The sequence below is a fragment of the Emydura macquarii genome, unplaced genomic scaffold, assembly GCF_026122565.2.
Source record: "Emydura macquarii macquarii isolate MOO-44397 ecotype Brisbane River unplaced genomic scaffold, CSIRO-AGI_Emac_v2 contig_378, whole genome shotgun sequence".
In the NCBI taxonomy this organism is placed as follows: Eukaryota; Metazoa; Chordata; order Testudines; family Chelidae; genus Emydura; species Emydura macquarii.
In genome coordinates, this window is record NW_027130515.1 from 1,060,500 (window position 1) to 1,113,943 (window position 53,444).

General features: G+C 63.6%; 3 protein-coding genes across 4 annotated transcripts; 1 reads left to right on the forward strand and 2 right to left on the reverse strand.

Annotated features, from left to right (window-relative positions):
- Positions 1-9,854: 9,854 nt before the first annotated feature.
- On the reverse strand, positions 9,855-15,174 carry EIF4E1B (eukaryotic translation initiation factor 4E family member 1B). Its single transcript, XM_067535385.1, has 7 exons — positions 15,142-15,174; positions 14,231-14,328; positions 13,327-13,422; positions 12,812-12,875; positions 12,401-12,514; positions 11,843-11,982; positions 9,855-11,433 (listed from the first exon to the last, which is right to left on the reverse strand). Exons 1-7 carry the CDS (start codon positions 15,157-15,159, stop codon positions 11,319-11,321), a joined length of 645 nt encoding a protein of 214 aa, XP_067391486.1. The 5' UTR covers positions 15,160-15,174; the 3' UTR covers positions 9,855-11,318.
- Positions 15,175-16,092: 918 nt separating this feature from the next.
- On the forward strand, positions 16,093-26,734 carry SNCB (synuclein beta). The gene is made up of 6 exons (XM_067534674.1): positions 16,093-16,321; positions 16,791-16,924; positions 20,999-21,037; positions 21,492-21,610; positions 25,337-25,426; positions 26,204-26,734. The coding sequence occupies exons 2-6, from the start codon at positions 16,804-16,806 to the stop codon at positions 26,234-26,236; spliced, it is 402 nt and encodes a 133-aa protein (XP_067390775.1). The 5' UTR covers positions 16,093-16,321; positions 16,791-16,803; the 3' UTR covers positions 26,237-26,734.
- Positions 26,735-28,481: 1,747 nt separating this feature from the next.
- Positions 28,482-41,346, reverse strand: LOC137144399 (glutamate dehydrogenase 1, mitochondrial-like). Of its 2 annotated transcripts, XM_067534692.1 has the most exons (12): positions 40,793-41,346; positions 40,303-40,383; positions 39,548-39,603; positions 38,935-38,998; positions 38,116-38,210; positions 37,647-37,826; positions 34,026-34,163; positions 33,688-33,825; positions 32,566-32,646; positions 31,057-31,272; positions 30,025-30,087; positions 28,482-29,615 (listed from the first exon to the last, which is right to left on the reverse strand). In XM_067534692.1, the coding sequence occupies exons 1-12, from the start codon at positions 41,313-41,315 to the stop codon at positions 29,499-29,501; spliced, it is 1,752 nt and encodes a 583-aa protein (XP_067390793.1). In that variant the 5' UTR covers positions 41,316-41,346; the 3' UTR covers positions 28,482-29,498. The 2 variants fall into 2 exon arrangements, with proteins under 2 accessions (XP_067390793.1, XP_067390788.1); XM_067534687.1 differs by lacking the exon at positions 38,935-38,998 and having other exon boundaries at positions 40,887-40,914.
- Positions 41,347-53,444: the final 12,098 nt, after the last annotated feature.

A 53,444-nucleotide genomic window follows, 5' to 3' on the forward strand; every position in this document is an offset into this window, starting at 1 on the left:
AGCCGCCCGTGGGCCCAGCAGGCGCACGCACAGCTTGGCGACCGCCTCCTTCCCTTGGGGTCAGTGGGAAGGTTCCTCCCCCCCCACGCTGGCACCTGCATGGGGCAAGCAGCACACCATGGCCTGGAGCCTGAGCGCTTGGGAGAGTGACGGGCACCGCCAGCCCCACACGCAGCTCTGCCCAGCTGCCCCTCATTCCTGACCCACTGCCCTGCTATTCCAGCCCTGGGCTCCCCAGGGAGCTCCTCACGCCCGACTGGCAGCCCCCAGCTATCTCAGCCCTGGGGTGTCCCCCCCCCACACACACAGCGCGTCGCCGGAGCCCTCCATCTCCTCTCACAGCCCCTGCGCTCCCAGATCCTGGCCAGAGCAGCTCAGCGTGCGGCAGTGCAGCCAGCGGAGACCAGCCAACGCCTCTGCGACCCGCCAGTGCCTCCAGCCGGGGTCCCCGGGAGCGGCACGCAGGGGGGCTGTGAGGACAGCGCCGCTCACCGCACGCCGCGCCCGGCGCCTCCAGCAAACGGCCTCTCCCGGGCGGCTGGATCCGGGCACAGGAGGAACGTGGCTGCGCTGGGGCAGTCCGACGGGCGAGCTGCCCTGGACGGACGGACAGACGGCGCTGGGAGAGGGGAGCTGGGCTGATGGGGGCTGTGCTCTCTGAGCCGGGGGTGGAGGCAGGCCCTGCAGCAGCTGTTAGCGCCTCGCGCCTGGTCGTGCTTTGCCCCTGCCCCCTGGGGGTGCCAAGGAGCCTGCGGGGGCTCTCCCTGGGGCGGGGCTCACACTCAGGCCTCTGTGCACGCGGCACCATCTGGCCCTGTCAGGGCCTGGGGTGGATGTGGCGCCCGGCGGCTGCCCTCTGTGGCCAGTGCTGCGTGGCCCTGCCCGGGGACAGGCCGGGGCAGCGCTGTGCTGGCTGGGGCTAGGACCGGCATGGCACCACAGCACAGCAGCATCGCCCCGTCAGTGCCCCCTCCCCACTGCACCGCGCCACACGGAGCTGAGAGTGGGACGAGGAAAGGCAGGGACGCAGCCCACTGCCCGTCCACCCACCCCAGACCAGCCAGGGCCAGCCCCATGCCCAGGGCTTCGTGCGCCTGGCCCCACAGAGGGAGGTGGGGGAGGGTTGAGCAGGGTAACACGTTAGCTGGTGCCAGGGGTTTCGGCCTCCCGCGAGCGGGGCTGGGGTGAGGGAGCCGCACTCTGCCCAGGCCAGCAGCTCCTGCTTGGAGGCTCCGCGCCAGGGGCTGTGGCCATGGTCCAAGCAGGGCAGGCGCTGGCGCTCAGTGGCCGAGATGCCCCGGAGCCGGGGGCAAGGGGCTGCGACAGGGGCAGAGGCAGGGAGCCGGAGAACACACCGGAGCCAGGCCCTGCCCCGCACGGCCCAGCATCCTGCCCTCACCGGGGCCGCAGGCGGCGCTGGCTGAGCAGCAAAGCTGAAGGCTGGAGGCGGGGCAGGGCGGTGCCAGCCGGGGGCGCAGGTGGCCGGGGAGTCGAGGGAGCACACACAGCCGCACACGGGGCTTCCACGTCCCCAGGGAGCTGCAGCTCCGGCTGAGAGCGCACCGCAAGCATAAGGTGCACGGATACTCCCCCCACCCCTAATATTCCTGCCCTGTCTGTCTTCGAACCAGCCACGGATCCAGAGGGACCTTCCCTCTCCTCCCAGGGCAGCGTATGGCTGGTTCCCCGCAGGCTGCGTGTAGCCGTGTCTGAGCGCCCCGTTTCTGCCAGCCTGCCTGGCGCTGGGCAGGCTCCCGGCTGGGCGTTGCCGGCATGGCCTCTGTCTGCAGCCCTTTGGAAAACTCGGCGCCACCTTAGCTGCCCTGCCGCGGCCAGGTCCCACCCCACCGCGCACAGCTCTGCCTGCGCCTGCAGCCAGGATGCCCGTAGGGGTCCGAGCCCTGCCGGGGCCACCGGGCCCTTTAACCAACCAACTGCCTTCGAAAAGGCCCCGCCCGGCCAGCCCCCTGCTCACCCTGCTCGGCCTCTGCACCTACCCACCGAGGTCTGGGTCACGCCAGGCCTGGCACCGTCCCGGCCCTCCCTCCTCGCCGGGTCCAGACAGCCTCTCCGCTGGCCTCCGCCCGGCTCCCACTCAGCTTCACCCAGCCCAGCTGGGCTGCATTTCCCCAGAGCCCTGTCAGCTGAATCCTCTCCCAGCGGGCGGGGCGAGCCACACACCATGGGCAGCGCCAACCCAGGGCTGGGGGGCCGGCAGGGCAGTGTGTGCCCCACAGCTCAGGGTCCCAATTCCCAGCAAGCTGGGGTGTTGGTGGCGCCAGGCTGATTCCCAGACCCCCAGAGGCAGCCCCCCCCCAGCTCCTGAGGCACTTGCTGCCCGCTGGCATCTGCCCCACACCTCGGGCCCTGTGCACATGCAGGCTGGGCGGCACCGCGCCGGGGCTGATTGCTGCGGGGGAGACGTTGGAAGAGCAGGAGCTGGGGGAGATTTATGGAGCTGGCGGGTTAATTTATTCTCTCCTTTCGTCAGCTGGGGCCTGTTGAGCAGGTGCCGCAGTCGTTGTGTTGAGCTCTGGGCTCAGCAGCCAGCCATCGGCCCTCCCTGCCCCCGGTGGCACCAGCGGGGGAACCCCCTCCTCTCTTGATTGCTAGAGCCCGCTCCCCCTGCACTGCAGCTGCCTCTGCGGGGGAGCAGGCCACGTGGGAGCCCACTGCAGGGCAGCATTGGAGCGGCAGGTCACCACCCCGGACAGCGAGCTGACCTGAGCGCCCACACGCTGCAGAGAGGGACAGCACCCCAGCATCTCACTGGGGCCGGCGCTGCGCCCCGCCACTGCCCCTGCCCCCGTGCCGGGTCGGCGGGCACCGTGCTGAGCCCCCGCCCGAGCCGAGCCGAGCCGAGCCGAGCCGAGCTGAGGAGGCGGCAGCGAGGCTGGGCGGGGGAAGTTGTCCTTTATTCTAATCCTCCACCCATCAATCACGGCGGCAGAGGGAGAATAAACAGCATGTGCCGGCTGCGGGCGCGGGGCTGGCAGCCATCCAGCGCAGCGTGTGGGGCAGCGGGGCTGGGGGAGGGGACGGGGAGCGCCGCCAGCGCGGCGGCCAAGGTGACCCTGACGGAGCGGACGGCCAGGCAGCTGAGATAAGGCCCCCAGGGCCCCGGCAGGCAGGCGGGGGCCCAGCGCTGCGCCCGCCGGGGGCCAGGCGTCATGGGGATCGCCGGAACCAGGCCCTCCTTACGCCAGCCTGGCACAGGGCCTTTCCCCGGAGCCAGCCCCGGAGAGCCTCCAGCGTGGGGCTGCCGCAGAGCCGGAGAGGGCAGAGCGACCCTCCGGCCAGCAGCGCACGTCCCTTCCGGAGACGTCGCCAACCCCAGCACGCTCTGCCCGGCCAGCAGCTTCCCCCAGATCCCAGCCTGCCCCGGGGCAGCCCCAGCTGGAAAACGGGGATACTGAGGCGGGGCGGGAGGGACTCAGCAAAGGTCACACAGTGAGTCAGTGGCAGAGCGCAAGTCCCAGGGCCTCCCTCCGCCCACTCGCCCCGTGCCCCTGCTCCAGGAGACGCGCTCCCTTCGCGGCTCCCGCCGGCTGCTCGGCCCCCATCCCTGCCGTGTGGTGCTGCACGTGAGCGCGCGAGGTGCCGGCTCCACAGAGCAGTTGCTGCCATGTGGGCTGGCCGCGTTCGCTGTGCAGCTGGCACCGGGCCGTGCCCGCCATCCAGAGCCGGCTGCACGTGCTGCCTCGGCTCCTGCTCCACGCCTGGCGCCATCTGCCACTCCCTGCCCGTCGCTAGAGACGAGCCAGCCTGGTGAGCAGTCACCGGCGACGGGTGCCAAGCCCCGGGCGGGGGCCAGGGTGCGGCTGGTCAGAGCTGGGGCGGAGTAACCGGCTCAAACACCTGCCCGTGACTGCAGGGGCCGGGAGCGCTGGGCACGGTGCCGGGCACCATATGGTGGGGTGGGGGTGCTCCCGCCCAGCGGAGCCGCAGCGTCTCGGGGATGCTGGTGCCGGGGGTGGAGCTGGCAGGGCAGTGCCATTGCCCGGCGTGGCAAACCCCCGCCACCAGCGAGATCGGGCCCAGCTCTCCGGCAGCAGCAGAGCCTGGGCGCTGGGGACAGCGGCGGCAGGACAAACCGGGTGCACCCCTCATCCCCCTCCCAGCAGCACACGGGCCAGTCCCTGCGACGGGGCCCGTGGCTTATCTGGGGTGGAAGGAAGCACCCCACATGTCCCCCGGCCCCTCAGCCTGCTCCGGGGCACCATCTCCCAGGGCTGCCTGCGGCACAAGGGGCGCCACGTGGGGCAACCTCCGCATGGTTAGAGACAAGTGCCCCCTGCGCCCCCCTTATCCCCCTCCTGGAAGAGCGAGGCTGGGGCTGCCTTGCCCATCGCCATCGCCAGGCTCTGGCCTCCTAAGGCGCAGGCTGTGACAAGGCGGGATGTTCTCTCTGAACAAGACTGTGTGTGTGCCTCGCTTTCCCCCACGTCTCACTCGAGTAGCTAGGTGGTGGGACAAGGGTGAGTGATGGGTGCAGAGACCCTAGCAGGGGAGCGCGCAGAGCACGTGCTGCCTTATCCAAGCCCCCATTCAGCCCGGCACCCGCAGGGCCCAGCGCCTGCAGGGCCTCCCCGCAGCCCCCCACCCCCCAGCAGCGCCAGCCTCAGGGGGCACCAGGAGGCAGCTCCAGAGGGGAGGAGGGATGTGGGGAACCCCCTTGGCCGACCCACAGTGCAGCTGTCTCTGGGGGTGCGGGGTGCAGGGCTGCTGAACGCACAGCGGTGTGGGGCTGACGGAGACACGGGGAGGTGGGGACTGGGGGAGGCAGCGAGCTGAGCCCCCCGCCCCCCATCCCTGAGCGCAGCCGGGCCCCAGCAGAGCCTCTAGACCTCCCTCGCTGTGGGGTGGAGCCGGGTGCGCGGGGATAAATGGCTCTTTACTCGCCCCCCAAGGAGCTGCCTGGCCTGAGAGGGGCACGGGGCGCCTGGGGCTCCCCCACCCCGCTGCCAGGTGTGGGGCAGGTGCCAAGGGCTGACGGGCAGAGGGGTCGCGGCGGCGGGCGGGCTGGTGGGGTCCGTCCCCGGGCTGGGCTGCAGCAGGGGTCCTGGGGCCCTGGGGGCAGCTGCTGGGTGAGGGGGGAGTTTCGGGGGGCCCCCGGGGCCGGCCCAAGGCAGCCGGGCACGGACAAAAGCTGGTCGGGGGCGCCCTCGTGTGGCGAGAAACCGCCACTGCAGCCGTGCGCGTCCGGCTGCGCAGCGCAGCGCAGCGCAGCGTGCGCAATCTGCTCGCTGCGCGGGGAAGCTGCCCTGGTCCCCGCCCGGCCCGGCGAGGAAGGAGGCAGCAGCCGGGTGTGGGGCACAGTTTACTGGGGCAGCAGCTGCCCTGGCTGGGGGCATTCCCGGCGTGGAGCCCCACGGGCAGCAGAGCCCAGGGGAGACGGGCACTGGCCAAGCCCCCCGCCCCGGGCCTGGCCCTTCCCCGCCTTCTGGGGCCGTGCCCGTGTGGTGTCAGTGGCCCTATGACCCCGCCCGGGGTGTCTGTGCTGCCCCCAGCCCGACCCCACGGCCCCTGGCAGGCGCTGGCCAGCACCACTCCAACCCGCCTGCTTCCCAGCGCCCGCCCTGGCCGGTCTGCACGGGGCAACGTGCCCCCACCCCCCACGGCTGCAGCTCCATGGGGGGCTGTGGCCACAGAGGCTCTGAGACCCCCAGCCTCTGCGAAAGGGGACTTGCCATCTGGGCGAGGAGGGTGACTCCGGTAACGAGGGATGGCTGGCTGAGCCTCCAACAGGGCCGAGGCAAACAGCCACAGAACAGAGAAAGGCCCAGCCCCTGCCCCACATGAAACTGACTGTGGGGTGCACCTGCTGCTCCTGGGCGGCCCCCGGTGGCCCCCCCCCCCTGCACTGCCTGCACTCTTCTCCCAGAGCGGTGCCTGCCGTGGGGAGCCCACGGGGCACAAACTCAGCACACGGGGCCCCGGGCAGCCCCTGGCGGGGCTGTGGCTACAGCCCACGCTGCCAGCCAGGCTGCAGGGAGCGCCCATTCTGTGTGCGTGACCTGCCCTGCAAGCCCCGAAGCACGTCCCCTCACCCCCATAAATACTATGTACAGCCCCTGGCGCGGGGCCCTCGCACCCCAACAGTGCTGAGCCCACGAGGCTCCAAACCAGCCCCCTGGAGCAAGGGGAGGCAGTGCTCCCGCCCAGCCCGGCGCTCTGCTCTCCTGGCACCCGGCCTGCGTGTCCTGCCCGTTGCAGCCAGGACCCCCCCTTCCCCCAGCTTGTCCCCGTAGCGCCCTAGGGAGCCAGCCACAAGGTTCGGGGCCTGCCGTGGACCCACAGCGACAGCTGGTGGCCGTGGCTGGAATAGCAGCTGCCTCGGGGCCCCACAGCCACAGCCCGGCGAGGGGCACCCGTGGGTGCGGACGGCACGGGTGGCATCACGGCCCCGACTCCCTCTCGGCGCCCGCGTCACCAATTCACCCTCACGGCCTCATCGCTCGCCAGGTTCTGCGCCAGGCAGACGCCGGGGCCCTGAGAGGGAGAGCGAAGCGGTGAGAGGCGGGGCAGGGGCAGCTCCAAGCCTGCCCTGTGCCAACACCCACCGAGCCTGGCCCCTGGGCCGCCCACACAGCAGGGCAGAACCCAGGCATCCTGGCGCCCCCGCTGCCTCCACCAGGGGAGCTCAGACCCCAGGGGTGTCAGGGCTAAACCTGGCTCAAACCAGCCCCCTGCACAGGGGCCCAGCCCTGCCGGGTCTCTGCTCTCCAGCCAGCCAGAAAGGGGGCAGAGCGCAGCAGCCAGATGTGACCCTGCTCTTCTGGCAGGCTGCCCGCTGGGCACAGGGGCCCCTGGGCAGAGGTCCCGGCAGGCAGTGCCTGGAGCAGCGTGATGCCCACAGAGATCCCAGCTACCACGACCGAATTGTCCTGCAGCCACTTCTCAAACTGCGCCACGCAGTGCCCAGCTTCCCTCCTCTCCCCCCAGCTCGCAGCCCAGCCCAGCCCTGCCCCGCCCAGCCCCTGCCCCCTGAAATCGCCCCCCGAGCGCCCCTCAGCACTCCCCCGTGTCAGCCGGACTAGCCGCGGGTGGGGGGATGTCCTCCGGCAGGGAGCAACCACACGACAGGTCGGAGCAGCCAGCACCTGTCCAGTGCCCCCCCCAGCAGGGAATGTTCAGGGGGTGCAAATCTCCCCCCCCCCCACCCAACCCTGGGGCTGCACACGTGGGGGTGGCTGGGCCCACGCACTGCAGTGGCCACCTGACCAGGACGGTAATCGGGGTCTCTGCAAGTGCCAGCTCTGAGGCCTGGTGTCTTCGGCTAAGCAGCAGCAACCATGAGCTGCGAAGCACCTGGTCACATCATCAGCTCCCTGGCAGGACGGCCCGGCCCGGCCCGGCACCGGCGGTGCAGCTGTCCTGATAGCACCCAATGCGGACGCAGACACAGCGCTGAGGAGAGAACTTTGTTCGCTTGCCTCGTGTCTGGCCGGGAGACACCCAGCAGCAGCTGTGGCTGTAAAATCCACACGTCTTATCGCTTGGTCGTTATGGTCCCTCCCTCCCCCCGTTGTCTGTCTGCCTGGCTCTGGGATCGTGTCTGTCTGCTCAGCGTGTGCAGTTTAACTCAGGTCAGGCGGCTGGGGCTGGCTGGTTAAAGAATCAGGGCTGGGCCGAGAATCTCTCGTCATGTTGGAGCAGAACGATGGGGATCAAGTTTCACTACAAAACGGGGGTTCAAGAGGGAGCAGCTGGGGAAGGAGGAGGAGGAGGAAAGACCTGCAGGAGGAAGAAGAATTCCCAAGAGCTGCTCGAATCCCCTGCATGACCCGGCCGTGCAGCAGCCAGCACCCAGCCGAGGCTGACCTCGCCTGGCCCCAGGACCGTCCGGCTGCCTGCTCAGCGCTGGCGAGGGGATGCTCAGTGCGTGCACCGGGCCTGCTAACGAATCACTCGAGGAAGGAGAAGGCGATTACTGGGCAAGGCTCTCCCGGGTAAAAGGCCCTGCAAACCCGCAGTAGAATACAGCCGGCACCTTCCGCGCTGGGGGAGGCTGTGTGTTAGCCAGGCTAGCTTCACCCCACGCCCTACAATTCGGGCAGGGGTGACCCTGCAGCCTGGAGTGCAAGTCGGGTAATAGGTGCCTGTCCCTGGAGCTGGGAGAGGGTGGGTGCCCTAGCACTACGGTCACTTGGTCGAACTGAGAGCACCTGACCCGGAGAGCAGCAGCAGAACGGTCACGCAGCAGAACGCCGGGTCAGGGGGTCACGGCTCCTTGACACAACGCACGCTCTGGAGCTTCAGGAGGGAATGAAGAAGAGGAGCCAGGCGGGGTGTGGGTTAGCTGAGGACCCCACCCTCCTTGGTAAATGGGCAGCGGGACAGGGTCCGAGCCCATGGGAACAAGGTTCTTTCCATGGGAGGGACGCCCTGGAGTCGGCCTGCAGGGGCTTGATGTATTCTGTGCGTGCCCGAGGCCCAGGGCAGAGACAGGCTGTAAAAGCAGCTGCAGGCTGGGCACGGGGAGAGCTGTCACTAATCGCTCCCGCCTGGTAGCACTCCCGGAAAGGCAACGGGAGGATTATAAATTCAAACTGGATCAAGTGAAGGACAATTCGGCCCAGTGCGGCTTCAGCGATACAGAATGCAACAGCGCTACGGGCAGAGCAGGAGAGAGCCAAGAGCTGACAGGGAAAGTCTCTACATTGCACGTGAAGCTGGGGGATGCTCAGGCCGCGGGCAGGGCAGTGTTACAAGAGGCTAGGGACCGGGCCCAGGCAAACAATGACCGGACTGTACTGTTTGCAGACAGCAGAGAGAGAAACTGGCCAACATGCTGGGAGCCCAGAGGGGCTCAGTGTCAGCAGTGAGAGGAGAAGCAGGTGTGAGCACGGGGGACTCAGCCATGGGGGTAGTACGTGGATCAATCCGGATGGAAAGATCCTGGACAGTCACACCCCCCTGCTGCCTTTCCCGAAGGGCCCTATGCCCCCGCCCCCAGGGAACTGCAGGATTTGGAATGAAAGGCAGAACAATCCAATCCTCTGGCTCCAGTTACCACGAGGTGCTGCTAGCACCAGAACCAAACCTGGATAGCCAGCGGCACCGAGGGAAACCAGGCAAAACAGGACCGCGATTTCAGATTTTACCCAGCCCAGCTGCGGGCGGCTGCTCAGCTCCTGGGACCCCTGCAGAGGGATACGTGTCTGGAGCGGATGGGGAAGGTGTTGACGAGAAGTGGGTGGAGGCCAGCAGATGATGAGGTTGTAGCCCAGGCCCGTACTAGGGCGTCGGACTGGGCTGTGATCCGGCACGCCAAGGCGGGGGTTGGTGTGAACAACGTCACCGCTACCGGCTGGGCCTGGGTGAGGGAAGTAAGGCAGGTGCGGATGTCGGCCCACGACTGGGGAGGTCGGTCCATGTAACGGGACAGGGCCCCCCTGAGTCCCCAGAACTGGGTCATTCAAAAGCAGACACCATAGAATAGTGGCTGCCTTAAGCTCATATGGAAACAAGAAAGGGTCGCTCCTTTTAGGGGCCCTGTATTCACCCCACAACGTGGACTGCTGAAAGGAAGGGGCTGTGCGTGGCAGCGGGGGGGGGGGGGGGGACGGACATGGATCTCCAGAGCTGGGACTCAAGGCCCAGCTCCCTGACCCTCCTTGCTGGGTACCCACGGCACCAACACACCCTGGCAGGGGACAGCCGGGCTGCAGGGGGGATGGGCCCCCAGAAGGGACTAAAGAAACTCCAGGCAGTGACTGTCCCAAGAGACAACCCAGAGTTCAGTCACAACCCCCCTGCCTGACTGATCGTCACAGTATCCCTGCCCAGCTAGGTGTCAGATCTCCAGCAGGGTCTCTAAAGCACATTGAGCTGGATCTCCCTGGGTTAGATGTGTCCGAAGTCGTACCTACAGGCGCCCCGTGTGGGCAAACGCTCCATGAGCGGTGGGCAGCCTGGCTGAAATGATGGTATAGCAAAAAATCAATAAAGAAAGGACTGCAAGGGCTGTCTAGGAAACTGCTTCGGGTGGGACTGGTTTAGATGCTGGAAAACTGGCTGCTGCTCACAGAGAGGTACTGGCAAACAAAGCAAACCATGTCACAGCTAAGATAGAGGAACGGGGAAAGCCCACAGGACAGCCTTGTCAAAATTAGAAATGGGACAACAGTTATTTTCTAAAATACGGCCTGAAGGCAACAGCAAAGGGGACAGGCTGTGTTACTTATGGCAGGGAGTATGAATACAACACAAGAAAACGTAGCCTTGTTTCCTGGGCCTGGGTCCAGGCTAGTGCTAAGTCAGCAATTGGCCATTCAAATCCTCCAGGCAGGCACGCAAAGAAATTTGCCTTTGAAAATAAAATGTTGTGGGAAAATGTCACAGAAGGGGGAAAACCAATTAATGGCATGGTGGAAATTGGTAAACTTCCCACTGAATAACATCCAAGTGGTTCTACAAACATATGTAATAACTGTACGCCCCCATCTCACTATTAATACATATTGAGGGGGTGTACCACCCAACAAAAATGTGGTTATGAATGGTGCTGATCACCATTCCTGGGCATATAACGAATCAACAATGGCAAACTATTGACGTGTGTCAGGGTGCGGCCCATGAGAATTTGGGGGGGGGGGGGGAGGTGTGTGTGTGTGTGTGTGTGTATCCACATGTAACAATTGTAAAAGAGGTGAATGTTTTTCTGCTAAAGACAAAGGCACCCAAAGACGTGTCTTTAATACAGTCACTGAACAAAGACGGCGAGGCTGTAAGGCCTGCCCTGAGGAAAGGGGGGGACCCCCGGTGCCTGGCACCCTGGAGAGGTTCTTCCAGGAGTGTGTGCAGAAGCTGGGGCATAGCCCTGCTCCTGGCGATCCAGCACAGCTGTACCAACCCCAGGAGCAGCTGTGAGGCCAGTCAGACATGGATGCGCAGGGTAAGTCGCTCAGGGCCTCAGTTCCCCCCTCTTCAAACAGGGTTAATAACCCTCCTCTGCCTCTCAGGGAGGGGCGTGGGAGGGCTTGAGACCCGGGGGGAAGGTGGCAGGGCAGGACAGCGGCTGGGACGCAGGAATTGCCAGACTGGTGCAGACCCAAGACCAACTAGCCCCGTCTCCCCCGGCAGCAGAGGGGGATAATCTACACCCTCCCCCCCCAGACAGACACAGAGTCCGCATTTGGATGCAGCATTCGCATTGTTGGAATTTACATCTCGTTTCCCACGGCGGGCAGAGCCCCGTCCCATCCAGCACCAGTCCCACCCCACAGCCAGGCCTGCCCCAGCACAGGCTGCCCAGCCCCCCCGGAAGCACTGCCAGCAGTCCCAGGACGCAGCAGAGGGGCCCAGCCCGGCGCTCACACCACAAACTTGTTCTTGGTGAGGGAGCCGCTCTTGGTGGCCGTGTCCGCGTGGGCCTGGTAGCCAATCACCAACTTGTGGGACAGCCCCAGGCGCTCCTTGTACACCCTCCTGGGGAGAGAGAGCATGCTCTTGGGTTCTGCCTCCCCCACTGCCCGCAAAGTCACCCCTCCGCAGCCATCCCAGCACCGGGGCAGTGGCTCGGCTCCGCCAGGGCCATTAGGAGCGCTATTCCCCACGGGCCCTGCTCCACAGAGGCGCTCATGCAGAACAGCTGCTTCCCCCCATGCTCCCAACACCGGCTGGGAACCCCAGACGTCCTGCGCTGGGCAGAGCCGTCGCTCTCCAGGCTGTCACGGGGCCAGGCCCTCCGCGTCCCATGCCCAGCCCAGGGCTCTGGGGAGGGTTGCTGCCCTCCCAGCCTCACGACGGGGATGCGGCCTGCTCAGCGAGGGCTGTCTGGGGACTGCAGCGCCCAGCCCCACCCACGCCCGGGGCAGAGCCATGGGAGCCGTGTTACCCGATGTGGGTGACCCCCTCCCGGTTCTCCGCCTCTCGGGTCCAGACGGCGATCTTGTCCCCCTTGGCCCGGATGTTGATGACGGCCCCGCAGATGTCCTCGCTGAACTGGTCGAACATCTCGCCGATCAGACACAGCAGCTGTCCACGGGGAGCGAGGGTCCACGCGTCACCCTGGGACTCCAGCACCCACTCCGCACCTGGCCAGGGCAGAACCCCTACCCCCGGGCCAGGCAACCCTGCACCCTTCAGGATCTGCTCCTCTGCCCCATGGCAAGGAGGGAGCAGGGGGCAGCTGGCTCAGCCGGGCAGCAGGCGGCTTGGCGCCCCATGGAGAAGCAGGGTGCCAGGTCTGAGAGGCCCCCCGAAGGGCAGAATGTGAGAGACGCTGCCAGGGAGCCTGGGACTCCTGCCCCACTGTGGGATGCCACAGACCCCCTTCCACAGAGGGATCCCCACCGCCAGGGTCGGGGCAGAGCAAGGGGGGCCCAGCCCAGCTGCTGGAGGGGACCAGGCGGCACCAGGGTGGTCAGGCGGCAGGGGCGTGACTCGCACTCACCGTCTCCAGCCAGAAGCGGTCCAGCTCCGTGTGCCGCTGCTGCTTGGCCAGCGTCAGGAGCCAGCGCCCGCCCCGCTTGTTGTGGTTGTCTTCCCACATGGGCTCGATCCCGGCCTGCGCGCGGAGGCAGCGAGTCACAGGCGCAGGCAGCGGCCAGCCTTTGCCAGTCACCCCAGCCTGGCCGGCAGCCCCTCCCTCACCCGAGCCCCCGCCTCCCCTCGCTACCAGCCCCTCATGGCCCAGGGGCAGCCCGGGAGAGACCCCTCAGCTTCGGTAGGGCCAAGGACCCGCAAGGGCCCGTGCTCCAGGAACCCTGGCGCCCCGACAAGCCCAGCGAGCTCCCACCAGGGACCGGCTGGCTCCACGGCTCCCCGGGGTCCCCCCTTGCTGCCAGCAGGGGCAGGGGCCTACCTTGAAGAGGGAGTAGTCGCAGCCCGATGTCAGCTTGCTGGCCAGCTGGATGTGGCTATACAGCCTGCAGGGCACCGGCACGGATGAGGGGGTTAGCGGCCGGACAGAAGGATCCCTCACCCCCACCCCCCACACACACACACACAGCCCGTGACCTTCCCCAGTGGTGGGGCCAGTGGGGGAAGAGCACCAACAGCACCTGAAACACCTCCCCCACCCCAGCTCCCCTCCAACAGGGACCAGCAGAGCCCCGGGCATGGCACAAAAGGGAGGAATGCTCCTCCCCAGTGAGCGCTGCATCACCCCAGCCCCAGTGTGGGGGAGAGGCCAGGGCTAGGGGGCGCGTACCCCTAAGTGCCCAGTCCCGACTCCCGGCCCGGCCCCCCAGGGGACCTGCGCCTGCTGCCCTCTTCCTGGGCTGCAGCCCCCCCTGCAGACGAGGCAGCGCCAGTGGGACGGGGAGCAGATGTCGGAGCAGCCCCGCGCCAGCAGCACGGCGCCCGAGGGGGACTCACGCCCAGAAATCCTCCACGGTGCTGAACTTGGCGACCAGGCGCAGGTTGGCCTGCCACGGCTTGCTCTTGTCGTTTCGGAAGAACCAGAGCGCCCACCTGGTGGAAGAGGCGGGCGGCGGGTGAGAGCCAGCCCAGAGCAGACGTCGGGCACCCCCTCTGCCCCCCGCCCCACCCCCACTCTAGCCAGACAACCCCCCAAACCCTCTGCCCCCCGCCCCTGCCACACCCCACTACCAGCTCCCCCAGGCAACACGTCCAATCCCCAGTCAGCCCTTCACTCCCGGGTCTCTCCTGCCCCCGCACAAGGGCTCTGGGCTTGGCTGGCCGGTCGGACATGCCCAGGTGGGAAGGGATGTCCCCCGGCTCAGACGGGCAGGGACCTGGGCAGGGTTTTCACCTGCCTTTGGAGCAGGGGGTGTGTGTCATGGGCCAGGATTGTCTAGGTGCATCTTACGGAGCCATCCCCTGCCATGGCCACTGGTGCCCCTCTGTACCCCCGCCCTCTGCCTGTGGCACATAACAGCCCATCTGCTCTGTGGGGCACGGGTGCTGGGGCCTGTCACTGGATGATCTGGTCCCTTCCGGCCCTAGACTCTCTGGCCCTCCCATGACCTTCCCCCCAGCTGGGAGTTTCCGAGGGGGGCACCCACCCGGCCATCAGAGCTGCCTCCACCCGCTCTGCAGCAACACCACAGGCCCACCCTGCCACTGAGGGGCAGGGCACCCCGGGCAGCTCACCGCAGGAGGGGCTGCCCCATGGGGCGGGGGGAGCAGCGGCAGGAATAAAGGGGGTGCGAGGCCCCAGGGTCCCTGCCGGGGTGGGAGTGGCTGACACAAGGGAGTCAGGGGAGCTTCCCCTACTCACAAGGGGGCAGCCCCCAGCCCGGCCCGGCCCGGCCCGTACCTGTTCTGCAGGGGGTGTTTGTCCAAGCCCTCGGCCACGAGCGCCTCCCTCCGGGCCCGCCGCTGCCTCTGCTCCTCTTGCCTCTGCAGCGAGCCCCCCTGCCACACAGGGACACGCAGGCACTGCAGACGCTGGGGGCAGAGCCGGCTTCGAGGTGCCCCTCAGCCAGGGCCAGGGGCTCCCCCGGGGCGGGCAAGCAGAGCCTCCCCCCAGGTCCATCCCTGCCAGCACAGGGCGGCGCCGGCTCCGGCTCCAGTCGGGCCCGTGGCTGTCAGGGCCCCACATGCCCCGGGAGGGGGACGCCCTGCTGGGGACCAGCGGGCAGGAACAAGGCCAACTCCAGGCCCGCAGCACTCAGAGCCTCTGTGGGGCAGCCCCAGCCCCCGGGACCCAGCACCCCACCGTGGGCGCTGTCACAGCGGCAGCACTGCAGAGCAGCTGGCTTCACCACAGCCCTGGCTCCCATGGGGGGCCCTCCCAGCCGCTCCCCACGCTGGCACCGAGCTGGCATTTGGGGGCTACTGCAGAGACTCCCAAGGAAGGAGGCCACAGGGCTGGGAGCAGTCGCCAGGCAGAGCCTGCCCTGGTGCTGCCTGCGGCCAGCCAGTCCTGCCTTCTCAGGGAAGCCTGCAGGGCCAAGCCTCCCCAGCCACAGCAGTGCCATCCCCGCCCGCAGCCACCTGGGCCCACGTACACAACCACAGCAGCCCCACAGCAGCGGGGGGCAGGAACACGTGGGTTAGGGTCAGGGGAACAGCAGACCCCACAAGAGCCAGGCCTCTCCCCACCCGGCCACTTAAAGACAGCCCCACTAGGGCACTGTGCGGAGACACTTCCATCCCCAGAGCCCGGCTGGAAGGGACGCGCCCAGGCAGGGCTCAGGGCAGCCATGCACCCAGGGTGCAACTCACCATCCCAGCTGCAGCCATCTTCCAACTCAGGGCCCACCCCCGCACAGCTGCTTTTATCTGGACTGGGACCCAGCCTCTTAAAGGCCCAGCGCCCTGGGGGCAGGAGGGCTGCAGACGGGCGGGGGGGAGGGGATGCCACTTCTCCGTCAGCGGGACCCTGACTGTGCCCCCGGGAGCCACACATCCTCACAGGGAGACAAAGCAGCATTTTCTGGCAGAAGGGGAGAATCCAGCCCGCCCCCAGGGCCAGGCCTCCGGCCAGGAGGTCGTGTGGGGGGAAGGGGTAGCCCAGGTGCTGCGGGGAGGGGTGCGCTACCAAGGCCATTGCGAGGGGGGGGCCTCATCTTCCCCGGCTGTGAGCTGCCAGTGCGGCCCGGCTTCACGCCAGGTCCAGGAGCCCGTTCTCCAGACTGGGCCACCTCGGATTTCAGCGCTGCCCTCTGGGCCCGGCTCGTGGCTCCCCACCCGGGGACAGCCCCAAGGGCTGTAAGGCCAAATTCAGCCTGGTGCACCCAGAAATAGCCCCAGGCTTGGCACGGCCAGACTCTGGGGGGCCCTGGGCTCGGACCCCCCGGGCCAGGCAGGGTGAAGATGGGGTGCAGGGGCCCTGCAGCTTTGGTTGTTGGAAAGGGGCTCGATGGAGCAGGGGGGTCCGGCTCCTCTCCAGAGGCACCGGGGCCTGGCGCTGCGTGCGCGGGCACCTGCGTGTGCGGGCACCCCTGCGCTGCCCGGCCTGTGTCACACCCTGCAGGACGCCGGGGACCCCGGCTCTGCACACGGGGGAGCGCGCGGGTGACCCCCGCCCCACCGAGCTCCCCGTCCCCCCCTCCCCGTGCAGCGTGTGTGCGCATTGCGCAGTGGCGGAGCCCCCCTCCCCGCCCGAGTCCCTGGGGCCCGGGCCCCTCTGCATCCCCCCCGCCCCCCGTGCTCTGAGCGGCCCCAGCAGCAGGCGGGCCGGGCTGACCCAGGCGGCCTGCCGGAGCCGCGGGGATCGGAGCCAGGGTCCCGGTCCATCCGGGCAGCGAGGAGGGGCGGCGCGGTGCGGCGCGGGCTGCGCGCTGCTGATGAAATCCCCTCGCCGGCGGCTGTAGGACGCCCGGCGCAGCGCGATATTCAGCAGGGCGCGCGGAGCCGGCGCCTCCCTGCCCGGAATGGTCTGAGCCCCCATCGCCGATCGCAGGTGGGCGCCGGCCCGGGCTGCACGGCCCCGAGCGGGACCCCTGGCCGGGCGGGCTGGGGCGAGGCGCGAGCTGCCATCCGGCGGGGGCGGGGGTCCTCGCCCCCCCCCCCCCGGCTTCCTGGGATCCGTCCTGCGTCTCAAGGACACCGAGCCGGGCCGGGCCGGGCCGGGCCGGGGGCGGGCAGCGATCGAGGGGGAGCCGGCCAGGGGCGCGGCGCTCGGAGCCGGGCCGGTGCCCCCCATCCCCGAGCGGCCCCGGGAGGCGCAGCTGTGCGCCGGGTGCGCACCGGGCAGCAGCTACCTGCGGCGGGCGGGGTGGGGGGGGTCATTTATACAGCTGTGCCCGGGTTGCCATGGCACCGGGGGGGGGCAGCCGCAGCGCCCCGTTGGCTCGGGAGCCGCCCCCCCTCTGCCGGGCACGGCGGCGGCGGGCGCTCGGCTGAAGCCATCTTGCCGTGTCTCCATGCAGAGCCAGCGCCGCCATGGACGCGTTCATGAAGGGCTTGTCCAAGGCCAAGGAGGGGGTGGTGGCCGCCGCGGAGAAGACCAAGCAGGGGGTGGCGGAGGCGGCGGAGAAGACCAAGGAAGGGGTGCTCTATGTCGGTAAGGGGGGCAGAGGGGCAGAGCCGGGACAAGGTGCCACTGAGGCTGCGGGCACAGGCGGGCAGCAGCCTCCGGGCGCTGGATGGGGGCAGGTACCCTGGGGCTCCCCCCCCCCCCCGCAGCTGTGACAGCTCCAGGCAGCGTTTCGGGGCCCGGGGCTGGGGAGCTGCCTGCAGGGGCTGGGGGGGGAGGCCAGGCCGAGCCCAGATGCTGGAGCAGGAAGGGGAAGGTTCTGCCCGCCGGCAAAGACAGGCCCCGAGCCAGCGATTCTCCCGCCCCGGGGGAGCGAACGTGGCCCACAGCTGCCCTCACCTTCACCGGAGCCATGGCGCCCACAGGTGCCCCGGTGCCATGCTCCGTCATCGGCCAGGCACTGCCACGCCGGGGCCGGGGAAGACGGACGCTGCCCTGCTCGGCTCCGGGCAGCCGCCAGCACCCTGCCCGGATAGCGGGCCCTTCAGGGAGCCTTGGTCCGCCTGCAGGAGGTGCTGAAAGAAGCCACGCCTGGCCCCTGCACTGGCTCCTGGCTGGCTGCAGCCTGCATCTCCCCTGCAAAGCCCAGGCTGGCCCAGAGCCAGGAGACGTGCCCCCTCTGCCCACGCCCCACACAGAGGTTCTCAGCACCGCGCGTTCGCTGCATTGGCGCGCCCCATCCTGGCTGGATCAGGCCTTGCCCGTGTCAACCCCAGGTGGGGCGACGACCTCAGAGGCCCTGGGGGAAAAGGCAGTTCGAGCCCCCAGCAGGCCTGGCTGCCCGCGTGCCGTCTGCACGGGACAGAGCACGTTGAGGGGGCGTCGGGCACCGGCCTCCCGGCTGGGTTCTAGCAAAAGGGTCTTGCCCAGAGCCAGGCTCCTTGGCCAGTGGGGAGGGCCTGGGCTGGTGGGCGAGCAGCTCCACGGTGAAAGGAACGTGCCCGTGGGCCAGCTGGCAGGCTCTGGCAGAGGGAGAGGCCCTGGGGAGCGCTGGGCATTCACACCCATCACTGTGCTGGGCTTTGTGCAGAGCAGGTGTCTGCAGGAAGGTCTCCGGGAGGGACCATCGGCTCGGCCGCCCTCGCCAGACAATGTTTTATGGGGACCAGGAAGGCTGCTCGGAGGAGAGGCAGGTTGAACGGCAGAGGGGCAGTGAGCGCCAACTCCCCCGCTTCGATCCTGCCCCGGTTAGAATGACCTGGCAGGACGCACCGGGGCGCCGCAGGAGTCCCAGCTGCTCCGGTCTCAGCCTCTCCCAGCTGGGGGCGCTGCGGGGCGCGGGGCAGGGCTGGTTGTGGGGCTCTGTGGCAACGCCAGGCCCGGCGCCGGCAGAGGCGCTAAAGGCTGGAGCTGGCATTAGCCAGGCTGGAGGATTGAGGAGCTGCCCACGGGCTCAGCCACCAGCCCTCAGTGAGAGCCGGGCATTGCTCTGTGGTTGGGCAGTCGCCAGGGCCCCGGCCTGGCAGCCGATGCTCTGGGGGGCGGGGGAGCACGGAGACCCTGGCAGGGGCTGGCTGCGGCGTTACCCTGGCTGGGCTGCTCGCTGCCAAGAGACTGGTGGCGTACCAAGGGGAGGCGGGGCTGGGCCAGACCCCCGGCCGGTGGGGGGCACTGGGCCTGCCCTTTACCACACGCAGGAGGCGGAGGACAGAGGCTCTGAGGGGCGCCCCATAGCACATCCCCCCACACCCATCATGAAGGGCCAGCCCAGCCCCCCTCCCCAGGCCGGGGTGAGGCCCCCCCATCCCAGCCGGCGCCGGGCTGCAGGTAAAGCGGGAGAGGCAGGCACTGCACAGAGGGTAAGTAAGTGCAGAGGGGGCGACGGAGCCAAGCCTGTATTTGCCCCCCCAAGCCTCCCGCCACCACCCGCAGGTACAGACCCTCCTCCCCAGGGCAGCTGGGGGGCAGCGCCGGGACCCCTCCTGCCCTGCACGGGGGGCGCATGAGGCCTGGGGAGGGCGCAAATATAGGCTTGGCCCCCGGACGCTGGAGCCCCTCGGTACGGCACTGCAAGGGACCACTGAGCTCACGAGCGCGTTCGGTGGCTGGCAGCCACGGGGGCCCAAACACACCCAGCCCCCCCCCCCCCACCCCAGGTGTGTCCTGCTCAGGTCGAGGGGCTGTCAGCAGGGCTGGGGTCTGGGTGCACCGGGGCTCACCCCCAAAACTGGACAGAGCCCCTGCTGCGGGCGGCAGGGAGCCCAGGGCGCTGTGGGGAGGGGAGGGAATCGATTCCTCGTGGCCCCAGCAGGATCCCAGCCATCTCTGGGGGGGCGTGGGGCAGGGCAGGGCGTGCCCCTGCCTTCACTCTGCTGCTGCTCTGAGCCGTGCAGCCGAGATGAGCCCTGCACGCCACGGCCACGGCGTCGTTCGTTTCTGAGTCCTGCCCTGCCAGCAGCTGCCCAGCCACGGAGCAGCTCCGGGGTGTCTCAGAGCTCGGCAGGGGGAACCCACATCTGCAGGGCACCCGGAGTCTCTCCCACCTTTTTCCCGGCTGCTTCACCCCCTTTCCCTGCCCCCAGTCACCAGAGGTACCCCCGCCCCGAGTCGAGAGCTGGGCCAGTACCGCAGCCTATTGCCGTGAATCCGCAGGGCCGGCCCTGGCCAGGTTCTGGCTGCCCCCGCCTCCCTCCCATTGCACAGGCAAAACTAGGGGTGGCCGCCCAACCCCCCCCACAGCAATTCCACCATCCAAGCAGGGGCCACAGAAGTCCTGTGATGGCAGCTCGGGCCTTTTCTCCGGGCCCCTCTAGGAGGAGGGGCAAAGCTCGCCAGGCACACAAGGGGTGAGCAGTGGGAGCCGTGGCCCCTCCAGTCCCGCACTGCGCTGCCCCCTCGGGAACTCCAGGGGTTCATCTCCCCCCCGAGGTGGGAGGTCCCCATATGTGCCCCATGGCTGAGGTGTATCTGCTTGGGCCCACAGCCCTTCTCTCCTCTTGGGGCAGGGTTGGCAGGGCTCCCCAGAGCCGTGGGCCTCGGCGTGGACACCCCATTGAGATGCACAGGGCAGCTGCCCTGTCAGAGCTCTGGGCTCAGGCTCTCTGCAGACTCAGGCATTTGGCTGTTCTGGCTCCTACCCGTGCACTCCTTGTCGCTGGCTCAAGGACAGTGAGGTTCTGCTCCCTCTGCCCATGAGTCTCTGACCTGGAGAGCTAACGAGCCCGGGGGGGCTGCGATGTTTTAATGGTGCTAACGCTGGGTGCCTTGGATTCGCCAGGGCTCCGAGCCAAGCCCTGTGCGACCGCGTGTGACCTGGCCCTGTCACAGCTTGCCCCGCTCCATCAGAGAGCTGCCCCGGGGCTGTCCGTGTGGGGTTCTGCGCCCGTTGCCGCGTGCGTCAGCCGCGCCTGGGCAGGCCGTAGCGGCGTGTGCGTGTCAGAGCACTCGGGAGCGGCTGTTAAACAGTGAGTGACTCTAGACCCGCTCCCGCCCACCCTCGCACCCAGGACAGCGGGGACCCTGCGTTCCCGGGGCTGACTGCAGCTGTCACGAGCACGGCACCTCCCGGGCTTTGCCCTGGCCCTGCATGTGCTGCTGGGGACCGGGGGGCAGGGCTGGGCGGGGAGCAGCATCCCACTGCAGGCCCCCCCGGTACCCGAAAGCGTCTGAGCTGGGCAGCGTCTGGGCTCCTCGATCATCAGGCCTCTCTGTGGGCCAGTCTCCCACCCTGGCGCTTCCAGGGTCATTTCACGGAGCCCCAGCTGAGCAGCGCGTCCTGGCTCACGTCCTGGCAGAGACCACGTGAGCAGGGGCACCCCTGGGAGAGCCAGGAACCCCCACACCTGCCCCTGGCAGACGCCGGCATCCCAGCAGGGGTGGGGGAGGAGAGGGGACACGTGTGGGGGGGCAGTACGGGGGCTGGCTACTCCAGCTGTGGCCAGAGGAGGTGCTGACGCGGGGCTGGGCTGGAACACGCTGCTGCATCCCTCTGCCAGGCTGGGCTGCCAAGGGCTGGGGTGCTAGGGGGCTGCTCATGAGCTGTGGCTGCATCCCACAGCCCTGCACGGATGCCCAGGGACCCTCGGGCAGCCCCCCGATGGCACCGCGTGGGGCAGGCCTGGCACCGGCCCCTCTAACCCCTCCCTGTCTCTCTCTCTCTAGGAAGCAAAACCCAAGGCGTCGTGCAAGGCGTCACCTCAGGTACCGGCTGTTCCGCTCCCCCCGGCCCGGCCCAGCCCCGCACCGCACTAACGAGCTCAGAGGCCAAGCGGGGTTGTGATGGCGCCGTTATGTAACGGGGCCAGGACAGGCCGTTCGCAGAGCCGCCCACACGGCCGGGAACCAGCTGTGCAGAACCGGCTCAGCCCCTCCCCATCCCCGGGGGAGCCCGGCCTGGCAGGGGATGCACCAGGCGTGCAGGGAGGGGTGAGCCTGCCCCACAGGGCACGGGGTGAGGTGGGGTGGAGGGGACATGCTTTAGCTCCCCAGGGCTCGCACTCGCTGTGGGGCACAGCCCCATGGCAGCGAGGGCTAGTGGTGCGAGCACAGGCCAGGGAACCAGACCCCCTGGGCGCTAGCCCCAGCCCGGCGCTGCCTGGCAGCCGTGGGGCATGTTCCCCAGGGGGTGTAACGCTGCTGTCCCCGGCGCGTCTAGTGGCCGAGAAGACCAAGGAGCAGGCATCCCAGCTGGGAGGGGCCGTCATCTCAGGGGCCGGGAACATCGCGGCCGCCACTGGCCTGGTCAAGAAGGAGGATTTCCCCACAGACCTGAAGGTGAGCGTCCCCTGCAGGCGACCCTGGTGCCGCAGCCTCTCCCGGAGCACGAGGGGGGTGTGGTGTTCTGCCTGGTGCGCCTGCCTCAGTTTCCCCTGCCTTCCGCCCACGAAAGGAAGCCCCCCCTCCCACGGGTTTCCCATCCTTTGGCCCCGGTCCAGGGTCCCACTCCCCTGCCTGCGAGTCCCGCCCCGCTCAGGTGATCTACCCTCCCGCTACAGCCCCCCGAGGGGCCTTGCCCAGCCAGCCGCTGCGCTGCGGCCCGTCCTCACCGGCCCCCGCTGGCAGGCCCCTGGCTCAGGCTCTGACCCCTTGCTGCCTCCTTCCCGCCAGGGCCCAGGTGCCCAATGGGGGGGTCGGCTGAACGAGCCAGGAGCCCTGGCCTTGCCCCTCTTCCACGGCCAGTGTCGCCCTGGCGCAGCGACCCCCGGAGCAGCAGGGCCCACTGGGAACGGGGTTAGCTGCCCTCCTCCCTGGCCCCCTGGCCAGGCTGCCCAGCTGCCCACGAATGAGCCCAGGGCTGAGTGAGCCTGAAGACGGCACAGCCGGGGCAGGGCGAGCGAGGCCTGGCCTGGGGCGCAGCAGACGCCCCTTGTGCCGTGGTGGCTGTGTGGGAGCCCGGGACGGCACCAGCGCTAGAGGGGAGGGAACTGCTGACTGGGCTGCATGCGTGTGCACAACGTCTAGCGGGTGCGCTGGGACACACACACGGGTGGGTGGAGAAGTGTGCGTGTGCGTGGATGTGTGTGTGGGCAAGTGTGTACATGCCTATGTGAGCAGGTGCATGTGTGCAGGGAGGTGTGCAAGGATGTGTGTGTGTGTGTGTGTGCATGTGCAGGGATGTATGTGGACGTGTGCATGCGTGTACAAAGCAGTGTGTGTGCATGTGTATGGCCGTGTGTGTGTGTGTGTGCATGTGCAGGCATGTGTATGGCCGTGTGCATGCGTGTGCAAGGCAGCGCGTGTGCAAGGCAGGGCCATGCGTGCGTGTGCACGGGCTGGCTGTGCGTGCTGCGGGGGCGGCGAGGTGCCCGACAGCTGCAGTCTGCGTGAGCCGAGCTGCCACAATGAGCCGTTTGCTTCCAGCTTATCCGAAAATAGCAACAGCTGAAGCAATGAGGCCATGGTGGGGGAGGGGCGGGGGGGGCGAGCGCCCCAGAACAGCCCCCAGCCTGCGCGGGGAGGGGAGGGCAGGAAATGGCTGCGGCAGGCCAGTGGCCGGGGCCGAGATGAGCCCAGACATGGGCAGCCTGCGGCGATCCATCGCAGGGCCGGGCAGCCCGAGGGGCAGGCGGGGGGCTCCACAAAGGGCAGCGGCTGGACCCGGACCCGGCGCGGTTCAGCAAGGCCACGCCATGCGGGGTGCCCCCGCTCGCCCCAGCGCATCGCACAGGCCAGAGCGGCCGGACGGGGCTGGATCCCACCCGCCCCAGCTCAGCGCAAGGGGCCTGGGGCCCGGCACCGCCCCCTACACCCGACACATCAGCCCCCGGCTCCTCGCAGCGCAGGGACGTGGGGCCAGGCAGCAAGTGGGGCCGCGACGGGGCTTTCGCTCCCCCACAAGGGGCTGGGCACGGGGCGGGGCTGGTCCTTGGGCCCTGCTGGGGGCAGCTCTGAGCCCCTGTTACCCCAGGTTACAGCACAAATGGCCTAGCCCCTTCCCCACAGGCCTCCTGCCCCCCCCACCTCTGCCCCAGACCCCACTGCCACCCCCCAGTGCCCGTCCCCCACCCCTGCCACACACTGAATAACATTTTCAGATTAATTCAGGGAGATTTGGCCTGGCCAAACGTGTGACGGGACCTGGCACAGAGGGTCGCAAACACCACATCAGAGCGGCCAGACGGGGTCAGAGCAATGGTCCGTCCAGCCCAGGATCCTGTCTGCCGAACGTGGCTAGTGCCAGGTGCTGCAGGGGGAAGGAACAGAACAGGCTCTCGGCAAGTGAGCCATCCCCTCGGCCACTCCCAGTCTCTGGCAAACACAGGCTAGGGACACTCAGAGCGTGGTTTGCAGCCCTGCCCGTCCTGGCTCATAGCCACTGCTGGACCTAGCCTCCAGCAACTTACCTAGTTCCTTTTTGAACCCCGTGATGGTCTTGGCCTTCACAACATCCTCTGGCAAGGAGTTCCACAGGTTGACTGTGCATTGACCTGACTGTGAAGAAATATCTCCTTTTGAACCTACTGCCTCTTAGGTGACCCCTAGTTCTTGTGTTATGTAAATAACATGTCCCTGGTCACGTTCTCCTCACCAGTCATGATTTTATAGCCCTCCATCAGATCCCCCCTTGGGCGTCTCTTTTACAAACGCAACAGGCCCAGGCTTTTTAACCTGGCCTCACGCAGAAGCTGTTCCAGACCCGTGTCACGTTTGTTGCCTTTCTCTGTACCTTTCCCGTTTCTAATACGGCTTGTCTGGGTGACCAGCCCTGCGCGCAATATTCAAGGCCTGGCCGTCCCACGGATTTACAGCGGCAACACGATCTTTTCTGTCTCATTCTTGGCCGCTCGCCTGACTCTCCCAGCGCTCCGTTCGCTTTGTTGGCTGCTGCTGCACACGGGCCGGATGTTTGCAGAGAACTGTCCACACTGACGCCAAGATCTTTCCTGCGCGGTACCAGCTCATCCAGACCCAGCCTTTGATCTCTGCAGCCGGGATGATGGTTTCCCACGTGCATCACTTTGCATTTCGCAACACTGAATTTCCTCTGCCGTTTTGTTGCCCCATCACCCGGTTCTGTGAGGTCCCTTGTAGCTCCTCGCACCCAGCTCTGGGCGTCACTATCTTGAGGCCTACGCAGGTTTGGCCTGGCCAGTGGCTAGCTGCTGGGCCAATGCTGGGCACGTGATGCTGAGGAAGGTGGCTCGGTTTTGTCATTTGGCATCAGTGGATCTTCGCTCCCTTCGTGGGCCAGGGACATGGTTTGGTTGTAAACAGGCGCCTCCCTGGCACCAGGAGACTGGGGCAGGGTTCCCTGTGGTGAGCGAGAAAGTCAAACCTGAAATACGCATCGAGCAGACACAAGCAACCCCCCACCCAGGGCCACAGCGAGGGAGGGGGCCTGGGGCCTGCGGTCGGAGCCCTGACGGGGCCCAGGAGGGGCAGGGCCCCACACGTCCCAGGGACCATCACCACCCTCTGGCATCTAACTGAGCACGGGGGATGGGCACCTGCCCAAATGCGAGCAGCTGGGCCGAGGGAGGGAGAGCCGGTACCTGGCAGCGGGGCCCAGGCCGTAAGTCCGTGGCAGAGCGCGCCCGGCACGTGGCCTGGAGGCTGCACACTCCATGGCTGAGGGGAAGGCTCAGGCCTGCACCCCCCAGCCAGCCAGAGCCTGAGACGCACCAGCCTGCACCTGCTGCCCCTGGGAATTCATGCGTGACAGCGGACAGGAGTGAGGGGCACCGGCAGAGCCGGGTGGGGCTGGAGCCTGGACTGGGATAACAGGGGCTGTGGGTCGGGAGTGAGGGGCGCCGGCAGAGCCGGGTGGGGCTGGAGCCTGGACTGGGATAACAGAGAACTGTGGGTCAGGAGTGAGGGGCGCCAGCAGAGCCGGGGTGTGAAGCTCGCCCGACCCAGCGTTTCACGCGCGCCGGCTGAGCCCGGTAACGCGCGTTGTGGCGCCCTGGGGAGGGGCCGTTGCAGGCCTGGCGACGGTGGGGTCCCTCGGGGAGCTGGGCTCTTTGTGCTGCCCCCGGTGCTGACGCCCGCTCTGCCCTGCAGCCCGAGGAGGTGGGGCAGGAGGCTGTGGAGGAGCCGCTGATAGAGCCTCTGCTGGAGCCAGAGGGTGAGAACTACGAGGAGCCGCAGCAGGTACGGGGGGGGGGAGGGGAAGCTGGGTAACACCCCCAGCCGGGGTGGGGGCTGTTACCACAAAACGGCTGCTGAGAGAGGCCAGGCTGGGACCCCCCCGCTGCACCCAGAGACGCCAGCTCAGCCCCACGCCCAGACCTGTCAGCGGGTGACGCCAGGCTAGGGCCACGCATGGCACCAGGTCTGAGCTGGGGCAGTCATCACCCATGTGCCGCCAGGCCGCCCTGGCACAGGGCCCCTCCCCAGGGCAGGCTGGGCCCCTCGCCCTGCCCCCAGGCTCCTTGCTGGGCGAGGCAATGCCCTGACACTGGGCGCGCCCCAGCCTGGCTGGTGCTGGCCTAGTGGCTCCACATGGCCCGGCCCAGCCCCTGGCCCAGGCCCACTCCGGGGCAGGGAAGGGCATGGCCAGCACATTCTGCACCCTGCAGCCCTGGCACCGGGGACGGGGACGGACTGGGCGGGGAGTGGACAGTACCGCCTGGTGCAAAGGCTTCAGGGCGAGCAGTGGGGGCCGGAGCCCACGTGGAGCGAGGCCACGTCCCCAGCCAGGTGCAATCCCTGCTGCTGGGGCCAAGCACCTGCAAGGCCTGGCTGGGCTGGGCCGGGACTGGCCTGGTCCCCAGCACACACAGGCACTGAAAACAGGGCTCTGGGCCCCCGCCCCGGCCAGGCCGGTGTGACACAGCTTGCAGCGCTGCAGCCCGGGCCGCTCCCCGCACGGAGCCAGCGCCGGACGTCCAGGGGTCTCACGCCGGGCGCGGTTTCTCTTCTCCGCAGGAGGACTATCAGGAGTACGAGCCGGAGGCATAACAGCTGCGCCCGCCCCGCCAACAGCACAATGACAATACCCCCTCGTGCCCCGCCCCGGCCTCTCCCCAGGCAGGTGCCAGCGCCCGGGGCAATGGAGAGGCCTCCCCACCCCCCTCAGTCACCAGTTCTTCCTGCTGCCCCGTGCCCAGGGGCCTCGCCGGAGTCCGCGTCGCTGTATCGTGTCCCGTAGTGTTCCCAGAAACTCGTCGCCTGCTGCCAGCCGCGCTGCCCGGAGCGGCTAGCGTGCGCCCGAGCCAGGCTGGGCTTATTGCCCTGCATCCCTCCCAGCGCCATAAGCCCGGCCGTCCCCCCGTGTCCGTTGGAAGCATGTTCCCCAGCCGGCTGCGCCCCCAGGGCTGCTGTACATTCGCTTGCACGCGCCTCCCGCTGCCTCCGCTCCTGTCTTCATCGTGGAACGTTTTTTGATACCTGTGAGCCGCCCCTCTCCCCAGCCCTAGACCCCGACCCGTGCGGCTGTCGTGTCTGTTCTCCAAACACCCCCCAATAAGAGAAACCCCCCCCCGTGCTGTGTTGTGACCGTGGCATGGATATCTCCCCCATCCTGTGTGTGCAACTCAGGGCAGCTGCCAGTGACACAGCTCCCCGGCTCCATGAATAAAGCCAGCTCTCATCTGTAACTGCTGGCGTGGGTCTGTTCCTGGGGGGCCAAGGGGCAGCCCCGTTCCGTTCCGTGGGGGCAGCAGAGCCGACCTGCTGGGGCATGGTGTGTAAACCTCGGGGCTGGGCCTGGGGTCCCAGGAGAGCCGCCCAGGAGGAGGTGCCAGGCCCCTGCCTCCACAGGCCGGGGGCAGATCATGGCACTGGCCTCGGCCCAGCCCCATGGGACATGCCCACTGGCCTCTGCCCCCAGGGCTGCTGGGGGAGAGCATCGCTCAGCGACCCAGCCGCGTCCCCCCACCGCAGCGCTGAGCTCAAGGGCCCCCGTCACCACTGCTGTGTTGTACCCGACCCCGGCTCAGCCGCTCCCCTCAGCAGTCCCTGCCCCATGTCCCTCCCCCAGGCAACCCCCATATGCCCCTCCCCCATCCTGTGTGTGCAGGTGACACTGCACCCTGCAGGCACCCAGCAGGGTCCCGCCAGGGGGTGGGTGCACCTGAGTGCGGCCCAGTCTCCCCGACACAGGGCAAACCTGGCCCAGCTGCTTTGCTCCAGCAGGACAAGCCCATGGCTGGTGCAGGGGGCCAGGAGCGACTCCAAACGAAGCCCCTTGGGACAGCCAGCTCTCATCTGTAACATGTCCCAGCTGGCGTGGGGTCTCCCCCTCCCCTCAAAGGGCTGTAGGGCAGAGCCCCAGAGGAAGCAAGGGGCGTTCCCAGCGTGCTGGAGAAGAAGGGCTAGGAGGACATGCAAGGACTCCCTGAGGATCATGCAGTACATCCCGGCAGAGCCAAGACCCCGCAGCCCCACTGCCTAGGCCCTGCCTCTGCCCCCCTGCACACCACCGAGCACAGGCCGGCCTTTCACCGCTAACCCGCCACTCCTCGGCAGCATGGCGCGCAGGGGAGGCTGGCACAGACAGGGGCTTGGACAGAGGATTCCTGAGGGTCTGGGGCGGGGGCGAAGCAGCCATTGCTGCAGCAGGGCAGGCTGGGAACCTCGCCATCAGGAGGGACCCACAGACGCAGGTGCCGGTGACTTTACAAAGACGGTTACTGGCGCCGTGGCCACTCCCCTCTCATGTGCTGGGTGAGAGCCCGGCTAGGCAGGGGGGGTCAGCAAGCTGCAGGGCTCAGCCCCCCACCACTGGGAACCTCGCCATCAGGAGGGACCCACAGACGCAGGTGCCGGTGACTTTACCTGGCGCCGTGGGGCTGGGCCTGGCTGCGCTGTTCTAGGATAGGAGCAAATCCCAAAGAGCTCCCTGCAGCCTGCTCTTTAACACACTCACGCCTGGTCTCCTTTAAACGCTCCGTTGAGATGACGGCTTTCAGGAGCAAGAGGAACAGGCCCTCGGCCCAGGCTCCCCTGCCTCCACAGCCAGCCGCCCCAGCCAAGGGCAGATCAGGCTGTGTGAGCGGGTGACCCGCCGAGGCTGGGGCCTACAAACCAATCTGGCAAGTCCAGGGGCCCTCTGCCTTCCCTGGAGGCCAGTCCCCCTCCCCTCCCCTCCCACCAGGTTTGCTGAGCACCTTCCCCAGCACAGAAAGGAAGCTGCACCCGAGGCCCCTTCTCACAACAGGGTCACAGGTGCCTGCAAATCCCAGGAGAATGTCTACACGACCAACAGAGCTCACCGCAGCACCAAGCCTGAGCCCCTGCCCCTGCTCCCTGATCATCACACAGCACGCACAGAGCGAGAACAGGAACTCCCTCTGCTGCAGACAGGCCCGTGAGGAAATCCTGTGTCCAGGGGCTAACGCAGGCAGCGGCCACAGGCGCGACAGATCCTTGTGCCCACACTAGCAAGTGTGCAGAGCCAGAGGGGAGGCCCGGCTGCAGCAGAGCAGGGGAGAGGAGATGAACTCAGAGAGCCAGGCGGGATTGCTATGAAATCCGATGAGCGGGAAGACAATGACAGGGCCCGGGATGGGGGGAGCTGAGCCGTTTCCGGACACAGCTCCTGCCCGAGGTAGGGGTGACTGGTGTTTCACTGGATGCCGCAGACTCCTGGCACAGCGCAATGGGCCCTGGGGCCCACTCTATGCCACTGCCACGCAGGCCTGGATGCTGTGTCCCTGAGCTGCCTGCTGTGTGAGGGGTGTCGCCAGCAGCCTTCTCGCCCTAGCCCTGGCAGCCCACGAAGCTTCGCAGCAGGCACGAGCACCATGCAAGGAGAGCCGCAGGACTGGCGAGAGGCATGCCGTGGGGCCAGGTGGCGCACGCTGCAGGGATGGCGGGAAGGGGGAGGCCCAGCAGCGTTCAGCGGCAGAGCAGGCGACCCAGCAAACCCCGAGCACTCTCTGCACAGCTGCAACCATAGCCCAAGTGGGGGTAGCTGTGAGCCCCCGGGCAGGGAAATGACGAGAGCCCTGGCCCCCAATAAACGGTTTATGGAGACAATGCACGGGCAGGACTAGGTGTACAAACCGATAGCTGCTGACCCCAGCAGCAGCTCTCTGCAGCGTGGGAGGCCTGAGGTTGGAGCCACGGGGACAAACAGCTCCCAGGCCCCCCCGCCAATGCCAAAACTTCGCCTGCCCCCATGAGTCTCTCTTCCCCGGAGCGCTTCAGTTCAGGCGTGGGCGAGCGGCTGCGCCCTTTAGGCCAGGCAGGGAGGGCCGAGGCCAGGGGACGGCACACGTCAGTATGCGAACCCAGCTTCGTTGTACACCCTGAACACCTTCTCGATGGCGCACAGGTAGGCAGCGGTTCTCTGGTCCAAGCCCAGGTTGTATCTCGTGGCCATGCTCATGATTTGCTAGAAGACAAAAAGAAAACGCAGACACGAGGGTTGAGCTCCACAGGCTGGGGCTCCCAGGCATCCCGCCCACGCCACGCGCTGCGGGAACAAGGACAGGCATCGCACGCAAAGCCCTTCACTAGGGCTAGAAACGGAAAAGCTGAGAAGTGGGTTACAAGATGGGCAGGGGCGCCCCGAATGAAGGGAGCGAAATAAACCACAGCCCTTGGCCTGATCCCCAGGGTCCCTGCTCTGAGACAGGTGCTGAGCGCACCAAGATGTGCAGGTCCCGTGGGGACAGGAGCCGTGTGAGTACCTGACAGTCAGAGCGTCCACGCTCCCAGGGAGGGCCAGGACTGGGACCCCGCGTGCAGGTCGGAAGAGGTGCCCCGTTAGCACAAGCTGCCATGACATCAAAGGCACGTACCTGGGCCGAACGGTCCATAGTGTAGGCCAGACCTGAGTGCACAATGTCCTTCTCGGAGGCCCCCTGCAAGGGGAAAACAAATGAATCCCTTGCCGGGGCGAGGTGGGGCATCTCCCCACCTTTAACCTCACCAGGACACAGTCTCCTCAGCTCTCCTCCTCTGGAGGCTCTGCAGAGGGGCTGCCAGCACAGGCCGTGCGGCGGCCGGGGGGACACGAGACTAGCTCTGTGAGCCGGGTACCGCGTGGCAGCCCAGTGCTGTGCCTGGGTCGGTGACCAGGCCGGGGACTCCCCTGGCTCAGAGCTGCTCCCAATTTATACCAGCGTGAAAAGGGTCGGCCCATGTCTCAGATCACCTGAACGTGTGCTCTGTCCCCCCTAACCCCACCCCCGGTCCTGAACCAAACCACTCTGCAGGCACGGCCCAGCTCCAAACCCGCGCCATCTGGGTCCAGGGATCCCAGCCGCAAGCAGCGCGCAGCCTGTCTGCGACATGGAGCTGATTCAAGCCTCCCTCCCAGGCGGAGCTGCCTGACTACCGCACTGGCTGCTGGGCCTGAAGGTTCCCAGGCTGTACTTCTCCATTAAAGACCAGCGAGCTGCCTCTGCCCTGGCTCTTATCCCAGTCACACTGCTGGCCATTCGTTCTCCAAGGGCTCAGTGACTCCCCTGGACAGCTTAGTCCCGGGGCCCGATTAATCACTCCTTGCAGCCCTCCCACACCAGTGACGCTGGGGCAGAGGGGCTGCGGGGCCCCAAGCAGCGGCAGAGCCGGTTCTGACAGCTGCGCTTCCTCCACAGCGGCCCCAGGCACGGTGGCATTCGAGCGGCCCCGGCCTTTGCCACGGTGGCACGCCTGCACTCGGCGAAGGGAGGTCTCCGTCCCCGCAGCAGCACAGCTCCAGAGGGAGGCTGCTGTGTTGCCACGGGCCCTTTCTCCAGTGCCACAGCAACACCAGGAGAAGGGAAGGCAGAGCAGATGTCCCCGCTGCCCTGGGAGAAGCTGAAGGGACAGGAAAAGCCTGGACTCACTGCCACCCTGGCCTGGAACTCCGGGGAGGGGATGATAGGCATCTCCCCGCTGCCCTTCCCAAAGGTCCGCTCCAGGCTCTGTTGCACGGACATGAGCAGGTGGTAGTTGGAGTCCCGATCGTACTTGAAGGTGAGGCGGCCGTAGCTCACGTGGTTCAAGTTCTTCAGCCACTCGAAGAAGGACACGGTCACGCCGCCCGCGTTCACATACAGGTCCTGCGAGGAGAGAGGCCAGCCTGGGACTGCGGGGAGCCCAACACACAAAGCAGTCCCACTGGATGGCTCCGGAGCCATCCTCGGCCAGGCAGTCCCGCCCCCACCCCCGTAACCTCCTTCTCTCAGGAGGAGGCTGGAGTCTCATGGGGACAGCATGGGGAACCGTGTGCAGGCAGCACCTCGATTCAGGTCCCCTTCCTGCTGCTGCCAGAATCACGGCACCTGCTCACGTTCCCACCGGGGGCTGCTGCCGCGGCAGGTAGGAGGGGTGCTCTGCGACTGCAAAGCAGCCCCAGACCCGACATGGAACCGGCCTCTCCGGCCCCGAGCACTGGCAACAAAGGGGAGCCATGGCCCTGGCTGCACGGGGATTTTTAGGGTGAGGAAGTGCAGACTCCTGTCAGCGTGTCCACAAGGAGAGACAAGCCCTAGACAAGGGCCCCCCACTTCACAGAGCCGCAACCACAGCACAGACCCTGCAGTCCCCCCCTGTGTCCCGAGTGCTGGGAGCAAAGTTGGATTTCATGCGCCAAACCGGAGGGAGCGGGTCACACTCCCCTGGGCAATGCTGGGACAAAGTCAGCGAGCCCTGAAGGGGGTCTGAGATCAGGTGTGAAAGGGGTGCACGAGGCAAAGCAGAATAACTGGTGCTTCTCTGGCATGCAGGGGGTGCCAGCGAGTGCCACAGCCAGATGCTGATGTGGGCAGCGCCACTATCGATACTGAAGAACCCGCAGCAGCCAGTGGAATTACTGTGGATTTACGCCCCCGAAGAGTCAGAACGGAGCATGGCCCTCTGGGCTCAGCCCTGCCTCCGTTACCTGGCAGCTCCGCTGACCACCAGGGCAGAGTGGAGCTGAGCTCTGAGAGGGAATCCAGGGAGCAGCGCGACAGGGCAAGGCCCTGACTCCTAGGCCAGAGTCAGCCCCCACCGAATCAAGACACAATGTCACGGTGCGAGCCTCTTCAGCACACACAGCGGCTGCCAAATTGGCGCACACTGCCCACCCTCCCGCTGATCCCGGCTCGTGCACCACTGCTGGATTTGGCCCTACATCATCGTGTCCTTCTGACGGCTCCCAGCAGCATCCCCGGCTCCTGCCAAGCTAAGCTGGGAAAGGAACCATCGCAGGTGGGGAAATCTGCTCAACCGTGCCTTGCCAAAGCATCAGGAGTGAGCAGGAACCACCACGGGGCAGGAAGTGCAGACCAAAGCACGCCCGACTCTCTGAGCCGCACCCTGGACTGACTGGCAGGACAACGGTGCGGGGGTGAAAGAGGCGTCTGACCTACCGGGATGACGAGGATGTTTCTCTGCAGGAAGATCTCATGGGCTGCTGGTGTCGTAGGGCCATTGGCAGCTTCGGCAATAATCTGCAACGCACAAGCAGAACAGGAGACTCAAGGCAGCCAATGCCCAGAGGAGATGAACGTGGGGCTGCCGTCGCTACAGAGACCTGCTGCAGCTTTATTCCCTCCTCTCAACCATGGGTACTTCTGGCAGTCTGTCCCAAGGGTGCTGTGCACCGGCAGGCAGGCAGCTTCTGCGGGGGCTGATCAGACTGCACCCCACGGATGGGTGCATTGGTAATGGGCACCAGCCTTCCATAAGTGTTGTTCTTTGAGTGCTTGCTCACGTCTGTTCCATGCCAGGAGCACCACGTGCACCGGTGCCGGAGATCTTCCCCGCAGTGGTTTCCGTAGGGCTGGCTCTAGCACCCTCGGCAGTGGCGTTTGGGACTATAGTGACTACAGGTTCCAGCACGTCCTGCTCCCTCGTGATCCACGCGGCTGAGATCACAATAGAGGAGAGTGTGCTGGGACTGGTAGTCTCCGGGGGCTGCACTTGGATCTGCTGCATTTGTTCTGCTGCCTAGTTGAGAGTGACAAGACCCCCGGGGATACTGATCTCTTCCCCCCTCGGAAAGGTCTCTCCTCACCTGTTGTTTCCTTACCCTTCTTCTTGCCCTCTGGTCAGGCCCTAATGCCTGAAATGGGGCTGAGGGTTAGTTTGCTCAGAGGAGCAGGACCGGCTGTTCTAGCAGGTTCCCACTCCCTACCAGCAGCAGAGACGTGCGGTACTGATGCCGCAGCTTTGACCGTGGCAACCGGAGCCTGGATGCCGTAACTTGACTCACCACCTTTGCCTCATGCTCCAGCACCGCAGCAATGCTCATGTGGGAATGCGTATCTGTATTCAAATGAACCTGTCTGTCCGTATTTCAGAGGAAGGGCTGGCTCGGGGTGCAAGGTGCTGCACACTGCATGTTGACAGTACGTCTAGACTGGGGTTATTTACATATAGAGGGCCAAATTCTGCTCTCCGATACCCAGGTGCAGCTCTCATTGCCTTCAGGCGCCTCTTGGAGGGGATCACGGACACCAGTGAAGGGCAGGATTCTTTGCACTCTGTACCTTGGCTTTGACCCGATGTGCATTCTCCTTCGTGAGCTGCTTCTCAACAGCGGCTGGGATAAGGATGTCACAAGGTACTTCAAGGACGCTGCCTTCAAAAGGGTCTGCTTTTGGAAAGCCAACTATGGTGCCATGTTCCTGGAAGGAGAAGGAAAATTCAACAGTGCCCAGCCAGGCCTGCAAAGCCAGCTGCTTCGCGGAGCCTTTACAGACCCCCGAGCCATAACCTACAGGAGAGGAGTAGCCCACTCCCCCCATTTCTTCTGCATGTAGAACTGGGCTGCTGACTCGCCACCACCCCTTCAGAACACACTTTTGTGCGGCTGGACTGAACGTACCCTTTTATAGTCTTGTAGTTCCTTGGGATGGATCCCACTGGCATTGTAAATAGCACCATCCACCTCCCCGACGCACACACAACGCGCACCATGGCGGTGCAGGTACCTCATGGTGTGCAGACCCGTGTTGCCAAAACCCTAAAAGAAAAGAGATCCGAGAGCTGCTGAGGGGAGGAATCCAAGTGGAACACACATGCAAAAACTAACCAAGATTTCAACACTGGGCCCCTTTAAGGTGTTTTGAGCTGGGCACCCAAGAACTCTACTCATTTTGGAGAATCCTGGATGCCATCTCATGGTAGGCAGCAGCAAGAGTGTCAGGCACGTGTGGTCTAAGAGCCATTAACGAGATTCAGTCTTTGCAGGTCTGATGTGTACTCGGCAAGTTCTGGCACTATAAGAAGTGGCCCATTGTGAGTGAAAGGGACACAGCCACACAGCCGCCTAGGTGCTCCGAATCACTTCCAGGATTTGCAGTCATGACATAGTGACTGTCCCTGAGCAGGACGCTATAGTGTTCTGTTTTATTAGGAAATGGACCCAGAAAAAACCCAAGACCAGCTACGGCAATGCGCTTTCCCCGTGGATGATCAAGGCAGGCTAGACATTAGCTGAATGTTAGGCAGACCTTTGTGTCCTGTGCTGGTTCAATTAACTTCCAAGAAACCAGAGTGAGGAAGAATTATTGTAGATAAGGGAAACCTCGCCATGGTGGGGCTCTTTCCCTTAAAGCAGGTGTCTTTGCACCATCTGGATCCTAGCTCAGCTGCTGGCCAGGATCAAGTTCTTACAGCAAAGCTGAAAAACAATTCTTATTTAGCAAAAACAACTTCCAAAGAAAAACTATGAAGAGCAAGCAGCCAAGGGCCTCTCATCTGCTCCTTCTCTGCTTCGTTATCCCAGTAAGTTAATTAGAAAGTGTTCACAATCCCTTTGGAGACTGCTCAGTACAGCTAATTCAATAGAGGGGACTCTGGAGCCATCATTTCCTCATACAATCTCAGTTCCGCTGGCAGTCTTGGGGCCCAAGGCACAGAATCTCGTAGGTCCCAGCATATTTCTCTAGGACTGAAGAAGCAGCTGGACAGCAGCCAGCTTCAAGTCCTACAGAAAGGGAGCTCCGTTAGCAGTGCATACTTAGGGAAGGAAAACCCATGCCCAGCACCAGTCCTTTCCCAGCCAGTCACCCTGCACAAAAGCATCAGTCACATGGCATCAATGTGAGGAACCAGGATTCCTTTTCTGCCCCAGGAAAGAAGGCCAGAAAGGACAGGATTATCTGCTAAGTACTTATGTTCACTGTACATGCAGAGCGAACGAACAAATCATATGGGTCTAGCTCCAAACTCATCCATTCAGTCCCCTGGCTTCTTTCCGCCCCTTTTCAACAGCCTTTTAATAACTCAATGCCTCTGTAAACAGAGTCAGAAGGAGAGTTCTGTTAGCCAGCACCACACAAACATGGGACACAGAAATCACAGGACCAGAGTGAACTTCCTACAGTAAGGTCCAGAGAAGCTATTTTCCTGGGCTTTGGCTGGGGAGGCTCAGGTCCCAGGCCACAGGCTCCTTCATCGTCCTGGAGAGCTTTTTGTCAGACGACTCAGTGCGGAGGGACTGGAGCATCAGTAATGCTGCCAGAGGCAGTCAGCACATCAGCACTAGAAACTCAAGCCCACTGGTCAGGATCTCTGGGGATAAATGCTATGACCTCCAGCAGAACAGAAAGCTAGCTGATTCTGCAGGCAATGTTTGGAAAAATAAATGACATAGCTGGGTCAGCAGTCAGAGCGTAGCAGCATTTAGCAAAGAGTGAGTTGGCAGCACCATCATGAGGGGGGGCAGAGCTATCTGAGACACACAAGAGGGAAGCATTTCACCACCGTTACAAGGCAGGCCCTGAACTGGGATCTGCAGGGGCAGAGAGGGGAAGGAAGGTGGAGGGAGATGCAGAGCAGACACACACCAGAGCCAGAGAAGGCAAGCTTCCAGGTTGACTGGACACAAACACATCTGGCTAAATCAGGCTTCCCTCACATCACCCAGCATGAAGAAACCTAAGGACACCAGTCCTACAGCGGCACGTTACACAGTGAGGATTTGGAGACAGATCCAGGTGGAAGCACGGAGTTCCATAACGTATTTGTGCATAACCCCTTTGATTTACAGATACGCTGAGCACCCAAAGCTCCCACTGACTTCAACTGCAATTGGGGGTGCTTTCCTCCATGGAACTCCCTGTGTCACAGAATCATGCTCCAGAATCTCAGCATCTTTTAAAAAAGAATGTTTTAGCTCTTATGGTTAGAGAGATAGCCTTGCAAACGTGAGCCGAGTGTAACCGATGCAGTAACCTGCAGTCTGCAACCGCTACCTGCCGGAGTCTGCAAAGAGCCTGAAACAACAGCTCAAAGAAGTGCTAACCACCCCGCTCATTTCAAACTGGGACCTGTGGACTTCACGGTTCCATAATCTGGTAGTTTTCCAAGATGTTAAATTCACTGTTTTTGCCTTGGCATTCACTGTTTGCTCTGGCTGGGCACCTGACATTTTGTTTACCATCTCCTTGCGGTAAGGGGATCTGCTGTAGCTGTATCTTGCACTGCAGATTTCCTCCAAAGGGGGAGCAGGATTACAGTGCATGCTCTCTGCACTATTCCACAAAGCCAGACAGCGGGGTCAGGGGGCCAGAGCTAGAATCCAGCTTGCAGCCAGGAAGATGAGCTGCTGAACTTACCTACACAAGCTGCTGCTTCCCTGCCTCATATGGGGAGAAGGCAATTCTGGGCTGGGCTGCAAGGACATCATCCCAGGAGCTGAGCAAAACCCATCTTCAAAACACAACCACTCTCCACAATGATCAGGGATGAATTGTACATCCACAAGCCATCACTGCATGTTTGAGAGGGGTGGAGAGTGCGGGAATGAGAGGTGCTTCACAGCAACAGAAGATATTAAATTAAGGTAAAAAACCCTTTGAGATTTACTGATGAAGAGCATTATATAACAGCTCGGTATTAATTATTACTATTAAATTAACTTTGCCGTGGAATATAGGGGTCATCACAACATTTAGGGGTTCCTGCAGCAGAATTTGGTCCCGTACACGGGGTCTTGCCTATTTCTGCAAGTACCGGACATGTGAACCTGGGAGAGGCACAGCTGCCAGCACCAAACTCTGAACCTCTGGCTTTCGTGTGTAATCAACATGCAACCAGCTCTTGCGACATATTTTGTTTCCAAGGTATTAGAAGTGTAGTAAGCTGCACTGTGGATGTTCCACGGCAAGAGGGGGAGGAGAGGAAAATTACACAGGAGGCTGCACCAACCCACGGCACAATTCACAGAGCCGTATGGTGTCAGTTGGTGAGGCCAACTGTCTTCCCATCTGGAGAAGAGTTGTGTTCTCAGAAGCTGAAGGGAGGTTTGGGAAATAAACTTCAGGCAGCACTGCAGTAGCTGAGAGCCTGAAAGACAAAGGCACATTGTCGACGTCCATTTGTCTCCAGTGAAGGAGGATGTGAAGCAGCTGATTTCTGCTGGGAACGGAAGGATGGCGACAATGAAGAGCACAAGAAAACAAGCCGAATTTACAACGTTATGGCTCTGCTTGGTGCTTACCTGCAACACAAAGGTCTTGCCAGGGAACCCAGGGCTCAGGCCAATGAGGTTCATATAGAGAGTATTGTTGATGTAGTTCTCAATCCCATGCAGAAGACCACGGCCTGTGGCGGAGACTCTCCCATGGATCCCCCCCTGACTAATAGGCTTCCCTGTCACACAGGCATGGGCGTTGATATCCTACAATTCCAAACAGAAAAGAGCAAAGGTCAAGGCCTCATCTCGCACGACTGATCCAAAGAAACCAAGGACCCGCAGAGTGAAGACTTTCCTTGACCCACACGGGCCCAGCCCACTCAAAGATAAAGCAACTTTATTGGCAACTCCATTTTAGCTCTAAACTCAGCTCATCTGCACCCTCCCGACACACCTAGCCCATCCTCTGTGGGAGGTCACCCAACAAGCCATGGGAATGCCCCATCTCCCTGAAAGCAGTTTCTCAACTTGCAGTGTAACAAGCCAGCATTACCTTGTAGCCGAGAGTATGGGAGTACGTGTCAGCAATCCAGGACATCTCCCTTTCCCCTGTATTTATGTCAGGAGCAGCAACATCAGTTCCAGGCCCTGCCAGGGATAACAGATCTGTCAGTTCTGGTTCCTTCTCAATTCAGTCTCTTTGCTCAAACAAATTACAACCCCTGGACTTCTGAAGGGCCCTGGGAGTACCAGGCCAGTTCAGCCCAACCCACTGATGCCTTTAGATGCAGTTATCAATTTCCTATCCACGCCGGGCACTCAGCCTCACATAGTTTCATTGCCAATGGGTTTTGCAGGGGCTTTGCCAGGTCTCTTCCCAACCCTCACACGCTCACAGTGACTCCAAAGCATGGTGACTGCTTTGTGAGGACTCTCCCTTGATCTGACTGTCACATGTGGAGAGAGAAGAAACTACGAAGCTTCTGATTCCACACTCCCCTCACCTATCTAGGCCAGGGGAAACCTAGATGGAATGCAAAGGTCAAATCAGTGGTCTGGTACTATGTTCTTTGTATTATCACAGCGCCCAGGAGCCCAGCCATGGACCAGGAACCTGGCTGCTAAGTGCTTTACAAACACAGAACAAAAAGACGGTCCTGACCCCTGAAGTTTTACAGTTAAGTGGTGAAAACAAGTGGATCCAGACAGACAGACAAGGAAACAACCAAACAACACCGGTCAGCATGATAAGCAGCAGCCCCAGCATACCTGCTGCCTAGCCACTTGGTTCCCTGCTGGTCCTTGGCCTACCTGCAAAGCAGTCATTTTTCATTCAGCCCTGGAGGAAAATGTGGGAAGGAGCCACCCTCACCTATAAATCCCTTCTTGGCCATTTCAACCGTAAACTGCCTTGTTATTTTCTCCAGCTCACCTTCCTGTGCAAGAACATCAAAATTCAGCCCTTACTGAAAGAACAGCAAACACCTGAGGTACGGCATCCAGCTGATGGCCCATGCGTTAACAGAGGCAGCGTGTTCTGAGGTCCACAAAGCTTTAAACATGGCGGAGGCACTTCAGGACTTAATGCAACTTGCACTGTTCAGAACTGGGGAGCCGTCAGACTGAAGTGGGCAATAAATGCATGCTGGGTCCCTTCTGCACACAGCTCAAGGAATGCCCAGTCTTGCAGCCCAACACTAATTCACAACCTGCCCTCACCATCTGGCTGGTAAAGCGCCAGCCCCAGCTCCACAAGAGTGTGTTTTGTCACCTGTCTGGCGGAATATACTGACTCATAAATCAAAGCTCACCATCCCCCTCTCCCCCAGAGCTGCTTTTCATAGCCACCAGAGAGAAGTGCTCACCACCAGTGCCTCTTCCTTGCTTGTCAGAGTGCATCCCTAGAACATGCACACTGAGGAATGGCTGCAGGAACCCTGTGCAAATGGAGCATGAACAATAAAAAGAAATCAGGGTCAACTTACTGAATACTTTTTTGGATCAATCTTCACGCCAGCCATGGCCCCACCAAAAGGAACATCTGAAAGACATCAGGGAGCTAGATCAGTGACAAGGACACAAACATCCTGTGCTAACTCACCCTTTTGTTATGAAGAGGGGCTGTGTGATTAATTGCACCAATTCTTAAAGTCTGCTGGGGCATCCATCCAGAAGGAGAGCTTGCACAATGCAAAGGAAGTATGCAAAGCAATGCAAAGGAAATACAAAGTTGGTAACTAGACCGTGGTGCCAGACCCGCATGCCACATTAGCCTATCACTGCCTCCATAACTACATCTGTAAGGGCCGGGTTCTGAAAAAGGAATGGCTATTGAACCTACACTTGTCACATACATCATCAGCAAGAGCTGACTCTGAAAAGCAGAAGACAGAGAATATATTTCATGAGTGAAACCTTCTCCCCAGCATTCAGTTTATTCAGAGTTTTTCAAGGTAGAACAGAACTCCCTGATCCCGCCACTCAGGAGTAACGGGGGCATACCCAGTTCTGAGCAATGGGACTTCCAGAGCCCGCACCATCACACCATTTACATAGCCGAGATGTATTGTGCGAACTAACTAACAGTTATCATAGCAACACGCAGCACTTTGACAGCACGGCTCGTTTTCAAAGCACAGCACGGCTCCCCGGGGTGATGTTACAGTGCGGCGTTCCACCAGCACCAGCACCACCCCATTGACAAGCCCACTGGGTGCTTCCCCAGCTCTCACTGACTTACCCACCACAGCACATTTGTACGTCATTAAGGCTGCCAGGGCTTTTACGTCATCAATGCTAATTGAATCACTGAACCGAACTCCTGGGGGAAAGCAGAGAAACAACAAATGAAGGAGATTTGTATATCCACCCCGTCGGTGGCACAGAATAGACTCACAAAGTGCCCAACAGTATGGCCGGCCTCTCTGCAATGGCAGCACCTAGTCACAAAGTCTGATCAGCGATCGCTCAGCTCCACTTGCTCCTCCAGACGCCATCGAGATACAGCTGCTCAGATTTCATTTAGCAACTTGGAGGTGGCGGGAGTATTTCCCCACCCACACTCTTCTCTTCTGAGTGGTTTTAGGGACCTGTCAACGCAGCGCCTGACCTGCGAAGTCAGGTGGGCAGCCCTCACCCGGCCTGCCAGTGTAACAGACCAGGGACACCATCAACAAGGCTGCAGCAGGTTGATGGAGGGGGAGGCTGAGCTGGCTCCTTGCCCCCCTTACCCCCTTTGCAGGGCAGGAGGTGCTGGCTGTGCTGGACCCGCCAGCCCTCGACCACCTCCCAGTGGCCGCTGTCCCGCCGCACGGGGATGGACACCTCCAGCACGTGGCTGCAGCGCTGGATGGTTTCCAGGATGCCCTGCACCCACTGCCGCTTCTCCTTGGGGGGCCGGGAGCTGCGGAGCTGCCGCACCAGGTCAGCCTCGGCCACGGGCAGCGCCCGCCCGCAGAACGTCTCCACCATGGACAGGAAGCCCGGCGCGTCCAGGTCGCCCTGGGCCTCGGCCGCCACGTGCCGCCCCCTGCGCCACGCCAGGGCGCCGCCGCCTTTCCCGCCACGGCCGCCTTCCGGGGCGTCACTTCCGGTTGGGACAGCCCCTCCGCCGCCCAGCGGCTGCCATGGTAACGCGGCCTTACGCCGGCCAGCCTCCGCTAGGAGCCGGAGCGCGGCCCGCCCGCTTCGCCCAGCCACCGCCACCGCCTGCCAGTGCCGCGGGCGGACCCCGGCTCCCAGCACCCGCTGCATGGCCACAGCGGCCGTCCGCGGCTCGCCTCGGGCCGGGCCGGGCCGGGGGCTCGGGGAACCGGCTCTTGCGACGCGGACACCCCACACCCACTCCTGATTGGCGGAGTGGTCGGGGGTGGAGTCGGAGAGGAGACTCTCCTGATTGGTTGAGGGGCCTGGCGGCCCGCTGGAAGTAAAAAGATGGACGCTCCTGAGTGGCTGAGAGGGGAAGTGGGCGGGGCGTCTCCCACTCTTCGGATTGGCTGAGAGTCCGGCCAATAGGAGACAAGGCGGGAAGTGCGGTGTGACCCAAGCACGTTGCGGCCGATGGGAACGGAGCAACCAAGGGGGAGGGGCATGAGGGCGAATGGGCGGTGCCTAAGGGGGCGGGGCGGATGGGGGCGGGGCACCACCCGGCTCAGTGCCCCCTCCCCCACCTCTGCTCTGTGCTGCTCTGGGTGGGGGAAGGGCTGTGCGGGTGCCTGGCTGGGGGGCAGCAGGGCCTGTGCCAGGCCGATCTGGGCTGTGCCAGCCGGGCAGGCTCCGCTGGAGCACCCCCTCCCTCCGCCGGCTGCCCCTGGCACCCTGCCCAGCCGGGCGCCCCACAGGCAGGGGCCTGCCCCCGTTTGGAGAGCCCCGCCCCCATGATAGATTGTCTGGGCTGGGCTCCCGGGCCTGGCGGCTCACTGTGCTGCGCCGCACGCGGCTGGGGCGTTCACACGGCCGTGGGGGGTGGGGGTGAATGCCGTTCACTCCGGCACCTCTGGCAGAATGCGCCAGTGGCCTGCGCGCTGGGGTCCGGGTGTGGGACCCGGGGACGAGCCTGACCACCCCTGAGTCCCCAGCCTGACCACTAAGGCCAAGAGCTGGGCGGCCTGTGGAGAAAATTCATCTCAGCCGGCTGATAGGCCAGGTCAGGAGACAGCACTCCCCGAACTCGCTGTGGGGCGCGGAGTGGGTGTGCCAGCAGGTCACCGGCACGTGGAGAAGGAGGCGTCGTAGTCTCCAGAGCCACCATCCCAGCACCGTTCTCGAGATCACTGGCACCACCGCAGTTCATTTAAAACATTTTTAATTCAGTAGAACTGCCTCGTTTTATATTGAATACTTGCCCCCGGGGATGAACTCGTAAGTAAATAACATGTTTTACAAAACAAGCTTAATGAGGCATTTACCTGGTAGATCTCAAACCCCCTAGGCAAAGGAACGCATACTTATAACACAGAGTCCGAAGACGTGTTGGAATTTTCATTCTTAAAAGTCAGAGTAATTCAAAGGACATCCGTTGCTTTTAAAATGTTTAAATATTTATTTCTTACCTTTGTTTGTAACAGACTCTTCCAAGCCTGACAAATAAATAAATGCTTCCGCACCCTGACTTGGTTTTCCTCCATCGCAAACGCATACTCATTGGTTTTGATAGGGCTCCTCATGATAAATGTGGAACTGCTCTAGCTGATTTTTAGAAAACCTCGGTTTGAGGAGACTAGACGTGCTGTATGTCTAGGGACAATACCTTGTATTCCGAAGTGATTGGACCTCTGCTGTAAGTGTGAAACTCAACACCATCGTAACTTTGCAACTGTGACTGGTGCTTCCATAATTTCCTTCCCCTTCCTTAGGCATTCTAGCATTGTGTTTGATTTTTGTTTCTCTTGCTGTACTTTGAGCAGAGGTTTAATCGAACACTGTGGCACCCAGCTCTTTTTCTTCAGTGCTTACCATTCATTCTGAACCCAGAGCCACCCCACAGTTAACATTTGCCATCTTAAACGGTGACCATTTATTCCTATTTTTTGTGTTCTTTCTCTTACCCAGTTTCTAATCCACAACAGAACTTTACCTCTCACCCTGTTACTGCAGAGTTTCCTTAATAGCCTCTGGTGAGCAACTTTGTCAAAGCTAATGGGGAGTCCTAACAAATCATGTCAACCTGTTCTCCTTTGTCCACTGTTCTGGGGACATGCTCAAATCATTCTAGTCGAGTTAGCCCCAACTTCCTTCCCGGGAGCCGGGTTTGTTAGATCTTACCATAGATCCTCTCGGTGTTTGACACGGTTTTTAAAAGATTGCTTTACCTAGGTTACTGGAGTAAGGCTCACTGGACTGTCACTCACTGAATCGTCCCCGCTGCTGCCTTTTTAACATTTGTTTCCCTTCCAGTCCTTCAGCACAGGAGCTGATCTGAATGAGAGGTTTTAATTAGCACGTCAGCCGCCTCACTCTTAACTGCCTCAGAACTCTTGGTTGCTCCAGCCAGTGTTACTTCCTCACTGGATTCCAGTGCATTTATTCACTTGCAGTCCGGGGAGCCCCTGATTGTCTCGCAGCCTTCCTGTATACTTAAGAATTGCTCATTGGCAGAACAGAGCGGGGTCATCAACTTGACACCATTTCTCGGTCTGTCCGCAGGGTGATACCGTTTGAACACTGTGGCCGGTAATTCCAGCATGGCAGGGAATATTCTAGATCCCTTGGCAAACTGGAAGGGGGAGATGGCGGATACATGGAGCCTCTGCCATCCGGTTAGCACAACCACAGCTTCAAACCACCTCTCTCTGCGCAATGGTCTATAGATAGAGCCCTCCACGGATACAAAATTTGTATTCGCACCTGATCTGCAAAAATGATCCGCAGAGATCTGTGAATCTATCTATGGGCCAAAGAGCCAGGTGATGATATATAGGGCTTGTGTTAATTTAGCCTATTTATTCCATCTACAGCAATACAACAGACTATATCCTACAACATCCTGGAGAAACCTTATGGAGTTCAGTTAAAGAATCTTAGAGTATGACCTGTTGTCTTTGGTATAAGATCTAGGTACCAATTGATCTGGGGCAAGCGACTGGTCTGTTGGGACTGGAAACAACCTGAACACGGTGTGATTTTTGGTGGAAATGACCATTTATCACTAAGTCTGGGTGGCAGGATAGACTGGAGAGTCTGTGACTCCATGGGGAGACTGTTACACTGCTTTAGGAGTTCACATTTATTGCTGGCTTGGTGACGCCTAACTACAGAACACAGCAGCAGGTTGGGGGGGTCTGCCCTGCTTTGACAGTCTGCCCTGGGCCATGAGCCCCTCCAGACTGCGTGCCAGGCCTCAGAAGGTTCCTGTCCCCCAGCTGCCCTGTGGCTTTGCTGCTGGCAGGGCTGGCTCTGCCACAGGAAAGGGAAAACTACCCGTGGCCTCTTGCTCCCCGAGAGACCTGGTGCGTGCCAGGGTGCTGAGTGCGAGGGGCTGGGGGTGAAATGTACCTCCACCCCCATCCGTGGAGCTTTTCCTTGCTTCAGCTTGACCTCTCCTCTCTGCGTCTGGGCCCCTGCCAGCGCTATCTGCGACTCGATGCCTTGTGCGGAGGTAGCAGCCCCTGGGAATGCCGGCCAAGCTCCTGACCGCACTAGCAGAGAGCAGAGCGCGCACGTGGGAGGGCACCTCCAGCATCACTGCAGGGCAGAGAGGCTCTGTGATGCTAGCAGAACAGGGGCCTCGCCTGAACGCTGACAGATACACAGCTGGAGTCTGGGCCTGTCCGGCTCCCTGTGCGCTAGTGCTGGTAAAACAGGTCTTAGGAGGAGCAGAACGTGGTTGGTCTTCCGACCGTATTGAACGCCTGTGAGCTGCTGCCTGCATTCCTTTCACGTCTAACAGCTGGGTCCCATACGCACGGCAAGGGAATGTCTGAGCGGTTGTGTGGTGAGCCACTGAGACAGTGCAAACCGCCAGACTGGAGAGAGAGGCACTGACTTGAATGAAGGGCTGGTCTCCAGTGGAAGGAGCCATGCCCGGCCCCCAGGAAAGTCCCATCGACACTAGACGGACCATCGTGGGACTTGGCAACTGGAAGTTCCCTCTGTATCCTCAAGAAGAGCACAAACGATTCTGGTGTTACTCTGTCTCCTCCCCGCGAAGGGGAGTCATGCCAGGGCCCTCCCACCAGCTGAGCTTTGCAGCCCACCGGAGAGAATCAAACTCCCAGGGAGGAACCGATTATCTCTGTGCTGCCGGGGGCAAGGTGTTCCTTGGCATAGGCAAGAGATCGCCAGCTGCGTAGCCGGGCTAAGCCCCAATGGCCAGGGCGAGTTTGCTGATTATATTTCCTTTAGGCACCTCAGACCGTAGCTCGTTCATGTATCCGAGCTTCCCTGCTTTAACCTTGCAGAGAGCGCTCTAATTCGCTTCCCTGTTTAATAAGTATCCACATCGTTTACTACAGGCCTTGTTCCTGCTGTGAGACCTCAAGTGCAATTGATCTGGGGTCAGGGCCGGGTCCTTCGGGGCCGGGAGTAGCCTGAATATTGCTGTGACTCGGTGCCAGGGGCCATCTACCTCTTGGGGGCTGGGACAGCACAGAGCACCCAGGGGACTGCCTGTGAGTCCATGATGAGGCCCTTCTAGTGCCGGAGGAATTTGCACTTGGCTGGTGAAATCTAAGTTCAGAGTGCAGGGACCATGTGGGGCTTGTGCCCTGGGCGGTGCAGTCGCCCTGAGGCTGGTGTCCACGCTTTTGGGTCACGTCTGTCCCTGGCTCTCAGGGAGCGTATTGCCGTGCTTGGTGCAGTGCTGGGAGTAGGATGGCTGGGCTTTTCTCCTGGCACCAAGCCTGGATCTCCTGGGCAAGCCCCGGCTCTTCCCTGAGCCCGTTTCCCCACCTGTGAAAGGGGGTGTTAACCTGGCCCGTTGCCGGTGCACCAAGTTTCTCAGATGCTGAAGGGCCCGGACCATTTATTCTCTAATGAGGCTGTCATTCTGTCTGGCACGTGTGCGTGGAGGGGGCGGATTGCGGTACAGCTTGCGAGTTGCCATGCGGGGTGCAGAGAGAGGTACTCTGTCTGTCTGTCTGTCTGTCTGTGTGTGAGAGGTTTATGCTGGTGATTCTTCTCCATGGATCCAGCCTCCCCATTCTCCATGAGGTTAAGATTTTGCTTTCCATCTGCCGGAACCACATCTGCTCCAGAGCCTGGCCTTTCTGCATGGCTGCCTGCAGAAAACCGGCAGAGCACTCTTGCAGATAAAGTGTGCAGCCATGTGTGAAAGGCGGGGGATGGGAGAAGCGCGCCAGAGGAAATGCCTTGCTTTTCTGCAAGAGAGAACCCTCATTTCCCTGCCCCTCCCGGAGACGGCCGGGCCCCCACGCTGGTTACAATGACTGTTACCTTCTTTCTCACCCCCGTGTCTGTGCCAAGGGCCAATCACCTCTCACCCTTCGGTGGGGGCTTAGATTTGGGGTAAAACCCATCCACTTCCTCTGGCTCTGGAGCAGCATGGAGTCCCTGGGGGAGCCAGGAGGCCGTGTTCCCCATACAAGTCTGGTGGCAAAGGTAGGCGCCACCGAGGGGTATCCACGTCCCAACCCGAGACACCCAGAGCAGCATTTGGGGTGTCACGGACCCGCCGGGGCTCCGTGCTGAGTGCCCATGTGCTGCATCGACCAGTCCTGTTACGGCGGGCACCCACGCGTGAGAAATGAGCACAGCAGTGGTTTGCACAGGTGGGGCGTAGGTGGAGGGAGCGTGCCCGGGGCTCTGCGGGCGAGGCCAGCTGGATCCCAGGGTCTGTGTGTTACAAGCGTGTGACACATCCTCAGTGCACGTAACCCTGCCTTGGGGTCGGGTGGGGGTGGCCGGTGGGCGGGTCTGGGCTGTGCGCGCCGGGATGATGTGGGCAGTGCTGGACGGCCGGGTGAGATGAGCAGAGGGGAAGCTGCCGGGCACCAGGGCGGCTAGCGCTGGGCAGTGCGTGTCCTTGTCAGCAAGCCCTGCCGGCCCACTGGTCTCCTCCCGTCTGGCGCAGGCAGGGACCCTCCCTCGTCACACTCGAGCAGCGCTCGCCACAGAACCCAACCTCGACTTCCAATTGCCAGTGGAGACGGCGAATCCGCCCCACAAAGGCTGCCTGAGCGTGTGGGCGAGTGTGCGCACGCACGAGCGTGTGTGTGTGTGTGTGTACACGTGGGCATGCGCACACAGCCGTGTGTGTCCTGGTCCATGTGCGCCCATGCTGGGAGCATGCCGGTGCCTACGCGGCCTTGTGTGTGGGCCGTGTGTTCACATGCCGCGGCTCGTGCTTGTGCAAGACGTGTCACGCTCCCGACGGTGTCTGCACAGAGGGGAGCGCAGAGCGAGGAGGAGGAGGGGCTGCGATTCTGCCAGCCTCGGCTGGGGCGAAGGCGGATTTCAGGCGTCGAGCGCGCGGAGCGAGTTTCCAAGGTGATATGTAACATCTGACTCACCCTCTCCCATTGTTAGCCTGCCAGGCGCACGCCTCAGGCGCCTGCGCGGGGAAAGGAGGAGGGAGAAGGCTCCATCTCAGGCCCCCATGAGCCGGGGGGCCCGATCCCTGAGAGCCCCCGGCTGTGCCCAGTTCAAAGGGAACGGCTTCCTCAGGGCGAAGCCTGGGGCCACGGCGGGTGTGGAGAAGACAGCGAGTTAGGCAGGGGCATACCATGGCTGGGGGGCTGGCGGAGGGACCCTGACCCAGGTGTGGGGCTCGAGCCCCCCCCATTGGCACTGCACCCCTGCAGAGGTGCCCTGGGCTGGGCCGCTGGCGTGGGCGGCTCTTGGTGCCAGGCCGGGGCGGCAGGCAGGAACCCCAGGCGGAGAGCACTGGGCAAGTGCAGATCACGGGCAGGGCACTGGATGTCTTGGGGGCTGGCGAATCACCTGCACCGTCCCGGCCTGCCAAGGCAAGGCGGGTGGACGTGGACGGGCGGTAGGGGGCAAAGCAGGGGTTGGGCACCCTTCGCTCTGATTCCATTTCATCTTCTCGCAGGCCTTTCGCCCAGCACCTCCCTTCCGCGGCACCGGGCTCTGCGGGGCTCGGGGGCAGCAGGAGACCAGCCCAGAGCCCCCAGACAAGGAGAGGCCAAGACAACACCAGCCCCCTTTGGCACAGCCCAGCGTGGCTCCGTGGCTGCCCCAGGCCACCGCCAGACCACGGGCCCACAGCTGCCCTCCTCGCCAAGCTGGGCCAGTGGGTCCCACGAGCAAGGGGCCGGATGGCGGGGCTGGGAGCCGGCTCTCCCCCCATGGCACTGCAGCAGGCCTGCTGAAGCCAGCCCTTAGCGGCTGCCTGGGGGGGCTTTTTACAGCCGCTCTCTGTTGCCCTCCCTCTCGGGGGTGGGGGTTGCTGGGCCCGAGCCGCTGGCAGCTCGTGAGTTTGGTGGGTTTGCACCTTGGGTAACGAGCGGTTGCCATGGTGACTGTGGGATAAGGGAGGGGTGAATGTGTGGCTGTGGGGGGGCGGGGAAGGAGGATGAGGGGGGCTGGCAGCCCGTGGACACCCCAGGGGTGTGGGCAGCCCCGGGGATGACGCCCAGAGGGAGGCAGACACACGTGCAGGGCGTGGTCCGGAAAGAGGTAGGCAGACAGCAGCACCGGCGGCAGCGGGGGGCTACCCAGCTGGGGGGGCGCCAGGCAGGAGAGCTGGGCCCAGGGGTCTAGGTGCCAAGCGATGCCCCAGGCCCAGCAGCGGGAAGGGCTACTGAGCTCTGCTTGCCCCGGGACCCATCCTCACCTGAGACATGCACGGCCCTGGCCCGCCTGGCGTCAGCCTCGGGGCAGTTACTGCACCCCAGGGCAAGGTGGGGGGCCCCTGCCAGCTTGGGCAAGGCTAGTGGCTCCCAAGACCGTCTACACACACCCGGGCATGTATGCACCCCTGCTCACACCCTGGTCTGCCAGCACGCCCACGGAGGTGGGCGCACCCTCACACGCACAGCCAGCCGCACGGCCACCTCCCCGCCTGCACACAGACACGCCAGGACACACGCAGATGTGTGCGCACCTTCAGACGGGCACCCGCACGCTGCACTGGCCTGGCAGCGTCTGGCCCCCACAAGGCCGTGGGGTGCTAGTCCCGCAGCAAGCGATGGGCAGCGGGCGCGGCGGGCTGCAGGTCCCCACCCCCGGGGGCGCCCGCCCGGGTGCAGCAAGCTGCGGCGCAGGGAGCTGCCCTGCCCCAAGGAGGCGCTGTTATGAGTCCGTTTGTTTTTATTTCTTTCCTCCCTATTTTTAGCATTGGGGGTTTTGTTCCAATCTTGCTGTTTACCGGCAGGAAGGAGCCGACTCGCTGCCTACATCCCCGCGTTGCCAGGCAACCAGGTGCACGTCTCATGCTGATTGGCTCCAGCAGCTGGAGCGAACACGGGGAATATGGCGACCCCCCCCACGCACCCGGCCCCTGCAGAGCGAGATGGGCTGGAGAGAAGGGCTGGGAGGGGGCGGGCAGGGGTGCAACAAAATGCTTGGGGCAAAGCTGCAGGCGCCTCTCTAGGCAGGCGCAGGGCCAGGCACATGCCCGCGCACACGGGACCGTGTGGCAGGCTAACCCGCGCTGCATCTCGCTCTGCCCAGCTCGGTGGCTGCATCGCCCAGGGCAGCCCGGGCAACCCCCGGTCCAGCCCAGCCTTTCCCCACGTGGGCTGCTCCTCACGACGGCCGCCTGCTCCTCCCTCCCGCAGGAACTCCCACTCTGAGGCTCGTGGAGCAGTGGGGAAAGACGGGGCTGCAGTGGGATGTAATTAGGAGATGGGGAAACAGGCACCAACAAGGGAAGGGACTTGCCAAAACCATCCCTCGCCTAGCCCTGCGGCGGGGGCTGTGGGCGAGAACATCTCTGTGGCTGCAGCCCGGCTGCTGCCTGGAGGTGCTTGGCTCCCGGTACACAAGGCCATCACCATCTCTGTGTAACGCCTGCTCCGCCGGGGGCTATACAAATAAATGAATAGCAGGGGCTGATCCGCCACTACCCGCACCGTGGCAGAGCCTGCCCTGGCTCTGCTCCCGGGCCCGGGAGCCCTCAGGCTGTCCTGAGTTCCCTGAGAAGTTTTGCTAAGGTTACCACGAGAAGAGGCTGTCGTTGGAACGGCCCCTTCCAGGTGTTGCTGGGCCCCCTCCCACTGCTGGGGATCTGAGCTGCTGCTGGGGGGGGGAGCTTCCATTAGCCCCCCGGAGCTGGCCAAAGGGCAGGTCTGCCCGGCTCATTAGAAGCAAATCTCAGAAGCAACCGCTGAAAACTGCAGCACGAAGTGGTTGTTTCCTGCTGCATGCTGTGGGGCCTGCTCCTCTTCTCCGAGCCCTTCCTTGGGAGGTTGCAGTCAGCTGCCCAAACCAGAGTCTGACACCTCCGGAGTCCCCTACTCGTTTACACGGGCGCCCTTGGCCATCCTGGCCACTTGCAGGGCGGGGGCAAGCAGGGTCACAGGCCCCCCAATAACCAGCAGGGCAGAGAACACCTCTGGCCCTGGGACCACGGGGAGGTCACAGAATGTGCCCTGCAAAGTCTCACATTGTGACTCCGGCACACGCCCTGCTGCAGTGACAGGGTGTGTGGGGCGGTGGGGGGTAGGGGGCAGAGAGATGATCCGAGTCCAGATCAGCTCTGCAGCGTGATTCTGGAGCTGGCTCTGATCTTTGCTGCTCTGGACTTGACAGGACTTGACTAAAAGCTAAACTCCCAGGCTGGTTTGGGGGGGACAAGGTGGAAGGGGCAGGGGGACCCCACAGAACCGTCGTCAAGGTTGGGCCTTCACCCCAAAGCACAGTGGATCCAGCCCTTCTTGGGCGAGCAGTGAGGCCTGAGCTCTCCCTTCTGGGGCGGCCTGAGCGCGCAGAGATTGACAGGCTGGAGCTGCTGCCTGTCTGTCCCTCACTGCAGCCTGTCATGGCGTCTGTGCTGCCGGCACGTGCCTGCCTCTGCTCCCAGCGTGACAGGCCTGCAGTCAGCACCCGCTCCTTGGTCTCCAGTGCTCCAGGGGTGTCGGAGCAGTGCCCGATAGCCTCACGTGCGGCAACGTCTCAGCACTGCCCAGCCCAGCGCCCGGGTCCCTGACACAGCCGTCTGGCTGCAGAGGCGTGAAACCAGCCCCGGCCCAGGCCAGCGTCGCTTGTCTGGCAGAATCAGAGTGCGTCAGAGAGGGCAGGGTCAGGAGTGGCGGCGCGACCCACCCCACCCACGACACAGCAACTCCACAAGCCTCCAGGCTTCTCCCGAGCCCGGCGTGGCTCCGGCAGAGGCCTGGTGTAAGTCCTACGTCTCCCGGCTGGCTGCACTTTCCCCCGCAGAGCCGCTGTGGGACTGGCTCCCAGCCTGCGCGGGAGCTGCCAGCCGGACGTTCATTCTGCCAGGCCTGTCCGACACCCCAGTCCACAGAGAACTCCCCACCCACCCAGCGCGCGCCGGGGCCTGGGCAGGGCTACGGCTCCAAAGCCGGCTGAGCGCAGGCCTCCACGTCGCTGGCAGCAGAGTCACACCACCTCCATGCCACGGCCAGGCCACGTGGGGCGAGACGCACACGGCGCGGGCGCACTGGATGCTCTGGCTGCGCTGCCCCCTGGACGGAGTCGTGGCAGGTCTGGTTCGCCCCCCGCCGCCGCGGAAAGGAGCGCTCCTTACAGTGACTTGTTCTGAGCAGTAAAAGATGGTGCGAATTAGCAACTGGAGGGTGATTCAGGCATGAGTCACAGCCACAGAGCAGAGGTGGCAACAAGGAAATGACAGGGCACCCACTCAGCGCCACCCTCCCCCCATGCCTGCTCCGCTGCAGCTCTCTCTGCTGTGCCGAGAGGGTGGGGGCTCCCTCTGCCCCCCAGCAGGCAGCTCGCAGCTCGGGCAAGTGCATGGAGTGATCCTGAGCCTGCTGGCGGAGCTAGGGCCGGGTTCTCTGGGTGACCCAATGGGTGAGCTGTGCCAGCTTGCCCATGCGTTTAGTAGTTGGATTCCAGAAGCACCCAGCGGCCCCGGCCAGGATCCAGGTCCTGGCAGAGGTCACAGCCATGGAACTGACTGGCCCCGGGACCTTTGTGTTCCTCCCCAGGGGCGAATCCTGCTGCCAGGCAGTGAAAAGGAAACCAGAGCTCACACCTGCAGTGTCCCCACAGCAGGGTCTGGTGCAGATCCCTGCCCTGGGCCTGCAGGGAGCAGGGGCTGCCAGTGCCAGGGAGCACGGGAAAGGTGTCACCGCCTCCCCTTCTAGCAGCCTGTCCGCCCCACACGCCAACAGCACGGGCAGGCGCTGGCCTGGCTTTGCTAACGCAGCAGCTCCGGTCCAGTCAGGCGTGGTGTGACGGGCCTGCCCTGAGGGAGTTACCTTGGGGAAAGGGAGCCCAGGAGCGGGTCCACTGGTCCTGCTGAGCTGGAACCAACCCAGCCAAGGCAGAGCGGAGACAGGCAGTGGGGAGAGAAGGGAAAATCCCCCCTCCCCCCAGCAATGGGGGGGGGGAAGATGCAAAGAACCTGCAGCCTGTGAAGAGAAGAGGTTCCTCCCCCCACCCCAAAATCAGTTCTGGGTCTGTGAGCTGGCAGGAGAAGGGAGAGCAGCCGGAGGGATGCAGTGCCGGCTGCCGTCCCTTGCAGCACCCCTGGGGAGCAGGTCAGGAACAGTCCCTCATCCTCCCCTCAGGAGTCACCCAGCCGCTCCCTTCCCGGATGGACAAGATCTTTCCTGGGGGAGGCGGACACCCCAGGGTGTGGGGTGCAGGGGCACAGGCACGGCACCTGCCGGTAGCCTGCCTTCTCCCACCCTCCATGATCCAGGCTGCTCCGGGCCGTGGGGCGTTGTAAGTTCAGTCCCCACGGGGTGTTACTGAGCCAGGCAAGGGCCCAGGGGTGCCAGCTCCGACGCAGAGTGCCGGGGAGGGGATAGAGCCGACCCACCGCTGCCTAGATGGGAGGAGGGGAAAGGCTGGTCTGCCCCCCGCCCCCAGAACTGGAAAATTACCAGTTGAGTAACACGCAGGGCCACCTCCCAGAGCAGCCAAGAGAAACCGGGCTGGGCCTGGGGGGGGCTGGAAGGGCAGATTCCGCTGTCCAACCTCCACCCCACCAGCTGGTGGCCCTGGTGAAAGAAGCCGGGGGCCTCGGGGCAGGGGGGAGTCACAAAGCCTCAGCCAGGACCACCCCTGGAGCTGCGGGGGCTGGATAAGCTGAGCTCCCCTTGGCTCCCCAGGCTGGGCGGGGGGGGGGGGGGGCTCTGCTAGGAGGAGGTGGGCGGCCTGCCCTGCTGCGCCCTAGTTGGCTGGAGGCATCTGATCTCCAGAGCTGGCAGCCGGCCCGCCTCTGGCACCAGGCTCCATGCCCAGGGGAGCGAGGGAGCCAGGCATGCCCTGCGGGATGGGGGGGGGGGAGCGTCGGGGAGGGCATGCCAG

What these genes read in the sequence shown, in the direction of transcription:
- LOC137144399 (XM_067534692.1), bottom strand. Translation starts at nt 41,315, where the DNA reads ATGCAGCGGGTGCTGGGAGCCGGGGTCCGCCCGCGGCACTGGCAGGCG. An exon ending in TTGATCCAAAAAAGTATTCA is followed by an intron (nt 38,999 to 39,547) that starts GTAAGTTGACCC and finishes GTTCTTGCACAG; the next exon opens with GAAGGTGAGCTGGAGAAAAT. An exon ending in GAAACATCCTCGTCATCCCG is followed by an intron (nt 31,273 to 32,565) that starts GTAGGTCAGACG and finishes CTCTCCTCGCAG; the next exon opens with GACCTGTATGTGAACGCGGG.
- SNCB (XM_067534674.1), top strand. Translation starts at nt 16,804, where the DNA reads ATGGACGCGTTCATGAAGGGCTTGTCCAAGGCCAAGGAGGGGGTGGTG. An exon ending in GGAAGGGGTGCTCTATGTCG is followed by an intron (nt 16,925 to 20,998) that starts GTAAGGGGGGCA and finishes CTCTCTCTCTAG; the next exon opens with GAAGCAAAACCCAAGGCGTC. An exon ending in ACTACGAGGAGCCGCAGCAG is followed by an intron (nt 25,427 to 26,203) that starts GTACGGGGGGGG and finishes TCTTCTCCGCAG; the next exon opens with GAGGACTATCAGGAGTACGA.
- EIF4E1B (XM_067535385.1), bottom strand. An exon ending in AAACACCCCCTGCAGAACAG is followed by an intron (nt 13,423 to 14,230) that starts GTACGGGCCGGG and finishes CTCTTCCACCAG; the next exon opens with GTGGGCGCTCTGGTTCTTCC. An exon ending in ACCGTGGAGGATTTCTGGGC is followed by an intron (nt 12,876 to 13,326) that starts GTGAGTCCCCCT and finishes GGTGCCCTGCAG; the next exon opens with GCTGTATAGCCACATCCAGC.